Below are 72089 nucleotides of genomic sequence, written 5' to 3'. Positions count from 1 at the left end.
GTCCCCTTTCGCTGTTGTCTCCCTACCATCTGAACATGTGTATGTTCACTTGAGCTAACAAGCATTAGGCGTGCATTTCAACTGTGTTCTCATTATCAGAAGTCTTTAAGGTATATCTGGTTTTGTTTATTTTAGCAGATGATGTATTATTTTATTAAAAAGCAGAGATTTCTTGATAACTTATATACCCAGTATGTGCTTTTGATCCAGGTAAAGGCAACACAGGAATTTTCCAAAGGATTTGTCTGTGTCATGTGCTGGGACAATTTGTATTCTTCATTACCTCTGTTTTTTCTCAGCAGCAAACATTTTTCACATTTAAATGGCTCCTGTCTTCAAGTATGATTCTTTGCATTTCAGAAGAATCTAACTGACATCCCTGAAGGAAAAGATGCAAGGCCTGATGGAATCTACTTAATAAGTTAGCAACAATTTTCACCTCCCAGCTTCTTTGTCTCATACACAGCTTGATAAATTGATGCCAACATTGAATTAAAGAACAGTGATTGGCTCAGTTCTTGGTGGCAGTAACAGAGAATTTATCCGGAGAGGATAACATCGTTAAATAAAATCTTGAATATACCATTTGGTGTTATGGACAAACAAGGAAAAAAAAAAGAGGAGAAAGAAGATGGCATAATCAGGTTGCACTGGTCTGAAGATCTGATTTCAAGTCTAACCTGAATAGTCGGGGTGGCACATTAAGTTCCAAGTCCAGCTCAGTATTCACGACAAAAAACTCTCATAGGGATTTAGAGAAAGAATTAGCCTTTGTTCACCAGATCATGGTCCAGCATGCACCATGCAGGGTACAGTGACAAAGTGCTTTTTAGGTCAAGTGGGTGCCTGTACATCATGTCAGAAATGTCACTGTCACAGCAGAATGTCTGCTTCAAAAATGGCTTCTGCTGTTCTCACATTGAGGGATGGGAGGTGGGGGCATGTGGAAGGACTTGTGAGCTGTGTGTCAGAAGTGCTAGGCAGCCTGAGCCTCAACTGAGAGGTGGAGGATGATCTTAAGCAACTGCTTTTCCTGTTGTTTCAGTTTGCCCAGAATTGTAAGTCCTTTGTCTTTATTTCAAATACAAAGTTCTTCGAGTGTTTGAGCAATGTGCTAGTTTGTATAACGTGGTATATATCCTTGCAGGTTTTACACTTTAGCAGCCAAATTCTGTTCTTTCATACTTGTCACATACAGACTGGAGCTGTCACCCATGGCTATGAATGTGAATGAGAAAACACAATTGCAATTCTGTGTCCACTGCAAGAAGTGATAATTATACCATTGCATTCAGCAAGATTCAGACTAAGGAACGAGCTGAGAGCAGAGACCCCTTAACAGAGGGAGATGTCCACTGGCTCTGTGGACACTGTTCATGCTTTGTTCTCTTTGCTGGATAATTCTGTCAACAGGGGAGATTCAGGTTAGATATGAGGAAGAAGTTCTATACTGTAAGGGTGGTGAGGTACTGGTACTGAGATTGCCCAAAGAAGTTGTGAGTGCTCCATCCCTGGCAGTGCTTAAGGCCAGAATGGATGGAGCCTGAATGACATGATCAAGTGGAAAGTGTCCCTGCCCATGGCAGGGGGTTGGAACTAATTGATCTTAAGGTCCTTTCCAATCCAAACCATTCTATGATTTTATGATTCTATTTTAATAACATAGTGAGGAATATGCAACAAAAATATACAAACCAGGTGCATAATCACTTGGATGGGCCAGCACCCTGATTTTGTATTGCCTTCCAGATGACCCTCAAAGCTATCAGTGTGCCTTTTCCCCCCTTTTTATGAGGATATAACTTGTGGTGATGATTTTTATTGTTACAGTGAGCTTTGACTGCCAGGACATTTTATTTTAGTGATCCATTCTTGTTGACAAGTGTAGTGTGGCAGCAATTCTATCCAGAGATTCCTACAAAACTGATCACAGCCAGTGGTGAAAGAAAACTGTATTTCAGTACATTTAGTGATGCTCTGAGATGCTTTGTCTTTAGGAGTACTTTGTTAATGAGGTGATTCCACAGTCTTTAGAAATATAAATTTATTTACTGGAGTTCATCCTCTTCTGGGGAGGTGGTTGCTCTGGAGCATCATCAGACCATAAAACTACCGTTTTCATATTTTCAATCTTCCCAAGCAAGGTACTTCATCTGCTGGAATTCCTGCTTACCTGCATTCAGCTTTAGAGGGCTTTGAGAGTTAAGTAATTTAACAAGATAAATTTAACTTTGGTGTATAGAAAAAATATTCCTAGGCATGTTTAGATTGTTTGATTTTTGGCTATCAAGCACCATGACAAAGGGGAAGATATTTTCCGCAGAAGAATCTTGACATTTCTTTCTGTACTATGTATGCTAGAGCCTTCACAGCTACATACCTTCCAAGGGAATAAGGGAGAGCTTCAAATACCAAATTTAAACTCACACAAGACATTTGTATTCCAGTCACTTACTGTGTACAGGAATGTGGTGTCTTTTGTTTGTAAGATATGCCATAGGTTTAATAAATGAGGAACAATCCTCTAATAAATAAGGTTATAAAAGCATTACTTTAAAAGTCACCTTCTGTAGTGAAAAATTTTACTAAGTTGCAGAAATAATGGTAAATAGGATTCATTGCACATTCATGAAGTCTGGTTTACTTTCAAAAGGAGCCCGTCTGACTGAGGCATGAATCTTAGACTAAAGCTTCTGAAAAGGAGCCAAATCCTTTGCTTTCATACCAAATATTTTATGTCTTCCATTGTCTTGAACTTCATTAGACCCAGAATACTCAATTGACAAAGATGTATTTGTATTTATAAATTGTGGCAACAGTAAAAAAAAGGATGCTAAAAATGTTCAGAGCCTCAGTCATTCCACTGGAAAGGTAGAAAAATATGTTGCTGTCATACAGCCAGATCAGGCACTGCATCTTTCTTTGGGTACCTCTACTGCTGATTTGGATTGAGGGAGTCTTGGTCCACAGGGATCTCAAGACATCATTATAGATCCTGGTCCCCTCAGTCACACTTCAAATTACAGGCATCATTTTGTATGCTCAGGTCTCTCATGAAATGTGTGGTAGAACCACAGTGAGGAACCCATCTCATGCCAGTTGTATATGTGTGTCTTGATAAGGCTCGGTTTGTAGTACAGACAGATATCTACTGTACCAATTTTCTGACTTTGAATTTGACTCCTATTCAACTAGAGAGGGAGTTTGTATTATTGTCAACCTAAAAATTATAAATTGCCTTTAATTCTTAACATTAAATCATCTCTTAACAATCCTTTGAAAAATCCCGAGTAATCAAAAGTGCATTGTTTTTAAGTATTTTAAGGTGTGTTAAAAGGTAAATGTCCCTATCCACTAAAAGCCAGGTATTTTTCTCCCTACAAGACGATCAAATAAACTGTCACATCTATGCTCAGAATCATTTACCTTGTAAAAGGGCAAATCTATCTGTAAGAAACAAGGATTAATGTAGGCTGCCAGTCAACCTCACACTCCTGACCTTTGCAGCAGAGGTAATTCTTTGAGGACTTGAGGGCTCTGTCTTTAAAGTTCAGAAATATCTAGTATATTATCAAGAATGTATTTTTAGTACATTTCTTCTGTACCTGCCCTGCTGTGAAAGTCAATTAGTCCTACTGGTTAATTCATGCAGGGCTAGCTCATGTGGTTTAATTCAAACTAGTCTTAAGGTGTATCTCCAGCAGTGGCACTGAAAAGCTTAATCTGCACTGAAGTTAAATGCAGCAGAAATATCATCCTAAGAGCACAGGCAGGCCAAAGCAGGGTCTGGGAGAGATGCCAATAGAGGCCAGGCTTGCATTCTCAGAGGTCTTTGGACCCACATCTCTGACAGGCTGGAGAGGCCCCTGCAGCCCCTGTGGTGCTCACACAGAGGGGCATAGAGCCCCGTTCCTCCACAACCCTTGGCTGTGGCACCCGCAATGATGCCCGGGGATAGGGCTGCCCTGGCTGCTCCACTCCTGGCCACGACCTCTGGAAAGCCCCCAGGCCTTTTGGCACCCCAACACCCAAACTGTGTTCAGCCTTGCACATTTCCTTTTCTGTGTTTTTTCTTGCCTTAAAAAAATAAATCATTTTTGAACAGTTATGATTCATTACAAGATATTAATAAATTCATATGGGTAAATATTTGGTTGTCTTCAGGTCTGTGGAGAATAATTAGATTGTGACTAAGTACAATTAATAGTGCCAGAATGTACCTTCACAGGGGAATAAATACAACAATTAATGTCTTATTTTTCATTTGTGTAGGGTAGTTTCTAGCTATAATGACACTCATAGAGCAGGCTAAGACTGCATACAAAGCATCAGCTCATCTCAAATCCCAGGACTATGTAACTTGGGAAGAATAAAACCTACTTTGACACCAGAACTTCTTCCGGACTGGTGTAAGCTCAGAGACCATCTCTGCTTTTTAGAAAGCTAGAGGGTAGCTGATCGTGGAAATTGTTGAGCTCTAAGCCTGGGCTTCAGCCCAGAAACTGGTGACCATGTGTTCAAATGACTGGGCTGTGCTGGGAGTCAGGGGGTGCTTGAGAGAGCACGGCACCCTACTGACCCAGCTGTGGGGCTTTCACACTGGTGCTGGCTGTGCCTTTCCCTGCTGAGCTCCAGGGCAGAGATCAGCTTCCCCAGAGCTCTGTCTGAGAAGGGCTGTCAGGGACAACAGGATAGGATGCATGAAAGCAAAGCTACTGTGTTAGGTGTACTGCTGCTCATCCTCCTAACAGGTTCCCTTGGTGAGGTGTAGAGCAGCAGCCACACTGAGGTTGGAAATGCCTGTGCAACTGCAGTGAGCTCCTGTTTGGGTTACGTATTATGTCTAATTTGAAATTACAAGGTCACAACAAGGGGAAACTTCTATCAGGTGGAACTTTTCAACTGTGGGTGAACCTGAGCAGATCTTTTAGGGGATGGGAGGAGACCAATCTTTGCAATGTACATTATCCAGCCAAGTCCCATGGAAAAAATTGCCTCAATTCTCAGAATGGGCAGACCAGCTCTCAGGAATGGACATACCATTTTCATTGCAATTTCTCCCTCATCTTGCTTGTGAAAGCCTTGCAAACCTTTAGATGAAATAGTCTGGGTTAGGCTAAGATGCTGATGGCTGAAACTAGACTTACAATGGAGGGCACTGGAGAACCTCAAAGGCAGGTTTCCATCTGCTACACCAATAGGAATGGAGGGGAACATAGGTCAGTAACTGGTCATATGTTGGTCAGTAATCCTGTATCAGCTTTCAATGTCAGTAAACTTCCATTTATTTTTGGAAATCAAGGCTCTCTTGGCTCTCCTTTATGGCAACAGAAAACACGATCATTTCCATGCTCTCCACAGCTCCCTGACACTGTCAGCAGCACATGTTGCATTAGTCAGTCTCAAATGGATCCCTACTTTAATTGTTCTTGCACTTTCCTGTGTATTGTTATAGCACTCAAGTATTACCTCAAAGGTGCTATTGTTTTTCTAAAACTATCTTATTGTTAAAAAGAGAGCTGAGATGTTCTATGCAAATGGTGCCATTCAGCTTTTAACTGGCTTGTTTTGAACAGGGTTAAGCAGTACTTTGCTAACTACTGTTCACCAGTAGATAAATCCAAACTTTAAGGGGCTAGGGGGTGCTTTCAGCTGTAGACCATTCCAACAAACAGCCCCCAGCTGCAAGTGGGGGTGCAAGGGCGCAAGGATGCAACATACACCTGACAGCTCCAGCTGTGCTGGGATGGTGTCCTGAGGAAGGAACTATGCTACTAGCAGATGAATGCAAGTGATGTCCCTCTCTTTGTAGCCACTCATTATGTTTACAGCTGGAGCAAGGAAAGGGGTCTGGATCTTGCCCTTTTCCTCCTCTTGGCCTGAAACGAGCCCCTGATGAGCTACAGTATTGCTATGGGGCAATACCAAGGCAGAGTAGCATGGGTCTGACCCCTCCATCTGCCACCCTCTCACTCATGGGGGTGATTCATCTCTTCTTAGACACTGAAAGTTGAAGGAGCATGAAAACAGAAAAATATCAGGTGGAATGTGAGGCAATAACAGAAAATATGATTTAAACAAAAAAGAAAGTTCCAGAACTTCCCCTAGGAGCAGAAATAATATGTATGTATGTATTTACGTATATTTTTTCTATATTGTCATGATTCATTCTGCAAGATCCGGTAATGACTTGAGCTAGTTCTGGACCCCACAAAAAAACCCCCACCTTGAATTGTATGGAAGTCTATTGTACTAAAGGTGATATTCAAGACTGAAAGCTGTTGTTCAGCCAGAAAGGACCTTTTGTAATTTAAATTAGTCTGAATATGCTTGAAGAAGCATATATTTTAAAAAGACTGGGCTTGGGTTCTTTTCTTAAAGGCACACAAAACTTCAGCTGATTTAGTTTAAGAAATGCAGATTTTTCTCTAAGGCTAATTTTCATGGAGGCAGTCTCCTACAGCCCTCTTCCCTCCTCCAAAATAAGCTTTTACAAATCTTCAAAATGGTTATTTTCAGCCTTGTTTTCTGAAGCCATTACACATTTTCTTTTCCTTATGAAGACTTACAGAAGTTTCAAAGCAGTGCATTTCTTGAACTTAAATTGGTAGGTTTTACATTTCAGGTGAAATCTTAATAAATGGCAAGGTTCTTTTCTACAATGAAAGCACTTTCTGCTGCTTGCTTCAGGCTGTATGCATACTACCAATGCTCTAGTCATAAACTATTTTGTCTTTTATCAACTTGGGAGAGAACTTTACATTCTGCTTCGGTTCTCATCAGTTTCTTTTTCTCTATTTAAATTGTCTGTCTTCTCATTGATTCTAGCATGTTGATTAGATTTATAATGACTCGAATGGGTGCATAGAGTAATACTAGACTTAATGTCTGCAGAAAACTCAAACCAACGCAGAAACATGTGACATGCTGGTGTCCTTGCATCTGTGCTGTTGCTAGGACCCTAAAAATAAGACATAAGTAATCCATCCCCTTACATTAAGCAAAGCAAGTCAGCAAGAGGCTGCAAGCAGATTCTTTGTAAAACTTCACCCACAAATGGAAAAAAAAAAAAACCCAAAGACTTTTTTCTGGCCTCCTGAAATACCACTGTAGTGGTTGCAGGTGTTTTGTGCTGTTGACCCAATGTAGCTATACATGAAACCTTGAATTGCAGAGGTATTCTGCCTTTGCAGGAATTACAGCAGTAAACACTATAAGACCATTAGCTTCTAGTGAGCTGCTCTCCTACATTGTCAAACAGCCTTGGGCAGCCAAGATTCATTCCACTCCTCCAGGAACCGCTATTATGCCAGCATAAATTCATTTGACTTCAGTGAAGTTGCTCTTCACTTACTTACACAGCATAGAGAGATCAGACCGGACCAATTGTCTTCAGCAATGTTTTTCTTTGTTGCTGGATAGATAGCATATCCAAGCTTTAATTTAATAAAATCAGCGTACCTAGCATAAACCAGATGGACTAAGGTTTGTTGACAAAATAGATAGGTTGTTTTCAAGGACACTGATTCATGCTGTTCCAATGAAAAATAGCATTTAACAGTTTTATTGTTGTTGAATAAGCAGCAGAGAAAGTGGGGAAAGTCAATTTACTTATTATTTTTATGATTTTAAAGGCCCATTAAGCAAAAAGCAAACCTTATGTTTACTGTTTTTTTAGACTCGCAGAAGTGTGCAGGCTAGAAGGGAGATCATCCTCTCCAAGCCCCTGCTCTAAGCAAGGTCACAGGTGCTCAGACTGTGTTCAGTCTGTCTTTGGATGTCTCCAAGTATGGAAACTCCATAACTTTTGGACACCTGCTCCTGTTCTTGACCAGCCTCCTGATGAAGTCATTTTTTCTTGTATACAGTTGGACTTTGTTCAGCTTGTGACTATTGCCTCTTTTTCTGTCACTGTGCAGCTCTGAGAACAGTATGACTTCAGCTCTATGATGTCCCACTAGGCAGCAGGAGAGAGCAGTAAAATCTCTGTTTAGCCTTCCCTTTTAAGGCAGAGGAAACCCAAATCTTTCAGTACCTCCTTACCCACCATGTGCCCCAGGCCCCTAACCATTTTGGTGGCCATCCATAGGACTCTCTCTGTTATGCTGATGTCTTCTACCGGGAAACACCAAACTGCGTACTTGCTTCATAAAATTTTCTCTCTTTTCCTTCCCACCCCCCAGCCTACATTTCCAAAAATATAATTCAGAAATAAGTGGTGGATTTCTAAAACTCTTCAGCCATTCCTTTGTTAGAACTGAGATGATGATTCTGACACTTACGGAGCTCTGAATCTAGATGCCCTTTATGTATCTAAATTCATCGAAGATGAAATATGGTGCTGGTGAGTGAAACCAACCATTTCTAAAAGATCTATATGGACAGGTATTGCTTTTGTTGTCTACTGAGGACCTCAGAAAGGGAGATGAAGGCTCAGTTTGGTTTCCATTATTAGCTTTAACTATGTCCCTGTTACTAGCTTTAGCTGTGTCCCCAGCTTGTGTACATTAAAATGAAATGGTACCACTTCAACATCAGTGTCAATTTTGGTCAAAAGTTGGGTCAGGAGAGGTAACTGAAGTACTCCTCCAATTCATTACAAAAGAAAAATCGGGAGATTTTCCCCCTCCTTGTGAGATGCAGGGATGTTCCCAGTCCAAAAGTCTGAAGGGCATTTGTTTCTCCTGCTGCTCTGTGGTGCATCATCTTTCTAGTGCTTGGCCATGCACTCAGAGGCAGGGACCTGGCTTAATCAAAGGGTTCTTCTGTTAGGGGTTCTCTAAGGACTCTCCTCAGGCATTGCACAGCTAACTGATGCTGTGTGAACCCACACATCTACTTGGGCAGTGGCAATGCAAGCCAGGACAGACTAGAAGAGAGACTGGGATGCTGTGGGGCACCCCAGCTATAGCACATCACATCACTTTGTCTTTGCCCCTATGAGCAGCGACACCTCTGACAATTAGGTTTTGGAAGGCAAAATGAGGTCTTCCCTTAGCAAAGAGCTTCACAAGCCAGGTGTTGGCATGGATGGTTTCTGCTTCCTGCCTGGTATTAATATTCGTGCTGCTTTTCAAGTCTAATATTGATTAGACTTTCATAGGCAAACAAACAAATGAGGTGGCACCCTTACAGTGAAACCTTGATGCTCTTGAGAAAGGCAGGGCATTAGCATCTGTCTGCTGTTTTCCTCTGTTTCAGTATGATCTCCGAGCACTGGCAGCGTTGCCTGAACCTAATATTCAAGTAATTCTAGCAGTTGTAATATTCTAGCAGTTCCATTTATATAGAAGTCAGCACTTTGAAGGACTCCATTTGGTGGGTTGGCAAAGCCACATGTGTACAGAGTAGGAACCATGTAGATATGAAATACTACATTCAAATGTCTCTTTCCTTCGGTCTGTTAAGACATTTTCAGCCCTTGCATATCAAAGCTGCATAAGTGAGCAAAGCTCGGGGCTCTGGATAAACAGAAATGATTTGCAACCTAAGTAACACTGCACCTATCTGGGAAATAGCACATTTGCACAGGTATTTTTCTTCTCTCACTATTTTGTCTTTTTCCAGTAAAGTGATGAATCCATCTGACATCACTTGGCATCCCTGGCTTGCTGCCATGAGAAACAAAAGAAAGACAAGCCAATGATAAATGATGGCTGAAATATTCACAACAGGAAAGAAAAAAAGAATATGTTCTGCTTTCCTCAGTATTAGTTCAGCCATAGTTGGTATGTTTTAGACCCAAGTCCTCCTTCATTATCTCTTCCTTATGCAGGCAGCTCTATTGATTTTGTGAACTGCAGCCTTGAACTCCATCTGCTCAAATCTACATCAGAGGCAGGGCAAGGTACTAACAAAGTGAGAGGATGAAATGCCTGCCATGGGAAGTGCTGCATATTGTGTCAGCTTGATCAAAAGCAAAGTCCTCCTTTCAAACATTTAGTAATTACTAAAATATATTTTAATTACTTTTGAAAGGAAGCTTTAAAGGGTGTTTGTGAAAAAAAAAACCTGACAGAGGAGTGTCAGTTTTTAGAAGCACTTAGTACTCTTGGAAACCCACACACTGCATAAATGCTTTCAACACATATACATATCTATATGTTGAAAAGTATATATCTGAAAAGTAACATCTTTCCTACTCTAGGATTCTTACTATGACAATTCCCAGAATTCTGCCCACAAGACACTCAAACATTATGGAGATGGTACTGTGAAAAGACTTGGGCACACGAACAAGTTGACAGTTTTGCTCCATTGTGCGTCATTGGCTTGAGTTCTTGCCTAAGAAACCTCTGCAGGGCAGACCAGCAAGGCAAGTCCCATGCCCAGGGGAGCTCTATGTCGGGAGGGGCTCGGGGTGCAAGCTGGGAAGCTCAGCTGGCTTTTGCATGAAGCATGGGCTATACCACCATGAGCAGTATGCAGCAGAGATGAAGGCAGCAGAGTTTGCAGAGAAAAGTGGTGTGCTCAGGTAACTAGAAGTTGTATCATGATGTGTCCAAATGAAACCGGCTGTAAGTTACACCGGCATCCTTAGCTAGTGTTCTCTAATTTCTGTGTGCTTTGCTGTACAACTGGAGTGGTCTAGTTCTGTTGGGATTGGTTTTATGGAATTGCCTTCAGGACTTGATCCAAAGCCTCTCCTAGGGATATTTTGAAAAGCAGAGCACAAAGCCTGGCCCAGAGTACCTTGAAGACCCCCTCCTGCATAACAGTTATCAAGAAGATATGGCTAAACAACCATGCACATTTGGGTTTTGAAAAAAAAAATATAACTATAAGGAAAAAGATCACAATCCTTTCTGACAGAGCAGCATGCATTTTTTGGTTTGTTTCGATTGAGCACCCTACTGACCAAAATGGAAATTCATAGAGGTTAAATTGCAGATTCAGCTGGTATTTTTCACATTGTTTCATCCAGAAAGAAAAAACAAAAGTAGGAAAAAGTAGAAAAAGGCAAAGCATTTTGTGTGAAGTTTAAGAAAAAAAAAAAGTTACTCATTTTTTGCTGAAGAAAGCAACCACTGGAAAAGAAAAGGTTTTTCTGGCTGGTTTCCCAGATGCGATTCTTGCAAGTGGCATTCTCCCTCTGCGACCTTGCTGCTGTTTTATGCCCCTTTGATGAACACAAAAATACATCTTTTGTAAAGGAAGATACCATCTCTATGCTGGTAACATATTTCACCATGGGCTGTATAGCATTCCCCTAGAGTTAATACTAGAAATGGATCCAGATGCTGGATCCTTTAACAAGGTGTTGCTTTTGCCTGGGAGAGGGAAGTCTTTTGGAGGCAGCCGTCTGTGGCGGGGCACAAAGACTTTGGCACCTTTTTTAGCAAATGTAAGTTGTACTATATGATGAAATACCAGTTTTGCCAGGTTTTTGTATCAGGTGTGCTGGTGCGCACAAACAGTGATACTGGAAGTGAGAGCAGTGTTTTGGAGAAATGTTTTCTTCACGAGCTAGTAAAAATCTGTTTCAGAACTATTTTAAATGCATTCCTGAATTCACATCAAATTGTACATGAAATATGAGCAGCAGCACTAAAAAAGTCAGAGCATTTTTTTCATCATGTCAAATAAGGCAGTTTGATTTTTTGTTCCTGAAATTTATTTTAAAAATTCCATCTTAAAATGAAAAAGAATAATTCAATTTGAGGTTGAACAAACTATTTCTTCAACCTGGACAAGTATTGTAGAGACAAGGGAGGAGGCTGCCTTTTACAAGACATTAAAATAAATTATTCATACAGCTTAAATACGATTTACCCATTATTTAGTATCGCTCTGTTGTTTCAGTTTCACATTAGGCAGAGAGCAGAAGCGGAGAAAAAAGACTGCAATTCTGTGAAGGATAATACAGGTTCATGGTATTGTAATTAATTATATTTGTCTAAAAAAGTGGTGTGCCACAGATCTGTAAAGGAAAGTATGAGTAATTAGAAGTGTTGTATGGTAAAACACAAGAGTTCTGCCTTGTAATCCTGAAGAATGAGCACTTCAGACTTTGTGAAGCCGGGAGCTGCTCTCACTGGTATTCCTGCTGTCAGTCCAAGGCAATTTTTTTGACAGGTGCCATTGATTTTTCTAGGATGCCAGCAGGCAGACTTCTGACTGCCTTGCTCTTGTTTTCCCACAAAATGGAAGCTACACAAGAGGAGAGGAGAAGGCATCTTGAAACAGAAGAATTTAATGTGCTCAGAGGGACTTTAGCTCTAGGGAAAATTCCTCAAAATTTTCAGAAGAGATGGTCCTTGTAAGGAAAACCTGAAAAAGATGAAACAATAAACTGCTTGTGTTTTGGTTTCTATAGTGAGCCAGAAGAAAGAGCAATTTTAAGTAACGATCTGATGAGATTTGCTCTCCTTTACTTATAGATCGAAGAAAACAACCTGTATAATTTTCAGAACTCAGTTCCCAGTGGAAATACATACCAATAGAAGAGGAACTGGTTGTCATATTCACTGCCAATCTCTGTCTTTAATCTGTAGATGTTTTATTATCTCACTTGTTTCTCTTTCCACAGTTGCATTGCATTCACCGCAAGCACTTTCATGCCAGGAAGCTAGGCATACACAGAACAGAAATGTGTTGTTGCATATTTTATGAGGGTCCTTAACCACATGTGTGGATGATGTTTATTTTATAAGTGTGGAATTGTCCCCTGGGGATGTTTTGCTTCACAAATGAGCCTAATGAGCATTAAAAGAGCAGTTTTATTCAGGAAAGTAGACTTTTTTCTTCCATAATTTTTTAATTACAGCCCCCGACCTGATGGACTAGCACGAAACCATAAACAGATCAGGGTTACAAGCAACATGCCTTTTTCATCAGTGTCATTAAGGGGGCTGCACTGGTGCGTATCCCCACGCTGCACAGAGGTGATGAGGGGCAAGCTCCTGTTTTGCTGAGTGACAACACAGACCTTGCAGCTACTCCTCTGGGACTCGCTGTCTCCTCTGCCCTTTTCCAGGGACCTGCCCAGCAAGGGCATCTCTCCTGACAAGCTCCATGCAATACTGACATGGGAACAGGGCACATGTAAATGGAAGGGAGGGGGCATTGTACATACCTTGCAGCTCACGGTTCTCTGACCAGACAAGGTTTGCGGTCAGTTGCAAACACAGATTTACAGAGGTAGGAAAAGACAAAACGGCAAAGTGTGATCTAATGGTTACTCTAAACAAGGGAAACTCATCTTACATGTCTGTCAGGCTGTGCCCATTGCCCAGGGCAGTGACTTGTCCTTCCCTAGCCTGGGATGGAAGGAAATCTTGCTTTCCTTCCTTATCTATTTGCCTTCCTATTGTTCCCTCTGTCTGAACATGGGAATAGTATCTTATGTTACCACAGCAGATGATTATATAATTTTCTTTCACCCTACTCGTTAAGGTTACTTGATTAGCATGCCTATAGCGTGCTATAGTTTTTTCTTAGTGACACAGAAAACTGAGGAGCACCCAAAGGTGTCTTTTTCTCCTCAGATGTAGTGGTAATTTCAGAGTGGTGAGATAGGGTACACCCATGGGTACCATCAGGGTGACTCCCCCTTCCACTGTCCCCAGACCACCTGGTGGGTGCCAGCACTGACAGGTTGGTTCCTTTGGCCAGGTATCACCATCCTTTTCAACCAGAAACAGTCATCTCAGAGCAAACATCGGGCAGCTTTTTGCCACTATTCTTCTGAAAAAAGTGCAACAGCTTTATCTTGCTGCTCTCAATCATGCCGTGAGCATGTCAGCACTGGTCACATCATATATTTACATACATATATAAAACATACATATATGGTATGATCTGTTCTATTATCTGGGTATGCATACATATATCTGGGTATATCTTTTTTTATCATTGATATTTATTTAAAGCCACATAGCTAGTCAAGACAATTGTGCTGATCTCTTTACCTATGTTTTTTAATGAAAATGGGTATTTTTAAACACCTATAAAAATAGCTGATATCACCAAACAGTCAAGAAAACAAATAAAGCAAAAAAAGCCACCAAACATATTTTTTTAAACTCAAACTCTTCTTGGCTTTTATGTTAAATTCATTGTATTAGAAATGTACCAAGCAAACCTTATATAGAAAAAGGAGGTCAAAAAAAACCTCTGGTCACTTACATATATGAATATGTGCATCTATATTCTGTACACATGCACACACATATATGTAGGGCCAGGTTAATCTGCAGCTCTTCTCCTTACGTAATTTTTATGTTAGGGATGTGGAGCTGCTGAGACTGACGACAAGTGAGTGGGCTCAGATGGGGACTGGATCCTGGCTTTCAAAGAGATCAAAGCTCTTCTGTCAGTAAAAGCATCATAGCAGTAAAAAGTCCAAGTGTGCATGCCCTGCACAAGCAGTCATATCAAGGAAACACCAAATTACTGCAGTACAAGCCTGTAAAAATGCATTTTGAAAGTGTAAAGTGGGATCCAAATATAAGTATGATTTTTGCTGGTGCCTGGAGAGTCCTTTATACTGCGTATTTCTGAAAACAGCTCATTTTATCCTAGTAGGAGAGTGTGTTACTCTGTGCTGACTTTGCTCAGTGCTGTTTGCAGAATAGATGCCTTTTTGTTTGGCACTCGCTGAGTGTACAGAACATGGAGAATGGTTTAAATTGTGGCAGCTGTTATCAGCACCAACGTAATGTATCTGTTGCTTACCCTAGCAGAAAAAAAATACCCCAGCCCTCAGTGGTTCAAAGTGTTCCTATTTTCTCTTTTACTTCTGTCCCATTCCCTTTCATGATTAAAACATCATTAAGTTAGTTAGATGTCATAGACGAGCTGGGTGAAAAAAAAAAGAAGCCGTATTTCTGCAGCAAAAATCTTAGCTTTGAAAGCTAAATAAACTTTGCTGTAGGCTATGGAAGAGTTGTTGCTGGGTCACTGACTTTACGTACACATCCCCTTTCCAAAGGGGCAGTTTATGCTGTATCCATACCGTTTTGTAGTATTTTTATTCTTAACTAATATTGAGCATGAAAGTGCATGTTTCCCTGAGAAAAAAAGTGAGTTTCTACAACATGCTCCTTTCTCTGCTCAGAGGTAGTTGCTTATAACAGCTCAGTCACTTTTTACTGTGGCATTTACAACCTGCTGGGCCCCAGTATGTCGGAAGAAGGTAACTCCTAAATATCAGAAACAGTTTATCTGAAATAATACAGGCTATTATGCATTAAGAAAGATGGACAGATTATTTTTTAAAGAACATTTTTTCCCCTTATCTCAGTGGTAGTTTTTGTATTTTTCTTTTTTCCTTACAGGTTAAAATCCTCATTAAAAGGGTCAGGTATTAACAGTTCCATGTCTTAAGTGCCTGTTATCTTGCTTATACTTAAGTGATGGCAGGAACTTTCATTATTTCTAAGGCCTCCCCTGCTGTGAAGCAGTTAATTTTGACATTGTCAAAGAGGTGACAACCCCTTTGAACAATGAAAGACTTTTGATTCACTGAAGTGATGGTATTACTTTGCTACATAGCATCAAAGTGTGAATCTCAGGGTGAGACACATTTAGCACAGCAGGAGGTCTTGATGGGATATTGGTTGAAAAAACTGTTTGCGTTGTATAGATAAAAAAGGATTTTGGAAAAGAAAAAGTGAGGAACATTAGGCAGCCAGGAATCCTTGTTAGCTTCTGACCCCCTTGACTCTGTTTCTCCTGAGAACTTGAGGGACAGAGTTGGTGAAGTTACCTTAAATATGTTTCTATGCCATTGGTAAATTTCTTCTTACAGTGCTAAAATCACAGTCATATTACAAACATGTCTTCCACACAATTTCTTTATGTTTTTTATTTCCATTGTCTTTTGGCTTAACTGTGGCAAATGAGCAGCCTGTAAATCTGTTAGTTGCCATGTGTTTTGAGAAGACTTATTATGAAAATACTGTTTGAAGTCCAAAAGACTGAAACAGGCTTGGTTTCTCCCCGTTACTGAGATCTGTCGTTTTCTGCCTGGTTATTGAAAGTGGCTTTATTCTTCAAGTGTTTGCATGGACTGCAAACCATTTGGTGGCTTAAAGCTGTGGGCCTTTTCCAGTAAAAAGTATCTGTGGTTCAGAGGAGAGGTTTCCAGGCAGCTCACATCTGCCATGTGCTATGTGTTTTGCAGACAAAACCTAAGGAGCTCTGTAGATACGACATCTCCACAATTACAAGGAATATATGCCTAGCAGATGTGTCACTCATTGCACTTCCAAGGTTTCCTGTGGTTCGTACCATTTCAGTATTCTCTCAGTTCTGTTTTCACTGAAAAATATTTGTATCAGCCATGAGAAAAGGAATAACAAAATCTGAAACTGCATCTAATTCAGGTGTGTGCTAATTCAGTGTTTTCACTGAAACAGGTGAAGGGATGTTCAGAGTAATATTTATACTTGCACATCTCAAAAGATGGCTGGTCACTTCATGGTTGATGCAGCTGTGAAGATGTCTGTTATCCTGCAGACATCCCTTCAGAAAGGAGCTCCAGAGCAAGAGCTGAAAGTGAATCTTCTGACTTTGGTCTGAATTTCAGGTCTGATCACCAGATAGTGGTACACTTTCTAGACAGGGGACAAGCGGCCAGGGAGACTTGGAGAAAAAACCAGTGACAAACATGAATGGTGTGTTAACACCTGCCTCTGTTTCATAACATGGGCTGGGATTTACAATAGAAAATAGGAAAATTAATGTTACTGGGACTTCATCTTACCTTCATCAAGTCATGCACAGGATTTGCGCCCTGCAAAATCAGCACAAAACCAAGGAGTAGTGAGCATGAAAAGGACTGGTGTGGTGTTAGTAAAGAAGACACAGAAAAGATATGCAAGAGGAGCAGTGACAACCAGAGCTGGTGAGAGGTTTCAGCTGAAAAGCCTGGATCAAGGGGTTGTAACATCTATATATCCCCTATATAACCCTTAAGATGATGCTTACATAGGTTAGATTCATCTGCCTTTTACAAGAGAGAACCATATTTCTCAAGGTCTTCTGTGGCCACCCCTCATTTGCTATACTACCCTAGATCCCATTGCTAATGCAGTTTATTTCTGGGTTTGCTCCTTTGTGTTCTGGTGCTAATAGAGCCTCCAACCAGGACCAGGGCTTGTTGCACAAGGGTATGCACAGGAGCAAAAAGGAGGACAAGCACAGATGTACTGGTGCACAATAGTACCTTCTCTCACTTTTTGCTCTTCTGTAATTTGAATGTATCCTCTCAATCTCATAAAAGCTGACCAGTTTTGTAGACTGTCACCATGTGGCACGCTTGAAATTCCAAAAGATTTCTGTAACTGTGTGAAAAGATTGCATTAAGCAGGGAGTAACTAAGAGTTAACTATCCGTAGACTCCCAGGCTGTGATGGCAGAAAAAGATCTGCTAGATACATATTGCCTGCTTGCCAACAAAGGATATCCGAATACCACACTTTCATGTTTTGTTCCATGTAGGTTAAAAAGCCCGGTCAACACTGTTCTGTGGTGAAAAGGAAATAGCTGAAAATATTTTCATAGCCAGCTGTTTCCCTCATAATTTCATTCAAAGTGTTTTCTGCTCCCAGGATGCTCCTAGTAGAAAAAGCTCTTTGAAATATTGATTCAAAACATTTTGTGCCTTCTGACATTAGGCTGGCAATGAAAAATAATTACCCCAGTTAATAAAGTGCACAAGGTGAAGCGTAATCTCAAATTAGGTGGTGAACAGCATCTCAGCAAAATAAACTTAATTCTGTTTTCACATTCTAAAACCATGAATACAGCCACCTGTTGTGATGTGTGAGATGAGGCAAAAGCTTTGGAAGTATTAAAGTATTATATTGAACACAGAGATTACACTAGGTTCACTTCAGAGTTCACTATTTTTCACTTCTGAGGACACCAGCTTGAAATACTACCTTGCTGGGATCCTCATCTGATATTCACTAAAAATAAAACTTTGGAAGAAAGTAAAGAACTTCATGTACTTAGAAATTATTTTGCTCTATTTCCTTATGGCTTGGATTTTTATTTATTTCCTTTAAAAGGTGTTCTGAAATCTGTCCTTTGATGTATTTGATTAGAAATAACAGAGACTGATTTTCATTGTTGTCCTGAAAAGTCTTCACCCACAGAAGAGAGCTATGCTCATTACAGCTTAGTACTGGCAGCCAAAATTTAGGATATCTTTCTCACTTCATGATACCCACATGGTGACAAAATGCATGTCATCTCTCCTGAAAAGCAGCTCTGGTGAACTGCTTCTGCTCCTAGGTAGTCCTGTCAGGGAGCTGCCTGCAGCTCAGCCTTTGCCTTCAGTTACTGCACATTCACATGCATGTCTCTTCCCTCAGTCAGTCCATATCCTTTTTGAACTACTGATGCTTGAAAATAAATTCTCAGATGAGAATAAACGAATCAGTGCAGCGAATGCCCTGGTAGATGGATGAGGATATGGAGGATCAGGCAACTGGGAGATCGGAACCTGGCAGGGGGACTACAGCAGCTCTGTAATGAGTTTCCCCCAGCATTAGCTGCATCAATCTAACCAGAAGTGCTGCAAATTCCTTTTTGACATGAAGAGCTTGGGATCATATCCCTGGAAATGAATTCCTCTGCCTTTCCCTTCCCCTGCTCCTGATACAGACCAGGAGCCAAAGCTCAAGTGCAGTCCACAGCTCCCAAAGCTTCATGAGGTTTCCGCTCTTTTCCTTGTAACTCTATTTCAGTTCTGGTGATCTTTTCTATAGCAAGAAAAATAGTACACCTGACTGGTTGAATCTTACGCTCTTTTGAACCGATGAACACCGGGGTGCAGTGAAGGGGAGTGATTCCTCTGAGGTTTCAGGTCTGAAAAGGAACACAGAGAACATACTTCAAAAGTAAACAATCTCCCAGTGGTGTGTTGGCTGACCTCCTCTTCCCTGTGCTGATCCCCATGACACAGCTTTGCAGAGAGGATAGAAACATGACCATAGCAAAACATAAGCTGTGCTTGACAAACTTTTAGAGCTTTAATTGAGCTTCTAGCTTTGGGCAGCAGGCAAGGAAAGACAACCAGTTAGCACCTAAGCAGGAAAAAATAGAGAAGAATTAGCCTCCAGGGACTAAATGCACCCACAAATAGTTATTTTCCTACCCTTTATTTCAGCACTTAGATGTAAACCCATGGATGCAGTGTTCATAGCAGCTTCTTAGCACATTGAGAAGTCAAGATTGCTGAAGAGCCTTGTTATCTCAAAGCTCCTTGCACATTTGGGCTCTTTGTGTAAGAGATGAGATCACATGAAATAGGAGGGGTGTAAATGCCTTTTGTCCCATTTTCCCCATTGCCCTTCCTAGCCTACTTTTCAGTCATCTCCACTTACTGTGCTACAAATGTTAACAGCTTTTACTTTTTAAAAATATGAGCATGGTTTCTCTTTATTTTGGAGGTATGGATGCCCATGAATGCACTAAAGGGAGAAGAAGACATGACAACAAACAAGTGCTCCCTGGAGCAGTAATCATTGCTTCTCCAATGTATGCCATGGTAAAGTGCCTTCTACACTCACTGATGGTGAACAAATCTGGCTCTGCTATTTTGACCCCATTGATTCCATGACTGACACTTTGCTTATGATCATGCTTTCCTGCAGCTAACATGAGTTTGCCAGTATGGACAGAGCTCCCAGGTCTCTTAAGTGAATGAACAGAGAGCAGCCCCCACAATGGTGGAACTAGGATACCTCCTCCCCGTAACGCTGAGCTTCTTCACTGAGGAGACTTAAATATAGTGCGAAACAGACTGAAACACAGTAGTGATGACACACTATAAGGATCAGCATACAACCACATTCATTTCTGGGTTTGAGGGCACATATTCAAACACAGATATATAATTACTGTTGTTATAACAATTTTGTTTGCTGTTGTTATTTCCATCTTAAAATAGAGAACCTTCCCCTATTTTATCTTTGAGTTGGTGGCTCTGGGCACCTCATGGGCTTCAGTTATGGTACACTGGAGACTTTTGCAGAAAGAGCAGGTCTTTTAGACAATGTTCAAGAGCATGGATTGAGGATCATAAAACTGTTTTTCTGCTTAACCTGCTTTTCATGTTGGGCTTCCTTGATAAGCTGCTCCATGCCCTCAAATGCACCCTTCTGCCGTCTGCTTTTCAGGCCTCTCACGTACTTTATTTTTCAGCCATTACATTAAAACACTCTGGGGCAGGTCCCAAGCACTGCAACATACTCCACTAGTGAATGGCAAGGCAGGATACTGAATGCTGTAGTACAACTCTGGACAAGAGCAATGTGATTTCAGGCTATTAGGGCATTTTGGGCTCTAAGATATGTATTTAATAAAAAGCTGCACATATTGGAGTTTATTTCCTTTCCATTATTCATGTGTAGTAGAGACATGCTGCCCAAAGAAGTCTTATTGGACAAATTTGATTCCACCCGATGTGCACAGCATAAGAACAGTCTCCTGAGAGACAGAAGAATATACAAATAAAGGCTTGGCATTAAGCTCATAATGTTTCGATTTCTTCTCAGGTTCTGGGTTTCAAAATTCTTTATGGGAGAATTATTGATCTCTTCATCAATAATTCCAACAACATTATCTGCCCAATACATTAGCACAGCTTTCTCTTGTTGTGAAACGTGTAAAGAAATACTAGGTTTTAGTCTTGTCTGTTCAAGCTTTTGGTAGCAGCAAAAAATATGTTCTTATAAATCGCTAATAACATTGTACTCTCTTGTGCACATAAAAGTATGAATGCAACTGGATTACCTCTGGTCTGGAGTTACTGTCTGCCACACTGAAAATTTAGATTCCCAAGGGCAGGCCAGCTTTCCTTATTCAGCAAACACTCAGTGATTTTAAGACCTGACACTTGAGTCACACAGTTCTCTAAACTGGGCACTCAACTCAATGGGAAGACATATAAAGTTCAAAGATACCGGTAGAGTTTATATCTGATCCAGGGATGATCTCGGCCTGTTATTTTAAACCAAGTTGCTGAAACTTTCCACACATTTGGTGAAGTTTCTTCATCTCTTTATCACCTGAATCAGAAATATTTATCCATTCATTCATGCAAATTCCTCAAATATCAAGTCACTAGATAGAAGCAAAATATTTTATTAATCCTAGCTACAGAACATCTCTTGCTGATGCAACGGCTGGGCAAAAGCTACAAAGAGCATAAAACCAACAGGGGCTGAATGTAAAACTGACCATTGCCAAAAGTAACTGAAGCTTTTTTTAAGAGAAAAGGTTTAGAAAATGGGGGTGTGGAAGCAATGCCAAAACTTCAACTGGAATAATTTGGAGTACCTGTGGCAAAAGAAATTGTATTTCTCATCATGTTAATCTACATAAGTAGCAGCGCTTGGGATGGAGAAGCATAACCCACAGTAAAAGAAAATTAAGTTAGGGGCCACTCAGGCAAATTAGACATGCATAAGCCTGTGGGATCATCCAAGAATGCTGAAAGAGCTGGTCAGTGTCAGCCTGAAACCTTTTTCTGTCATCTTTGAAAGACCATGATCATCAGGGGATGATTCTGATGATGAGGAAAAGGCAAATAAATGTTACATCCCTTTTCAAGTAGGGCCAGAAAGGGATCTGTAACATTAGTCAGCTTAACCTCAGGCCCTTAAGAGGTGAGTCTAAGCACACGATGAACAAGAAACTGATTTGGACATCAAGTGTTGATTTGCCAAGGAAAAATCATCCCTGATCAACATGATTGCGTCCTTGGCTCTGGATGAAGGGAAAGTAGTGCATGTTGTATATTTTGACCTTTAAAACATGTTTGACACAGTTTTTATAATTATGGCCAAATTGGTGAAGTGAAGCCTGGATGAGTGAGTGATTAATTGGGTAGAAACTGGTAGGACTGTCAGGCTCAAAGGGTGGTGTTCAGCCATAGAAGTTCACTGGGCAGCCGTTGACTAGTGACATCTTTCAGGGATAGATACGAGAGCTGCTGTGGTTTGAACTCTTTATCATTGATCTGGATGAGAGGATGTAGAGTGGTGGACAAGCTGTGCCTGAGGATGCCATTTGCCCTGGCAGCAGGTGAGGCAAACTGCATGCTGGGCTGCCTCAGCAGGAGTGTGGGCAGTGGGTCCAGGGAAGGAGGTCTTCTGCTATCTTCTCTCTAGTGAGACCACACTTGGAGCACTGAGTTCAGTTTAAGGCTCCCCAGTAAGAGGAAAATATTGCCACACTGCGGGGAGTCCAGTGGAGAGCACCAGGGTAGGCAGGGGCTTCAGCACACGAAGCATAAGGAGAGGTGGGGAAGCTCTCAGGCATTGTAAGAGCTGGTGATGACAGGAGCTTACTGCTCTCTTCAGCTACCCACTTGAGAGAGACACAGAAGAGGGAGCCAGGATCTTCCCTGTTTAAATTTGACCCTGTTTTGGGGAGAAGGTTGGGCCAGCTGATCTCTGGAGATGCCTCTCAAAGGATGGCAGTTCCTCAGGCGCCCTTCAGGTGTCCAGACATGCAACGCTAGACACACCCTGAGGCAGTTACATGTCTTCCTCGGGAAATGTGCATTCATCAGTATTTAACAAATCTTCACATTTACTGTGGGCTCATTTATAGATGTATGCATAAAAATATACATATATCTGTGTGCATATATGACACAGCAGTTGTTTTTATAAACCAGTCATCTCATCTGTGATTGAGAGATTTTGCCTAACAGCCTTTCATCATTTCTCTGCACTGAAACTCCTCTGATTGCATAAACAAAGCACAGGGGGGAAACAAGTAGCTACTGACACACATATTTTGCTGGACAGTAAAATCCAAGTTTATTGCCATGTTCTCAAGCATAAAGTATATCAGCACTGCTCTGACATTCATAAATATAAAACTAGTATTTCTTGACCATGCTAGGCAGGGGCAGGAGGTATTCTGATTGCTATGATTACTAAATGATAAAGGGGAAGAGTCCTTATGTGTTCTTTGCTTATTCTCTCCTTGTTCTTAATTCCCATTGGGAAGAGGATTATGATCCATAGTAAGCCACAGCAAAGCTACAACTCCTAGACAATAGATCGTTACTGTTAGAGTGTGAATACAAATGACATTGTCTCTGAAGACAAGAAGCTGCTCAGGTCTCTGCCTCTGCAGTTTTGCTGTGATCTTTTTTCTAATAGCTAACAAACTTTTTGCAACCAGGAAAAATATTTGCAGAAATCTGTAACTTTTTTCCCTCTCATTGTAATGTTTGTATCAAATGCCTAATAAACATACTGAAAGCATGCTGGAGAATAAAATCCATAGTTTCTTTTTGACTGAGCACAAATGGCAACTTTTACACCTGATGTGCTCCCTGCACGGAGACCTGCTTTGCCGTATCACATGCATTTAATCAGTGAGCTGTAACAGAGCAGGTGATCAGATGGAAGCAGCCATACAAAATTAATGAGATACTTCAACTCTGCTGCTGAACAGTTACAAAAGGCCCTTGTAGCTTGCCAGCTACCTAGATCTCTTTCAGCTGCATAACCACTTCCTTAGTGTGAGGACGGTGCGACAGCAAACAGCAGACTGCTTAGTCCCTGTCACTGGTCATTTAGTAACAGCTCCTCAGGGACGATCTAAGTTCTGATTAAGATGGATTAGATGATCTCAGGATCCTTTCAGTTCTTTACTTCTGTAAGTCTATGAGAAGATCTAACCTGTTTACAGACATAGTTTAGTCAAAGTCAGTGGTATAACTCAGGTGGCAATTGTCTAAATGCACAGATAAATGGAGCTTTCTGTCCAGTTACCTATCTGTACTTCTTTCTAGTTTTCTCCATCTTCACTGTCCAATTCTTTGGCTCATTTGCATGGTGTCCCTTTAATGCAGCCACCTGTGCACAGTTGATATATTTATCATTGTTTGAAATAGGACACCCCCCCAACTTAATATGCAAAAAGCTAAAATTCAGAAAAAATATTTTGCTGTCTCTATGAGATGGTAGAAGGCATGGTTTTGGGAATTTATAGCCTATAGAAATATAGATTGAGACAAACCTCTGGGGATATTCTTTTGTCTTGAGGCATTATTTACATCTGCTGTATTTTATATTATCACTCTGAAGCATTTGTTATCGATCTCAAGTAGATAAAGTGTTCAACAAGTTTACTGCTAATAAAGAACTCTCCCCAGTTGTCATTAGTACATCATTCTTACACTCTGGAGTTCAATGAAATGTGAGCTCAGGAGGGAATTTTCCCTTGTATTGGGCTAGGGAATCACCAGGGCATTTCTAGTTCCCATTTTGGCAGTGGAAATTGCAGTTCCATTGAAAAAATTCCCTTCTGTTCCCTGGGAAGATCCCAGCAGTGCTCCCAGGAGCTGCAGGCAGGTAGCTTTGCGTGAGGGTGCATCCTACCTGACCGAGTCAGCTCTCTAGTGTGTGCTCTAATAGAAGGTGATTTCTCACACTCTGTCTTCCCCATCTCAGCTTGAAGAGGCAACTGAAGTTATGGAGACCAGGAAAAGCCACACATCCTTCTGCCAGCAGGGGTGGTGTTTAGTCTTCCAAGAGGGAGGTTTTAAATTGGTGCAGATCTGCTGTAATTAAATTTTCTCTCAGTGCGGCTGCTACTCCACTGGGCAGACCCTGACTAACACTCCTGCAATATATCAGAGCCCAAAGTGGTTCAGCAGCAGTAAGTATGTAGTGTGCAGCAACTCTTTCATATGCATCTGGTAAATATGCAGTAGTGTTCAGGGTCTGTCTGGCAACAAGGCATGCCTTGGACTTTTGATGACATATCCTTCAGGAGCAAGACGGGATCAGTGACAAGAGCAGGACTGTAGCAGAGGTTTCTTCCTACCTCCTTTTTTTTCTGGGGCAAATAACCCTGAAGAAGGACTGGGTAAGAAAAGCCAGACTGCAGCTGCCTACATAAGCATAGGAGGAGGACACAGAGGCCTGGCACAGGCAAAGAGGGCGAGCGGGCAGGGAAGCAGGCAGCAAGGAAGGGAGCCTGGCAGCTGGCCTGGGTTTCAGCAGCTGGTGTGGGAATGGACCAGGCAAAGCTGCTTCCAGAAGAGCCCTGTGGATGGTCAGAGTGGCTCACACCTAATGCATAATACACGCACCCCACCCCAAATGAGTTGTCACAGTTCTACAGCAACAGGGATTTTAATTCTTTCAGGCTATTTATTACTATAATTTGAAAACAAAAAAATGGTTTTTTTTCCTTCTTCAAAAGCATCTCAGAAGACTGCAGGATTGAGAATACATACTACTGAAAATAAATTAGAATCATAGAATAGTTACAGTTGGAAAGGACCTTAAGATCATCAAGTTCCAACCATGGGCATATTCCATGTCCCGTTGGGTGAATCTGCATGAGTTACTTGTCCTTTTCTTCCTCTTATTCTCTGTGTGTTTAGATTCTGGGTTCTTTCTACAGGGATTTGTAGGGCTGCTGTGATGTTGCCAGCCTAGTCCTACAGAGCACATTATTACAAGAAAACTTCTCCTTCCAACTTACCATCACTGCCAAGACATATGTGCCCTGTGGCCGTGTTGCTTGCCACAGAGTTAGTTTATTATTAATATTTAGAGCCTTTTTGTTTAATTAAAGAGTAGCTAGAGCTTGAAGCATGCTGCCTCCTGAGCATACACACAGAGCTACAGCCTTGCACAGAGCCAGAGGGGTTGCACCCGCCCTGTGGCGTGCTGCAGATCAGGCAGTGATGTAGGGAAAGCCCAGCTTCCCTCTACCTCCTATGTCTTCATTTCGCAAGGGAACTAAGGTGCTTTCAAAGGACAGGCAGCACTTCTTGGACATGTCTGTCACTTGAAAGTCACAGGCATTAAATCTGTCACTTCTGAAAAAAGGCACTGTGTGTAACCTGCCTGGAACAGTGCCCAGGGCTGTGCTGGCTCCCAAACTGTCTGAAAAGCTTGCCTGGCAGGGTGGATGAGGGACTGGCAACTGTGCATCACTGGAGGTGACCATGTCCTGGGAATACCACCAGCAACTTCATGCTCCAAGTGCAAAGGTCTTGCTCCAGCATGATGCTAGAAGGTACTGGGGCACACATACCAGTCTGGGTGTGCAGCAGTGGTTATCGAGCTGCCCTGAAATCAGGCTGGAGCTTGAGGGATGGAGGGGAGTTTCACTGAGTTTGCTGAGCCCTCGTACACCACCATTGTTTCAAATGAACTTCAAGGGAGCTACTTCTCCCCAACACATCAGCAAGCCCCAGTGACTCATACCTGGAAAAGTTTCTTACTCCTATAATCTGTAACCTGGAAGAGACAGTGGTAGAACAAGGGGTAATGGGTTTAAACTTAAACAGGGGAAGTTCAGGTTAATTATAAGGAATAAATTCTTTACTGTGAGGGTGGTAAGGCACAGGAATAGGTTGCCCAAAGAAGCTGTGGTTGCCCCATTCCTGGCAGTGTTCAGGGCAAGGTTGGATGGGGCTTGGAGCAACCTGGTCTAATGGAAGATGTCTTTGCCCATGGCAGGGGGGCGGGAGCTAGATGATATTAAGCTCCCTTTCAACCCAAACCGTTCTGTAATTCTATGATTTGATGATAAATTTTGTGTGGTTTTAGTGTTCTCAGTATCATGTCTCAACCATGATAAGTAGGCAAGCATGAGAAGACAGTATCTATCATTCAGATTTGTAACTGTAAGTGCAAAATAGAGGCTTCCAGGAAATCTGGAAATCTTTGCCAACTGTTATAAGAGCTTCTGAAAGCTGGAAATGTGATTGCTGGAAGAAGACAAGCCCTTCCTGCTCTCCCTAACTCTTTCTTCCCCCAGAAATTGGAGGTGTGGATGCTGCAAGGAGAGGAAGGTAGCTCCTGAATGGGGTTAGACAGGTGAAATGGCACAAACAGCCTTTCTGTTCCTCAGTGCTTACGGAACCCTATGTCTAAACACCAACTTTATGCTGCCTGGACTCTGCTGTAAGAGCAGGTGATGCTTCCAGGCTGAGGATGGAGTCAGCATGGGCCCTGGCTACAGCTGCTGTTGGAGAGGATGACCTTGACTAACCCACTGCTGCACCTCCAGCACTGTCCCACACTGCCACCTCAGATCTTCATTACAGGTTGCTCTGTGAAACAATGAAGTTTTCACTGAAGTCCCCCACCAAGCAGTGCTGGGTTTTTTTATAAGGAGATGCTTCAAACTGGGGATGAAACAAAAAAAAAAGGCAAAAAAAAAAAAAAAAAAAAAAGCCTGTATGCTATTGCTCAAGTGTGTTTGCAAGGCTGGCTAATAAGTTTTGAAGCAGCTGGGCTGAGTGACCGATCCTGGCCAAAAGGCAGTTCAGGCATAGGTACAGCAAATTCTCCCTGATGAAGATACCTATTTGTATGGAAAGAGAAGAATAAACTGACATTTATGATGACAAGTACATTTGACTACTCAGACAGAAGAAGGATCAATATCTACAAAGAATGCATGTTATTTGAAGTATTAAAACCATAGTGGAAATACAGAAAAGCTCAAGGATTGTGTGTTTGCATGGGGTTAAGGGTGACTACTTAGGAAAACATAAAATGCGTATTAAAACAATAGATAGAAGGATCTGTGCAGAGAATAAAAATACTAAAGAGGAAAAAAGTGTTTTCATCTGCTTTACTTAATTTTCAGTTGGGGTGCACATGCATAATTCACAACTCATGAGGATTGTTCAGGAAAGTTTTTGTCTGCTTCTTGAGCAGGAAATGTGATGCTGCCAGTAGGGGCTTACGAATAAGCCAACCAGAACTGCTTCATGACTTCCAGTGTGTCTCACATGGACACAGCTTTTCCTCCCTGAAGGACATTGGCTCTTCTGAGAGATACTGCTCTGCATTTTGTGTTTCACTCAAAGCAATACTTGAATGAGTGGATTAAAGCAGCAGTACAGAATGGCTGCTCGGAAAAAGCCCTTGAACGTGCCTTTCCTATTTACTTTTGCTGTTGTTAGATTAGATCATCTTTAATTTTTCCAGTATCCACACAATTTAGTTTTGCTATGTTTGCACAAAAAGATCATTATTACCTGCAAGTAGTATTTTGATCTGGGCTGCCTAAACGTTCAGTGGAGGAGGAAGAGTAATTCATCCTTTCCAAAGTGGGATGAACTGCTCTGTGGAAATACCTGTCTCCCTGCCCAGGCTGGAAGAGAGGACTGACTTTCCCTCAGCCATGGTTGGGTGGCTGGATTCCAGCTGGCAGAAGCAGCTCTGCCAGTGCTCATCGAGGCAGAATCTCCAACACAGCCGTGCTCAGCACCAGCCCCTTGCCCATGGGGTGCAGCCTCATCTCCCACAGAGTCAGCTGCAGAAGTCCTGCCACTGTGCCCATGATGGATTTAGATGCCTACTGAGGTAATAGGTGTTCAAGGAACCAGTGATTCAGACAGCTTGCTAGGCAAAGCTGCCACACTATGCTTCTCAATATGACAGCCTTAGCTGCTAAACAAAAGAGCGAGCTTATCTTCCTTTATGCCTGAGTTTCTAAATAATACACTCCCTCACAGCATCAGGTTTCAGAGTAGACTTCATTGTGTTTGTCAAGGGATATTCTCACTGCTCACCATGCCAGGGCCATCAAACAAAATGCTTCTCAATTTCTAGTTGATACACGGAATAGTTCGTGGCAAATGGGGTTTTACACTATTATTTTGATGACATTCTCAGTGTTACCGCTTGCCAGATTACACATGGTCTAATGAAAGTTTTTCTAGGTTCATTTCTGACCAGTCACTCACCAGCCACTTCTGGAAGATCACAGGTTCTCTTTGGCATGCAGTCAGACACAACTTGCTTTATTACTTGTATCGAAACTGCTCTCTCCCAGGAAGGCACAAGAAGCAATATATGGGAATTAGACTTTCTAGCTAATTATCTCAAGAATCACAGAATTGTTAGGTTTGGAAGGGACCTCTGGTAATCATCTAGTCCAGCCCCCCTGCTCAGGCTCACATATTCCTTCAGCTTGGTAAATAAGGTACCAAGCTTTGAGCTTGGCATCAGCACAGTCACAGCTGCAAAGAACCAGGTCCCTCAGATTTATCTGATATATCCACTTTTCCATATGCATATTCCAGGCAATTCCTAATTATTTTTTAATTGCATAACGTTTTCTTATTCTTTTAACCAAGATTACTTCAGTCAGTCCCTTACACATATGAAAAATTTGTGTCACACTCCAGGGAAGTAAATTAACTTCATTGAGATCTTCACTGAGGTATCCCTTGAGGTCTTCCTTGGGGGCCACATGCCTATACATCTAGGCACATGAGGTAGCACATATCTGGCACAGGTAGACAAGGATGTTTGGAAGAAGATTATTCAAATTTCAGGCAATATCTGGACTAAGATACAGAGCTGCTGCCTTATGTAGAATCCTCCAGTCTCCTCCATTCCCATACACTGCAAGCAGGACTAACCCTGCTGCTATACAGATAACCGCTTCATGATATTCACTTGATCTCATCTACGATGGGTGATGCTGAGGGAAGTAGGCAAACTACCACCCTTTCCTACTGCTGCAGGTACGCACTTTGTACATGCCCTCACTGGTGTTAACCTTGAGAGACACCTTGATGGGAATGTACTGCTCAGCTGGGGACAGTGAACAGCATCCTGATGGGAAAACCAAAGAAGCCGAGCAGAGCCTAACAGCATCAGCCCAAATAATTTCTACATTTCCTTATTATCATTCCTTTAAGTTCTGGTATGAAATTACAGTAAGAGATGTATGATTTATCTCTTCCTTATTCCCCCCCGCCCCCCCCCAGGTAGACTTCTAAAGAGCATTTTGAAGAAGGTCTTTCACTTCCCTGCATTGACTTATATGTCTACACTTATTCATTAGCTAGTTTAAATGATGCAATAAGCATCATAGCTGCATCACGAAAACCATAAAGCAAATAGTTTATTTCCCTATGTTTACATAATAATAGATATTTTGTTAACTGTTCTGTCAAAGGAATATTTGTTCTTAAAGTGTTTAATCATTTCTTTGTGAATGGGTTTGGTATAAACTTGCAAACTGATATTAAATGCTATTTGAAAAAGAACATCGTGGGCTGGGTTATCTGCTGATATAAATCCATGTTGCTCTTTCACTTCCAGTACTTCGCAGCATTTTCTCTCCTGTGGTTTCCAAACTACTCTGTCAACACATTACTGTGTTTATTTTATGGTCACTACAATTATGCCAGTTCTCTCCAATGTAGGCCTTTGCTCTTCAGTACATATTTAGTCATCTTTGCGTTTTCTTCTTGTTGCTGCATGTGTTTGGAGGGAGCTCCTTTTGAAAAATTGCCGAGTAGTTTCCTTCTTTTCCGTGGAGGTCCTCCTGTAGCAGGAATTGTTCATAGTCTTGAAAAACACACAGGATATCCTGTGCAGGGATAACAGTGTTTTCCATGGTGATTAGAACTGCCCACTTTTTTTTTTGTAGCAGTAGCTTAGCTGTGTGTTGTCTCATGTCTATGTTTTGGTCCCAGTTTCAAGAATGTGGGATTGAAGTTTTCTTCAGTTGTTATGCACAGAAGGTCCTAAATTCTCATTTCTAAATGCTGCAGTGATATAATATGTATTACAAAAAGGCTATTAAGACTTAAGCTTACACCAGACACTGTACATAATATCCACTAGCATGAACGAAATTACAAGAATTATGATTCTTTAGCAATAGAGCACTAAGAAACAGCTACTGACATGGTTGAGATATTTTTTCTTGTATCTTAATGGTATTGTGAACTACTGCACCCACAAATAACTACATTTCTCCACTGCCAGCTTCATTCCAATGTGAGAATTTACTCTTCAGGTTCCCCATGCCCACTCTTAGCTAAATGTCTTAATTTACATAATTACTTTTCCAACTCCAAAGACATTTTGACTATTTAAAATATTTATAGGACTGACAACTTATTTTCAAGAACTATTTTCAACAGGCGCCCAGTAACTTTTTAACAGCCTTATTTCTGTGACATTCAGGATTTCATTTCAGATCTGGATAAAGCGTGTATTACATGTTTTTCTTTTCAAATATGTGCACATTAAAAATAATTTATTTGGATATCTTATAGCACTTTCTAAAGTGTCTACTTCTGAATGTTGCGTTTTATCTCTAAACAGTCCACATCTACATGACCTCTCAGAAAAAAAGAAGAAAACAGGAAAAAAGCAATGTAAAAAACACAGAACCGACAATTTTACTGCTGCAATATTAGTCAAATGCGATAGAGAAGAAAAGTAAAAATGAACATGGTTAATACTTCTTATACCTACAATTCATTTTAGCTGGACTGATATGAAAAATCAGCCTTGGCAGAAACACCAAAGGTCAAAGGTTCCTCAATTTAAGGGCAGACATTACGTGACTGAAAAAGATATTCAAGCTTTTGTCTATGTAATGCTACCTCTGCTGTACTTAATCTAAATGAAAACTAGGTAAATGAACATCATATTTAGAGCCTCATGCTATCTCAGAAAGGACACCATTTTAGCTGTTAATGTAATAATACACCATTTCTCACCAGCAAAAGCTTTAAAAAATTAATCAGAGAAATACATATCCAGTAGTCTAATAATTTTTCAGTGTACATGGTACGTATAAACTACTTTGCTTCTGTAACATTCCAGTCAAAGGGCAGTTTTCTTTCTAAAAGCAAACAATCAGAAAAAGAGTCTAACAGTGAAATATATTTTTTGCCTAATATAGCAGCTATTAAAATACAGTAGTTCCACATGTAGAGAGATTGTTCAGATTTCCCACCATGATTTAACTCTTCCCTAGTAACAAAATTGTCTTTCTTCTGGAGTTACAGTTATTCTGGGGGTCAAAATCCTTTCCAGTCAGAATGGTGTGTAGATTACACAATAATACATTTGCAACCCATACACCACATTTCCTTGGTTTCCTTCTCTGGAAGCCTGCAGGGTCCTTCAAGAGACATCATTCTGGGCAAACAGTGGGGTTTTATTTATTTTGCTTTTTGTTCTGTTTTTTGGTATATGCCCTTCTAGCTGACAAAAAGCCAGCAATGGTCCCTTGCAGCAAAGAAACCCAGTGATGTTCCTTTCCTGCACTAGGCAGTGCATTGCCAGCAGGTCAAGAGAGGTGATCCTCCCGCTGTACTCACTCACTACTGTCTACTGATGAGACACATCTGGAATTCTGGGTCCAGTTCTGGGCTCCGTGCTACAACAGATTCATGGGCATGCTGGAGTGAGTTCCGCAAAGGGCCATGGAGATGTTTAAGTGACTGGTGCATCTGTCATATGAAGATAGGCTTAGACGTGGGGCTGCTCAGCTGGCAGAAGAGAAGGCTTAGGGGGATCTTATCAATGCATATAAATACCCAAAAAGAGAGTGTAAAGAAGATGAAGCCAGGCTCTTGGTTGGTCAGTGTCAGGACAAGAGGCAATGGGGACAAATTGAAATAGAGGAAATTCTGTTTAAACCTAAGAAAAACCTTTTTCACTGTAAGGGTGTTGGGTGAAGATCTCCATCCTTGGAGATACTAAAAAGCCCCACTGGATACAGCTCTGAGCAATCTTCTGCAGCCAGCACCTCTTTGGCTTAAACTTTTTAGGGTGACATTGATAAAGCTTGCAATGATCCAGAACTGCAAGAAAACCCAACAAATCTCAGCCTTCATTGCCATTAGGTATAGGAATATCTTGTCCAGACTTTGTCATACATGAATATAAAGAGCAGCTGTACTAGCAGAGTGAAGGTCTGTTTAACCCAGAGCAGAATATTGGCCAAAAAAAGGATGTGCAGGGAACAGTATAAAGCAGAACAAGCAAACAGTAGATCTACGAAAGTATACCTGCTTTCCCAGAATGCCATTTTCCAACAGCTGGCTGCTCTGTGACTTACTCTTCTTTATTTAAGAGAAGTCCATAGATTTAATTCTAACTTCTCTAATTGCCACTTCAGCTCGAGTCAACTTTAAGCATCCAGTACTTCCTGTGGCAAAGTGCCCCCACAAGTTAAGTAAGCATGGTGGAAGGAATCAACCACATCTGGAAATCTGAGCACATTCAACTGTAATGAGAGTGTGTGTAACCCAGTGATAGATGAGCTGAGATTATGTCTTAGTCTTGTCAAATACAATATTACTGTAAGTGAAATATTTTCTTATAATATGTTATGATTTTATCTTGTTTCCTCTCTTGCTTCATTTCTCTATTCTTCCTTATACCAGTCTTGTTTTGAGCTTATTTTTTTTCTGTCTCACCTTTACTTCTGATTCCTCCGTGTAATTTTACAGTAGGAACATCTTTAAATAATAATAGTTATTGAATCCTAATTTTCATTCAAAATCAGACAGAGGATGACTCATCAAAACATTTGGTATTTTTTTGCTCCTTTTTTTGTTTTCCTTATTTAATTCATTTATTCTGCAAAAGGAGCTAAAGTTCTTTTAGAGTCCTCCCATTGAATGGGAATGTCACTGCAGTAACGAGTATTATACTTACTATACTCAGCTGCATTAACAAAAAATATACTTGCTAGCCAGTGGAAATGAGGACAAAACCCAAAGTAACGATAATGTAGTTACCTGTTACTGTTACCATGCAATTTGTTGCATCTAAATCACGTCAAGCTTTGTTTAACAGATACATTCAGCTACCTTCAGCTGGCATTCAACCTGGCTCTCAGTCAGTGTGTACCAGTGATTTGGTACTGCTTCTCAAGCGGTCAGCCTGACATAACACTTCATGTCAGTCTTTTACTTTGTGCCTCTTTGAATGCACGTCCTAAGAAAACAGATTGACTCAACTGCAATAAAAAAATATCCTGTCATAGACATCAATGGCCATCAGCTTGTCCAATAGTATTAGAGAATTTAATGTACACAGTACTAACAAGGTATAATTAGTTTACTTAAATTCTTTATTTCTACAAATGGAAAATGCCAGAACTAACCTCACAGTCATGTGCTTGCTGCTCTGATATGTTAGTCAGAAACATGAAAACTGATGAATTTGCTAAAGGTTTCTGTTAAAATGATGAAAAAATGATTCTGACACCATCAGCCACCATGAGAAGAGGCTGCTATGGGACCTGAAGGGTTTGTGACAATCTGCAGACATTGATCACATGTTTGAATTTTGGTCCTTTGTGGCTGTTATATACAGATACTAAATGTCATGCTTTTGAGATGTCTTTACAGAGGTAGAAAATATGATGATTTTAAATGTTGTGGACTATCTAACTATTCCAGTGAGATTTGGTCAGACAGGTGGAATAATTCAGGAAAGCAACCTTTGGTTAGAGCTTTATGATAGCCCTTCAGAGTTTCAAGGGCCCGCTCTTTGCAGACCAAGGGCAAAGCACCTCCAAACACAGGAGCACTGGGGTTTCCAACAGCACGTAATCACTGAAATTATGTGAAAGCAGGCCACCTCAGACAGAGGCATTTATTATGCCATATTTTTGGCCCTAAAATATAAGCCTCACCAAGGCCCACATGCAGACCAAAATGCACCCCATAGGGTTGCACAGGACCCCAGCTCAGGGCCTTGCCCTTGACTCTCTGTAGAGAAGCCTCTGTCCCATAGGAAGGACTGTTTTCATGTTCTGTCACTGGCTACCCACCTGGGCTGCATTTATCTTCAAAGTGCCTTTCCCAAATGTGCCCCACTCCTGCCTGAGACCCTGCCATTGTCACCTTCCTCTCTGCAGGGTTGAAGAGGCTGAGCTAGTTGTGCTTGTGAAACTGCTGAGGCTAACATCAAAGTAGCCACTTTCATGACCTGAAATGATGAATGTGATTCACGTTTGCCACCTCAATTTTCTGTTAATTGACTTATGTTTATGTATGTGTGGCTGAGCATCTCACTTTCCACTCAAGACACAGTTTTTCTTCTATGCTAAAGAAGAAAACGACTGATGAAGTTGCCATCATGGGCTTACTTGACAAAGACTTTAATAGCTTGCGAAACTAATAGCTACCTGTGAGTAAAATCCATGAAAATGTAGCAAAACTTTGCAGTTGCAGCCTGGAGGGAAAAACATACTCGTTCTGCTTTGGAAGGATGGGGACATGAAAACTGCATCAGTTCCAGTGGGTGTAGTGAAAAACCCCAGGGGATTATCCATATGACTTGACACCTAGAGGAAATGCTGGATAATTGCCACCCACAATTTTGAAACGATGGATGACTAACAAACTCCACTGCCAGTCAAAGAGACACTTTAGTGGGAAGGATGATTCATATGAGAGCAAGATAACTTTTTCTTCTTTTTTATTTTTTTTTTTAGCTTACCTGAAGGTGGTAAAAATGAGGCAAAATAGTCACTAGTAGCCGAAACAACCACCAGGTATAAAAGGTCATTCCAGTCTTTTTTGGTGGCTGCTGGTGGTTTATACTGTTACGGGAAAGCACAGAATCTTTGTGAATCCTCAGGTGAGAGTAACAAAAGTATGGTGCAAACACAGTGAGTGTTGTGACTCCATGGTGTCTGATATTTTGCTTGGTCTGGTAATGACCCATGCGATTTTAGGATGGCCATGTGCTTCCCACTGTGTAACTTCGATCTTGTGTGGTAGAGTTTGCCTGTGTCACAACTGCTTATCATATCAAGCCACTATGAAGCACTGTTGTTTTGAAGAAGCCACTTTTGTGATAGGCAAAACCAACACAGCTTCACCAACCTCTGTAGCTAAAACTGGAGTAACCTACTTAATCTGTTTTGAATAGCCTTCAAGCTGGATGAAACAGCCCTCAGCAAAGCAGTCCAAGTGTGGTTTGTCCATGCAGGCAGCCCCCTGCCTAGTCTCTTCCGGGAGAAGTGTTGACTCACATTGTTGACCTGAAGAAACCCCACCAGGTTCTTGTAAAAAATCTGAAGTTTTATGCCTATGGCATGAACTGTTTAATTCAGTGTTGGCTTTGCCAACATTTCTAAATATTGGGGTCAAAAGCAGGAAACCTGTATCCATGCTGAGACACTGCAGTAAATTATAGCCACTGCTGAGAGGAGTTTGACTCAAAAGATCAAGCCAAGAAAAATTCCCCCAACTGAAGAATCTGTAAGTGAGATTCCTAATTTAAGCTAATTGTCCAGGTGGGAAGAGTTGAATCCTGAGGTGCCAGTTTCTGTCTTGACTATAAATTGAGCTTGTGTGACAAAAAACGTTAAACATCTGACCTGTAGCAGAGAGAAATCCCACTCAATCTCTTACTTGTAGGCATGGGGATGCCTGTGGGATACATTTTAAAGTGCTGACTGCTGTATTTGGTAGCTGCTAGGCAATGATGGACAATAACATGTTTTGACCCATTCACAGTGATGTACCATGTTGAAGCAACCAATGTTCCCTCTGGTTTGTGGTTACAACCACAAAATCAGTTGTATCTTTGACCCCTCCTGCAATCTCACTGGAGTACCACTTTCAAGTAAGGAACCCAGACCTACCCTTCCAGCAATGCAGGCTCAAAACCTGCTCTTGTGCTAGCACACACAGGCAAGTCTGGTGTCCATAAGACACATTCCTTTAGGAGCCATGGTCAATAAAAAATGCTGTATGATGTAATAACATAAGGAGCACAATCAGAAGGCCCTAAGAGTCAACAAGGGATATTAAAATGAGAAAGGGCCCATACGAATTTTTGTTTTAAATAACTCACATTATGCCCTTAAAATTTATGTAGGTCCTACTTCTCCCAAGTGTGATCAGTGATGGCACACAGGGTTCTGCCTGTTTTCTTACAGATTGTCTGCACACCTGCTGCTGGTCTTAAGGATAGATGTTTTGGTATCTGTGACAGTGCTAGGTTTACGGTTGGATTCAATTACCTCCAGGGTCTTTTTTCCATCCTAAATGACTCTATGATTCTATGATTCTATCCGCATGCTTTGACCCATACAACAGAATAAAGATTTTACCTGTGTTAAGACAATATTTCAGAGGCCCCAGCACCTGTGAGCTCAGCTAAGCATCAGATTCCAGAGTATTCTTAAAACTACATAAGATTGATTTCTTTAATGTCTTTCAGTACACAACAGATTAAGAGGAAAAAACCCCATCATATGCTGCAAATATTACTGATTTATCCTACAGTTTTTATTATGTTTTTTCCTAGTCTCTGATCCCCAAATCCTGTATTTACTACCCTTCCTTGAAGTGAAATATGCAATCATCTCATAATTCAATGAGAGGATGTGATTAGAATGGGAGTCTGAAAACTTCATTTCTACTGAATTTCAATTATCTCTGGTACACAACCAGATGCACATAAACTGTTATTGAATATGAAAACTCTATTCATTTCCCTCTCTCAAAATTATTTGCATCACACTCAGAAACAAGAAATCATCTTTTCAAATAGGAAAGTGGGTCCCTTCTAAATAGATGTTTTAATTTTGATGAAAAGCACTGAAGAACTACAAAAAGTGAAACAGTCAGCACTATAAGATATAAAGGATCTTACTCAAAAGTTTTATATTTTTAGTAAAGCAGAGAAGAGTTTCCATTAAAGTTAATTTGCATAAATTGCTTGCTGAGCAGATTGTTCCTCACTACTGACTATGGAAACAAAGATCCTCTGCAATTAAAGCATCCTGTTGCCAGCTATAGTAAAAGTGTTAAGTACGTGGTTAAATCCACATTCTCAGATTATATCCATGTAAAGAAAGTGTTGAGAAATGTTTTCAGTGTTTAAGCATGAGGAAAATGCTATGTTGGTTCAAAGCTTGAAATTAAGATTTAACATCCCTATTTTGAAGCTAGCTATAGTTAAAGCTTTGTTAATATTTTTTACTTCCAGAGCATTTAAGCTTATTTCTGTGAGCACTAAACCATGGCATTTCACTCTTGTATGCCTTTTATTTTAATCTATTTGTTTCTCTTGCACTTTCAAGAACCATTTAACTATATGAATAAATTTGTAGTTATCCCCTGTCTATTTCAAGTACAGCATATGGAAATCCCACCTACCTGTTTGGCAGTGTAACCTGTTTGGTAAATTCAAGATGATGTGATATGGCAATTGCATAACAAGGAGTTAAGGTAGCATGATTAGGAAAGACAAGGAAGGAATGACAGTGTTACAAATAACTGCCCTCAGTGTGTGGTTTGTGGTTGTTTCGGTCTATTTTAAATCTTTCAAGACTGAAGGGCAGTGAAGAAAAAAAGTGATACAGCTAACAGAGGAAAATCTCTTAACTTTACTGTATCTAAGCTAGAAGGGTCCCTGGTATTCAGAGTCTAGTACTCTAAAAGGAAATTGCAACTCAAGGAAAATTTGAGTGTTTATCTTGTCTAAGTTTAATTCCATTAGTGCTAGTCATATACATTTTTTAATGTGGCACAGAAATCATTTCAGGATCTAACTGAGGACATTTTCTGGAGCCAATGTTAGGTTTTTTTCCGTGCTTGAAGCAAAATTATCAGCTGAATGGTCCATTTACCAGGTCCTTTTCATGGTAATGTTGTCATTCTTAATGCAAAGTGGAAGGAACTGTATTGTTTCCAGCATCTACAGACTGATTAGAGTAATGGACTCATGGGAAAAAAAGATTAGGGATTTGTCTCAAAACCAAGAGGCACTTTGACTAGGAAGGGACCATCAAAAAGCCTGCACTTGCCTATTAAAATCAGAGTCACTCAAACCATCCTTATTATCCTTAGTTGTCACAAAACAGGTGGATCTTCTGCTTTAACCCAGGTGCACTTGGTGCCTAATGCTAACACCATTAACCCTGTTGCTGTCTGTGTCATCCACAAGAAAACAGCATCACAGAAAAAAGCAGTATTGTGGCCTAATCCTTATAAATTACCTAAATCAGCACCTTTCAGTTGCTTATTGTAAAAGGGGCATATATACGGATTGTGGAATGTCAGGCATTTTGCACTCTTTAGCAAACTGTTGGCTAAGATCTGGTGTTCCAGAGTAACAGGACCTCTCAGGTACACTGGGAGCCTTTCCAGATGGTGGAGAGATAACAGGTTCTAGGCCATTTTGTCAAGTGAGAACAGATCTCTTCCCTTTCTCTTGCCCTTGGGTCCTGGTGATGCTGAAACCAGTAGAAATGTGCATATAAACCAAAGACATACGGTTGCACAGTATAGGCTGCAGGAAGTAGTTTGGCTTCTTTTGAATAAAAGTGAACAGGAAGAATGTAAGCTCTACCCCAGGTGGCCATAACTCCCCCTTTTCTCCTTTGGGATATATCCAGTGATATTAGCTGATACTAACCTGCTTGGCTGAATCTCTCCCACAGCTACAGTCCAGAAATATATTTTTTACAGTGGAAGCAGAACAAAACAATTACAAGAAACTATTTTTTTTTTTTAAAGAAATCAGGGAAAGCACAGGGAGCACAAAAGAAAATTTGTTTTTTTCAGCCTGCAGTGCCACTCTGAAGTGTGGTGAGCCCATGGGAAGCCAACCCCACCCCATCTGGGAAAAGGCCATGGACCCAGGAGCCATGAACAGATTTGACAAGAGCGGCTGTTTGATCCTGCCCATGGTGGTGCTCCCAATAGGCTGATGCAGGGGCTCTCCTTAGTAAAGCCCCTTCTCATCTAGCCCCGAAGGGTAGTCAAGGGCAAACTCCTTTCCTATTCCACAGTATGAGGGTCACTGGCATGGGCAGCTTGAATTGAAAACAGTTCCCCTTGTACATGGGAGATCTAATTATGGAAGCTCTTTTTTTTTTTTTTAATACAGAAATCAGGTGGATCTCTGGAAGAGGACAATCATACAACGTATACTGCTTGCGCTTGTGGTTTGAAGATGATAAAGAGGTTTCCTTGTTGACTGTTCAGAACAGCTCTTGGAGTGTATTTCATTGCACTGGGAGCCAGCTGGCTGATGCATTGTAATGGTATGGCATGGATGGAAGCAGTAGTATGGCACCAGTTATATTACGATGTGCAAGTAACCAGCTGAATGCACTCCGTATGGAGCAGAAACACTGTTTTCTACAAAAGGCACCATCAGACAGAAGTATTTTGCTGATATCATTTGCTAGGGTGTAAGGATCTATCAATTAACTTCAGAATCTTAACCTACAATGCCCCAGGTACTTTTATATCTTTCCTAAATAGCTTTCAGGCACTTTTTCTGCTGCTTATTGTATTTCCCAGACTGTATTATGTTACACTGATCACTGACTACTTGGGGGTTTTCACCCACTCAGGGAAAACTATTGTCTGAACAGCTTCAACGTGTAAAACTGAAAGTGAAGTTAAATAGTACATCTTTTATTAGAACATAGCTGTATGATTTGAAAACAACAACTATGGATCATGTTAAAATAGATTAATAGGTGACTTCCAGAATTCTTATCAAGTGAAGGATGATACAGATCAGTGTGACTTTTTCATTTCATTCAAGGCTTATAGTTTTGCCAAAATGTGGGTAAAGTTTGTGAAGTTCTGATTTGTACAAGTTTCAGTCAAAATTCCCAGTTCTGATTTTGTTTGACATGTCTCCTTTTGACATGAAAAGATAGGAGAGTATGGGGATCACACACTTGCATTTAGTATTTTAATTGCTGAGTCTAAATTTGGCAGTGTCTCCACCTTAATGGAACTTAATGGTGCTGTAATTGCTTGGTGGTGTCATGGAAAATCAATTCCTGATTATGTTCAGGAATAGCACTTCTATGTCTCAACTGAATTCAGACACACAGACATTCTTGACAGCGGAGAAATATGCCACAAAACACCTCTTCATCAGCCCTGATGATAAACAGTGGCACTAATGTCTTGATAACAACTTTGGTCTTTTTTCACAACAAATATTTTCTTTATATTGTAGCACATCTAATTAAACTGCCCTCTGGGTCCTAAGAAGTAATTTTGTGTTTACATTAGAGTAATTAGCCTGCATATAGTATTAAAAATTATATGTGCTTGAGAAACTCTTATCTTCATTATAGTGAATGTAAATCATGCTTTACTACTGTTTTCTTTTAACCAGAGTGAGTGCTTATGGAACCCACTGCTCTAAATTAAAGTTGTTCTTTCCAGAGGAATTGTCCCACAGCAAATGCACAGATTTGCTTTACAGCTGAGGAAAGCAGTGAATGTTAAAGTTCACAGCTACCAAGTGACCTCTGATTAAGAATAGCTCAAAAGTGGTGTTTACACACAGAGTCATACATTTGGTGGCTTGCCTCAGGGCATTGTGTTGAATCAAAACATCCTCAAGTGCAGTCAGAAAATGATTCAAGCATCTGAAAACAGCCGGAAATCTGAGCCATGCAGCATTAGTGATGCCCTTGGTGTTGTATTGACATTTGTTAATCAGCCTCGCTAGTGGCTGGGACATACAGGTTCACACAGGGTCCCTAAGACAGTTCACATGGGAGAGTCTCATAGGCTGCCTCCTTCCAGATACCAAATAATTGCTTAAAAAGCCACAGCGTGTGGTGTTGCTGTAGTCCTCTGAACTGACTTGGCTGGCAACAGGGATGAGCTGCATTTGTGATAAGGGAGTTGGCTTCACATTGTTGTAGCTGGCCTTGGAAAGCTGACCGCTTGGCAGGTCAGCTGAGCAAGGCTTAATGTACCATGTGTTTTGGTGGAAAATGAAGATGCTGGTAGAGGGGGCAAGTCTGGGGGTGAAGACCAGTCTGGTATGCAAACACGTGTCTAGGAACAAAAGGATACCAAAACACAAAGCTGGCCATCGCAGTGCAGAAGGAATGTTACTGGTGGAAATCCTGTCACAGAGGAAGTCAGTGGAAATGCTTCAGCAGGCTGCAACACAAAACCAGTACAGCTGTAAATGCATTAACAAAATGTAGATCCGGCATGTTTGCCAAAAAGGGGTAGGTGGAAAGGAGGATTGCCAGTGTCCCTTAGGCTGCTTACCTTCTCAGTGAAATCTCATGTCCCAGTGGGAACCTGGACACCTTCTAGTCCTGAGGTCTGTAAGAGCTACTACTGTTACCAAAAGGAATCAGCCCCTGACATTAGAGGTCAAGGAGAAGAAAAAGCAGGTAGAAATCTAGTTTCCTCTTTCTTGTTTCTCTCTTTACATGCCAGGAACCAGACATCTGTGGGCCAGGTCAGTTCCTCATCCGAGTAAAGTGTTCCTTGGAAGCAGCTGAGATCCTGAAGCTACTTTTAAAAGACAAAGCAAAGCTGGTATTGCGAGTGTCACAATGTGCAGCTCTGACATGGCTTTCTTGGTGACATGTCCTCAGAAAACAGCGATAAAAGAGGGAAAAGAACACAAAATTGAGGGGGAAGCGCTTCATGCCTGCCTCTCCTGTGGCATTCTAGAGATATGTTTGCTCATTTTGATAAGCCTAGCAACTGAGTTCATGTGCCTCATGTGTTGAATGAAAGAGCTAGAGCTGATCAAATACGCCAAGCTGAAACTGTCACTTCTCATGAAGCTGGCTGACAAAGACCCATTCTGGTGTGATGATCTGGGAGTCTTTTAGCACTCCCTGTTGGAAGTCTGCTGTTTGACTTCTTGTTGAAATATCTTCATTGTCTTATCTTTTCTAAATGCAGCTTTTTGTCCTCTCATGGGATGTTATCTGTCAATCATTCAAACTCCCTGCTGCTTTGGCAATTAGATAGTTTTTGATCAGAGGCCAAGAAATAAAAAGGTGAGCCCTGCTGTGAACTGAAAGGAGGAAGCTAAAATGGAATTACAGATGAGAGTTGGAAACCCGGCTTCAGCGCTAGTAGACATTTGCAGCCTACACTGACCCCTAAGCTGGGGTGAAAATACATGGGAGCTAATTTTTCCACTGTGTTAAGAAGCACTACAGACTATCATTCAAATGGTCTCTGAAAAGTTCTAGAAGATGTATGTAACTTTGTAGTATTCATCCTTCAGCTCTCTAACATGAAAATGGTCTTCTGCTTCTGACTACTCTGTCACCAGCATCTTTCTTCTTGTGCATCACTATGTCTAATCCTGTTGCAGCCCAGGCATCAGAATGATGCCCAGCATCTTCCCTGTTAGGTTTGACTTTGGTCAAAATAAAGAAGAATTTTCATCCAAATGAGGTAAATAGGTTTAGTCCTCTTGAGTGAATTGCAGTCAAGCACTTTGATCTAAGCTTAAGGGTTTCAATTGCATATTTAACTGCATTATTGAGAAATAGATGTCTCTAGATCCATATGAGTCTGGGGCTTAGTTTCTTGTGCCAACAGAGTTTATTGAATTTCAAGGGCTAAATTTAGTCTTTGCCCAAATGGGTATAATCGAAGTTACTTCAAAGAATGAAGGAAGAACTTTTAATTTGAAATCAGGTTTTTAACTGGCAGAAGGAATTCTGATAGCTAAAAAAGTTATTCTGAAGAAATGGATCATTCCTGGTTCTTATAGTAGTATTCAGAGTGTTTTCGTTTATCAGTATTTCAGATTGTCAGGTATTCCAAATGAGAGGCAAAGGATGGCAAGCTGATGAGAAATTATATTCTCTAATTCACTCATATTATGTATGTGCCTACAGAAGCATTTGAATATGCTTATTCTGCTCATTAGTTATGTGAATTCATACAAAACATCGTGATAAACTGTACATTTATTCTGATCCTATGATCCACATTCAGTGGCAAAGGGACTCCTTTCCTGTAAAGTCTCCCAGGGACTGATCAATTGGATGAACTCAAGCCCACCCACAACTGGGACATGCAATTAATTTGCAAATGATGATTCGGGGTGAGAGTCATGGCCTTTTTCATTACTTTTATGGTATGTAATGAGAACACCAAGACTGAGACATTGTGTCCTGTAGGATCTTCCTGCCTGGGTTTATCTTTCTTAGGGGAGTGTCTAAAGTCCTTCCACTGTCTTGAAGCACATTTCTAGTGAATGTGTGTTTTTTTTATGAAGTAGAAGAAAATTTATTGTTATATTCTTGGACCACAGTGCATTAATTGTGGGATCCATCTTTCCTTCTTCTCACAGTAGAACTCATTCCTCCAAGGGCCAATTTAAGCCTGAAGAAGACCCTTTTATTCACACACTACAGCTGCTTCTCACTCTTGTCCCACTGTGGGGACAAAGCCACTGTTCCTGCAGTATTTAATCCTAAAGAAAAGCATAGCATATGCTGGCTGTCCCTCTACTCTGCTCTGCTCTACTCTACTCGTCCCTACTCTGCTATACTCTATGCTGCCCTGCCCGGCCGTAGCCTACCCTACCCCACCTCACTGCTCCTCTGCTCTGGTCTGTGCTACTCTACTATTCTCTTTGATGCACTTCAGCCATTCTCTTTAATTTGAACACTTTCTCAGCTTGAAACACATACCAAATGAACTTTTCTATTTTTTTCTTTTTTTTTTTTTTTCATAATTTTGCCTCTGTGTGTAAACCTAAGAACAAGAATAGGAATGAAGCATTTTCTCATTATATATACAAGCTTTATTTGTCACCACTGGAAAGAAAATGAACATTTGCAAACATATTTGTAGGAGATCTGTCAGACTGGCTGGTTGTAGATAGCAAGCAAAGGTTAGTACAATCCTTTCTGCAGGCCTTGTAAGTCATTGGGAGAGTACATTGCAAAGCACCTGAGCTGTCAAGGCAAGAATAGTCGCTATTCCTGTTTTCTTATGAACTCAGATGAATGCTGGAGATATAATGAGAAAGAAATAATGAAAAAGAAATAGGATGTTGTACATAATGCAAAGCTTCTCCTCTTTCTACAGAAATTATAATAATTGAGTAACTAGACCACTGCCTGCAATAACTTTGAGTTATGAAGAGCTGTCAGTGTGAATACCCCTGTGTGTCTGCACTGTTGTCATTTACAAAAGATGCATTATAAAGATTCAGGAAATGCTTCTTTTTCTCTCCTACATCTGTATTGCTAAAAGCAGTGGAAATTTCCTTAGAATGAGTAAACTCAGAAAAGTAATGTGATTCCTCCCCGTGGGCTCAGTAACTTCTGATAATCTAAGAAGTCGAAGCACTGCTTCGAAATTATTGTTGAGTAGAGATTCTAGATCTGGACCTACATTTTAATCACTAAAAAAGATTAAAAAGTGGTCACATATTTTACCGCTACTTGTGTATGATTGACACCTATGTAGGGCTTGTCTCCATAGCTGGAAATCGTCAAGGATGCCAAAGGGCTTCAGTAGTGAATGTTTGTTAAATGAAGGACACCAACAGGGCTTTCTCTACTGAAGGTGGTTGTCCTTATAACTTGCACCATTTGGAGATAAATTCTATCTAAAAAGAATTTTATTTAACATATCCTTTGCAATGAATGTTGATAACTGTTCACCTTTATGAAAGTTCCTTTCAAGATGTTAATTTTGAGAATGTACCAAAAAGAGCAAATTTAATAAAAAAAATAAATGTATGATGTTGATTGCAAACTGCAGCTGGACAATTAATGGACAACCCATCAAATTCACATTTATGAACCCATCTTGTTGGATATTACTGTAATTGAAGAAAATATGTACTTCAGTTTTTGCCTAAGTTTAAGTATATACAAAAACCCCGCCAGCCCCAAATCAACATCCCTTTCACCCTGACTGGACAAAACACCTTGCAGGTATGTTGATGGATTTTCTCTGTACTGATTATTTAGCCCAATTCCTGTTATAACAAGTCACATTGCAAGTCCCAAAATAAAGCTGGATGGAAAGGTAATCATTAATTTCATAATGATTCTACAATTTGGAATATTTCCATTCTGAATCACCAGTGAAATGAAAAGCTGAACAGAGTGGCAGAGGCTAAACTAAATCATTCCCTTGACAGAATGAAAACAATTCATTTTAGCTATGATTTATATCCTGCACTATAATAGAATCTGAAGGTATAAAACGGCCTATTGTTTTAAACAACTCTTAACTTTTTCAGAATGCTCTATTTCTTTTTGTTCCTGGAGTAAAATTTTCTGCAAAAATCAACCTATTCATGAAAAAAAAGTTTGCTTTCAGCACAAGGTATTTTTAGTCAGTTGGTTTAAAGTTCTTTTCCAAAGAATACAGTGCAGGAGAAAATTCGTTGTGTAAAAAAAAATTTAATTCACTAAAAATTTATCCCATCATTTAGCAAGGTGGTTCACTGATCTTCTATCTTTTGCTGTGGTAATTTACCTCACAGATTATGATTTTATTTAAGTTTGATTTCTCAAGGTTTTTGTTTTAAGATAAGTGTTCTGGCAGAAAGCTACTCAGAAACAGAGAGTAGGACTGACCATAATATTTGTAGAATTGTCTTGTTGATGCTGTTATTGCTGTTTATATTTTCCATATTATTATTTTTATTATTAATAATGCTAATGATAGCAATATCCATAAAAGCAACAATAAAATGTGTCTGGACTTTTGGCCAATTCAATCTACTCCATATAAAGTAGTTTTTAAGTAATGATTAGATGAACAAAAGAAGTATTTAGAAGACCACCTGTTTTTTTCAAACCTTATCCAGACCTCTTGAGTCATCAAAATGGGTCTGGAAATATTATCAGATATACTCCCAAGTGCAATTTGCAATCAATCTTGAATGCAGCATCACCAGTAAATTAGGAAATTTCTCATGTTTGTGAGAATGCTGAGCGAAATAAGAAAGAATTTTTCAGTTAATGTTTCGAGCATCTATAATGTCCACACTTCAATAAAAGACTTGGGTTAAAAAAGATTTTTATTTTATCAATATTCTATTTCTTTGATGATTGCTGATTTGTAACAATTGTTCGATATGGTTAATTTCATTTAAAAAACTTTAAAAGTGCAATCGTTTCATAGAAAATAAAGAAAAAAATAACTCTTAGAAAACTTGGGTTAATTAATATTAAATTTGTTTTTTAAAATCCCTTTCCTTCAATTTTGTCATTTTTTCCCAAAAGAAAGATGGAAAGTCCAAACACAGAAGAAATAGCCTTGGTTTTCAATTTTCAGGGTTTTATTCCTTCTTAAAAAAAAAAAAAGAAATATTTTTAAAAATAAGCCATGTATATCCAGAGGCAAACGGGTAAATACAGCCACATATCTCACAAAGCAGTATCAAAATATTCATTAAAGTAGACCACAGACTCCTCCTACAAGGAAAAATATTCACAAAGATCTTGCTGCATTTGTGCGCCAGAATGAGAACTACACCACATACTTTACTTTTATTGGTCTCCAAACATTCATTTCCACTTGAGAAACAACAAAATAATATATATTTGATTTAAGAATTAATAAACCTGTGTGAGATGAGAAAATTAAAGTATTTCATCAATAGCATTAGAAGTTTCCGAATCAGGCCTAGCACTGGTGCCTGTTAGGGTTCTCTTATCATTAGGCTAAATAATCTGTTATAAATATACCCTTCCTCTGCATCTGGCTTTTTATTCCATAAAGCTATCTCATTTTTTTCAGGCACCTTGCACAGACTTAGGAGAAGCTGTGACACTGCGCCTGTTTTTCAAGAGCTTAATGATAAAATAAAACCTAAAAACCCCTCACCTGCTTTTAGCATTCAACACAGAAAGAGACTATGGGCAGGGAAAATCCTGATAGCCATTTGATGAAGTAATGGTATTCATTCCCTTGTTCTGGGTTCCTAGTCAGATAACAAAACGTAGTGGAGGTAATCTGGTCCCCTTGCTGAGTCACTGCTTGGCCTTGACTGCAGCTGAGATACTCCCCACAAGCTCTGTCTTAAATCACCAAGCAGAAGTGAGCCAAGTTGATTTGGGAGGCTGTGCTGCAGGACGAGGTTTGGGAATCATCAAGGGTCAGGACAGTAGACATAAGCTTCTCTTGCCTGAGTGCTACGAGGTTTGCAATCTCCATTTAAGTACCCAGGAAGACAGCCTTTTGCATGCAGAGCTCAAGTTTTGCCTCTTTTCAGAGACTAACAGTCTAATGAAGCTTTTTGCAGTAATTAGGTTGCCCATCTGGTGGGAATCTTGCCACACATGTGTTACTGTGGTTTAGTGTAAGTACATATATACTGGCAAAAGTGTTAAAAGGGCAAGCAATGCCTGTAGAAGTCAGACACCACACCACCTCTGCTTCTCTTCAGGATGTGTGCCATCCCAGCTGTCATCCAGCTATGCTGGCACCATTCCCAGAAGAGATGGTTGGGGAAACTCCTAGCTCAAAGTGAATCAAGGACAGAGATGTTTTTTGGCAAGCAAGAAGCAGGGGCTGAGAGGAAGACTGATAAGCTGAGCAGTTTTGTGACCTCTCTCAGTAGTTATTCACTAGTTTTAACTGTTACCTCTCAGCATTCAACTGGAACTAATACACATGAATCCCCTGAAACAAAAAATTCAGTAGAAAAGAGGCTTTTCTCAGGACATCTCTGATAAAGTTTTAATTCCGTAACATGTTAGAATTGTGTAGGAAGTTTAACTTTCAGTAAGACACCAAAATCAAACAATTTCAGTATTTAAGAGATTAAGACAGAATCTGGAAGGATGTATAAAACCAGCAATAACATCTTCCTTCTTGTCCTCATTTATCTTCATTGCCTATGTCACCAGTACATTTATCCCATTGTGTAACACCCTTTTATCCATATTATTATGGTCTGGCACATGCTGTAAGAATAACATGACAGAGAAGAAAGTTCAAAAGCCTTATGCCTGGTTCTTAACATTTTCCTTTTCTCTTATAGGGATGTTTAGGATACTTTAAACACACACAGCATGTACCCCTTCTTCTGCTGTGATTCACCTCCTTCCTCCCCAACTATGAGCTTCCTCAGCACATGCAATCTGTAACAGTAGTTTTGCTTCTTCAGATTTTCTCTGGCATCAAAAAGGCCTCTCCATGACCACCTACTCTCTGCACTAGCCGAGCAGAAGCTCACAGTGACTTGCAGGAAAGAAAGAGGAAGGTGAAGGAGATGCAGAGCCAGGCTGTGGAAGCAGAAGCAGACAAGAGGTCTTTCTTGGAGGGGCATCTCATGAGCACTTCAGCCTTTCTTTAACACCAGAAACACAGACAAGTGCTCTACAGGCATTCAGAAATTAACTTACCCAGGTGTAAGATCTTATCCTGCATTGTCCCCTGAGTATTGAAAAGCTATAGATACTGGGAGACCACCCTTAGCCCTTACACTCTAAACTTGGTGGTGTTGTCATGGCCATTCCTCCTGCTCAGTTTGAGTCAATTTGAGAAAACAGACAGTTGGAAATGGCTGTCAGCCTTGATGCTCAAAGCCATGCCACCTGCTCACCATCTTCCCATTTTGATGTAATGTGTCACTTATTTTCCTTGTAAGTCCAAGTCCTGAATTTCCATTCTCACTATTTCTACTTGTCTGTGAGTTTGAGTCTGTATTTTTGAAAAGAATAAATCCATGAGTGGCTTTATTTCAGCTGTCAGAGCTTTTATTGTGAAATATAAATAAAAAGTTCTAGAAAAGAACATTTTTACTTCTTTATAATGTGAGACAAAGATGGGTTGAAACAGATCTCACCCACTGGAACGCAGAGCCCACACAGTCACGATTCATTGAAACATCCATTGTACTTTCCTGAGAGAGTCTGGGACCTTCCAGTCACCCAAGCGTGTATCCACCTACCTCCTGCTTGGTTGGGGAGCTAAATGTCTCCTTCCTAGATTCACGGGGCAGTCTGGGCTGGAAAGGACCCCAGAGGTCACCTGGACCAACCTCTGGGTCTTCAGAAACAATAGGGGACTGTCAACACTACTAGAGATCATATTGACCACGGGAGCAAGTCGCACTCTTGCCACAGAATGGAAAAACAAAGGCAATATTAAAGAAAACACATAGAGAAAGAACTGCAATAGGAAGCCAAATTTCAAGAAATAGCACTTTTCAACTCTATTCAAATCCAAGAGTAAAATGCAACAGAACCAGAATCCATCAAGCTATCCTGCCTCCTGACCAGCCTGTTGCCAGCTGTATCATCATCTCTGTATGTGGCCCTCATCTACTCCCAACATCTCAGGGTCCCGTCCACAACAAAAACTGCTCCTTTCTTGTAAGGAGGTTACTGACTTCATCGAGGTCTGAGTGTCTCATTAAATCCCAGATGAGACATTGGCTTGGGTCTTCACAGAGAGCTCAGAGAGGGCTAAAGCTGGTAGATTCAATACCAGCTATTGCAATTTGGTGCAGATCCAGCTGGAGATACAACCTGTAGGAGAAAATTGAACATACAGGCAGTGAGATGTTGCTTTGTTAGACCCAGTGCAACTTAAAAGACAGATTAAAAAAAACCCCAAAGAGATCAAAGGGACAAAAAGTCTTTAAAACCAGATACTTACTATAGAGAAAACAAAATATTTATTCACTATTTGGGTGACCTGTAGCAATCAAATGAGCCACACACTTCACACCTTTAACCAGCCTGAACATTAATTGTCACTACATGATTTGGCAGATACAATCATCATGCTGATACCTTTTTAATTTTCTTACACAAAACCACAGTTAAGATCCCTGTCATCCTGAGCTGGACAGCATTCAGGGATCTTGCAAGAAATACAAGGGAGGACATAGGATGATTGATGGATTTCCTCATCCACATCTATGCTATTCCTCCATGCCAGCTAATCTGAATGTAACTTTATGCAGTAGATAATGTCACTGACAAAATTACAGTCTGCTTTGTTCTGTCATTTCAGTACCAAGCAAAACCACAGCCTTCTTCCCCTGGCTTTTGAAGCTCATAAAGATGTAGTCCATGCAGCTGAAACTCACAGAGACCATATCAGTGTTTCAGTAGTGAAGCTATATAGGAGAACAAAACAGTACTTCCAGCCAAGTTGCACAGATTTCATATTATCTATACTGTACAGTAGATATTCCTATATAGTGCTGCAGCAGAAGAGTCTGTAGGATAGATCCCTGCCAGTAAGCTCTTTGACTACCAAACCCAATGCAGTCAATGGAGGGTGTGTAAGAACTTGCCGACTGCACTGAGTAGTACCCAGGTAAGCTGAAAAGGATTTTGGCTGATATAAACCTCTGTGCTAACCCTCCTCATGTGAATGGCTCCTCTGAAACTTACGGACCAGCTCATTCCCTGATAGCTCTATTGATGATGATGTTTACTTTTGCTTCAGGATTACCTGTCTGGGATCCATAGTCTCTTCTCCTGCTCATTTAACAGGCACTCTGTCTCCCCATTTCTTTTATTTAAAGAGTGCAAGTGGCTTTTTAACCAGTATTTTCAGAGTGCAAACTCACAGCCAGGGGCAGGCTTGTCTTTTACACAGAGATGTCAGGACAGAAAGTGGTTAAACTGGCTGGCTGGAATAAGATAATGGAGCAAGAGGGAAGCAATTTGTTAAAATTATCTTTCCCAAGGCTGCAGCATGTCTGAATTTTCTTCTCTCTCCAAACCACTTGTTGATTTTAAACTTATTTCCTTTTTCTCTCCTACAAAAGCAAAGATGTGCAGAAGGGGCTGTGCTCCTTCATGGCAGTTGGAGGGGGGTCCCCAGGAGGACCTGACAACCTTGATGCCTCTTGCTACCTCCAGCTCCCTGGTGAGGGTGGCAAAAATAGTGCAAATCTTGGATGAATCCAGTATCTCACCCCTGCTCTCTGCTGTCAAGAGCAAAGCAGGGAAAGATGTGAGTGGACAGGGAGAAGAGCACAACCTATTTTTTCCAAAGAACATTAATGGAAAACTTCTTTTTTAAAAAAAAATCACCACAACCCCTACATTTTGAAAATGAAATGTTCAGACCAGTTCCCCAAGATGGATGATGTTAATTTGTGGCATTTTAAAACATATTAAATGAAATAAGAGATGTTTGAGTGGATTTTCCTGGTTTCCCATCCTTCTCCTATGTGCTTTCTGTACTAACTGGCAATGCACTGAGCATGGATGGGAAAAGCATTAGAAAAGCTTTTGCAAAAGTCATACTGTCCCATGGGAGTAAAGATCAGGAGAAGAACAAATTAAAGAAGGAAAGAAAGTCAATGCACAGATCGATTTAAATTCAGAACCTGACCTGTCACCCAATTAAAGTTGAAGCTCAGATGTTAAGCAGAAATTATTCTATCTTGTTTCAAGTATCCCACCAATACACTACAGGACAGAAATGCTGGAAAATGTGATACAAAAAGGAGTAATGGCTTTAAATGGAAAGAGGGGAGATTTAGATTCAATATTAGGAAGAAATTCTTTACTGTGAGGGTGATGAGGCCCTGGCACAGGTTGCCCAGAGAAGCTGCGGCTGCCCCATTCCTGACAGTGTTCAAGACCAGGTTGGATGGGGTCTTTGAGCAACCTGGTCTAATGGAAGGTGTCCCTGCCTATGGCAGGATGGTTGGAACCAGATGATCCCTTCCAACTTTCTTCTATAAAACAGGAAGAAAACTACCTGCAGGCTTTAAATACAGTGAAATATTTATAACAGCACATCACTGAAGAAAGCTGACATGAAAACGCTCTTGAAAAATTGCTGTCAGAGAGAATAATTTATAAAGGTGGAGTCACAGGCAGTGCCACAAAGCCTGAGCATTGCAGGACCTGGGAGTACAGCTTGTACCTGAGGAAATGACAGCTTTGTGGGTGGATGCTCTTAGAGGTACTTGTGCCCTTGTGGAAGATGCTCGTAACCCCAGCAGGCAAGGAAGTTACTGAACACTGATAATGACAAAAGTTACTGGAGAAAGCTGATAGAAATAGGTCTGGCTGCAGGAGGAAAGGGCAGAAGGAGGAAGGGACTGGGGAGAATAAATGGATGCTGACTTTTGCATTTTAGCCTCTTGGGGGAAAGAAAAGACAGAAAATGTAACTCTATTTCCTACTCAGAAATTAAATTTTCCATGGAATTGACTTTTGGAGTAAGACACAAACTATCTGGAGTTTCACCTGATCAGCTCCATGCAACTCCAGGTATATCCACCTAACAACATGCTATATATGTTGATCTCTCAACAGGACACTTAATAACTCATATGTATACTGAACAAAACTGGTAAAATAATTCCTATTTAAGAAAGCAGCTATTTTTTCTGAAGTTTTACTGGCTTTGAAGTAAGAATTAATTCAGAGCAGAAATATGCTAGGGAACGTGTCCATTATCCATGCCAGCCAGTTATCCCAGCCCTCCCAGGTGCATGGGGTCCCTGGAACTTCTGGAAACAGCTGCTCTTTGCGTGGACATTAGCTGAGGTCCTCTGTCATTCCTTCAGAGATACGTGGCCCTCCATCCTGTGAAGGCTGCTTGCTGTTGTGGGATGCTGCTGGAGTAGTATCACTGGCTGATAGGTTTATCTTGCATCCTTCCAGCAGTGGGCGCTTGTCAACCTCAGGCATATTCAGCAGGACTTGTGTTAGAACAAGTGTAAAAGTCCCACTAAATGTGAGTCATGTTCTGTATGTATAGTTAGTAGTAAGGACAAAATAAAACACTGAAGAGGTACCAAAGTTCACACTGCACAGACGGTAGACTGTTACATTTTCACAGAACTGTCAGGGGAATGATACATAAATTCCTATGCTGGTGGATGGACAGGAGGCCCATTGTTTAAGAGAAATACATCAGGGCATCCACCTGTACTCAAAATGATGGTGCTGGCTGAAAACACGCCTTGTCTAGGGGTTTCCAAAACTCTCCATGACAGAGAAAGAAATGCTTGGGAAAGAAAGGGCCTACCTAAGGTGGTTCAAGGTTTAACTGTAACTACTGATGAAGAAATGACTGATTTTCTCATTGAGTTATACGAACCATCTCAGAAACTGGGAAAGATGCATCCTTAGATGCTGAATCAAAGACCCAATTCTTCCAGCATCTGTGGGCTCAGTCATGAGTGGAGTCATCACTGCTGGGGTTGGTGCATTGCTGTGCCTTTTCACCCAGGGCAGAGCTGAGGCCACTGTCCCCTGTGAGTAGAAAGGAAGGTGCTGTGGGGTCTGTCCTGGCTTATGATGTGCAAAAAAAACACCTTGAGAGTGGACAAAATGCCAGGAGGCTATGGCAGTCATCCCAAGGCTGGGTGGCTATTCTGCTAGTGCAGCTTTGCTGATGACATCAAGAGCAGGAGTCCTGCCCCAGAATATTCAGCCTCCATGGCTGCAACTGAATCAGAGAACTGCAAAGGTATAGTCAGTCCTGTGTCATCCTGATTCTCTCCACAAGCACTGTAGCTACAACCCTTGTTATATTTGCCCACTGTGCTCCCAAGCAACACCCTGAGGTTAGAGTTCTGTCTGTTTTTTGCATCCTACAGACATGCCATTGGATGCTGTGCTTGCTTACGGTACAGGATGGCATCTCTACCCTTGGGGCAAAATACAGCTTTCTGTGCAGTGTAGCACCTGGATCAGCAGATATCACCTTTTCATCAGGGATGCCAAAAAATAGTCATAATCCAATAAAAAATTATCAAAGGCTATTTTTCAATCTTAATTCCAGTCTACAATTTCTCCAGGACACTGAACTGTATGAACAAGTGCCCCAAATTCAGTAAGTGTAAAAATGCTGAGTGTACCTCAGCTTTTGCCTTTATTCCTATAACAGTCTTATTCAGAACTTTGCATCTGAAGTCTGCTGACTGCTGGATAATGTGTTTTTGAGAGTACAAAACCTCAGGACTTCCTGAATAAAACCTCATGTAAACTGCAGCATCACTTTCAGAAAAATATTTCCTCTCATTTTGTCTAAAGAAATGGCCAATAGATTGCTACTCCCCTAGGAAATCAATGCACAAGTGAGTTACCCTCACTGATAAAAAATCCATTTAGTCTTACTTCTGCTCCTAGCTGTCAGCTTCTATATCTTTGTTGTCTGTTTTGAAACACTGAGAAAAATGCTTTCCTTAGTCATGTTACAGATACTATAAATAAGACACTTTCAATCTTGTGATTTTTAGTCTTTTATTTCTGTTCTTAGTATGTTTCTTAAATAGGGGATACTGAAATTTATACAGCCACAATGCTTATTTTCCCCAATCAGTTTTGCAGGAGAATGCATGGATGCCATAATTTTCCTGGGATAGTTACAGGGAGACATGTTGTTCCTTTAAAGTTTAATGTTTATCAGAGGATACAGTATTACACCTTTCTGATTCTGTTTTTTTCATTTGAAATTTCCTTATACTGAGAAGAGCTATCTGCACATTTAGCTTTTTTTCCTGCTTTCTCATTCCATTGCAAATAATATTTGGCATTTACATGAACTGACAGATTTTTATTTCCCTTTTTTTATCTACGATTTTCTTACAAGCACTCTCCTTTGAAGAAAAATATTTGCCTTGTGCATGCTGGTGTTTGTAACACATCAAATGAAGAGATAATTATTTGGTGCTTGTATATCAGGAATCCTGTCACATAGAAGAACAGAATGGTTTCTAGCCTTAACACTGGAAAAACATAGTGAATTTTAACAAGTCTTAGAGCATCTTGAGCTTTCATTCACAGATTTAGGATTTTTTTTTTCCCCTGCAGTAAAATCCTGACGTAAAAACAGCCAAAGCTCCTGAGAAAGCCTGTTAACGAAGGAAGCCCATCTCCACTTTGGGTGTTGCCCTCCTCCCCCAGCATGGTGGGACACTGAGAGCTGCTCTCTCTTCAGAATTGTGTCTTATTTGTCCCACCATGAAAACATAATCTGAAATGATAAAAAAGAACAGTGCGGAAGGAAACAGGAGTTAAAAAACCCAACAAACCAACCCAGGAACTGTGTTAGCAGGCATTACAGACTTTATGGGAAAGGAAGATGAATTCTGACTCACAGTTCTAATCATTACAATTTTCCTTATGAAAAACACACTACAAAGTAGAAGAATGTACACTACATTCTAGAAAATAACAGTAAGATAGAGAAATTTCAGTTTTATGTGCTATTTTGTGCAGTCAGTTGTACAACATGACATATAGGTTCTGATTCTTAATATTGCTGGTTTAATGGCTTCACCTTCACACATACACTTTCTACTTAATGTAAGGAAATGCAGAAATGCCAGCTTGGAGAACAACACTGGTTTCAAAATAAACATATAAGGGAAGAGGAATGCAATTCCTTTTTTTCCTGTGAATTAAGTTTGGGTCTATTGCTATCCCTGATGAGTGTGACTGTATGAAAGCTCCCCTGAGTTGTGCTACCATGGACTGGACATCTCAGGTCTGAAAACTCCTCGCTACTCTGTTTGTCCACTGCAGTTACAAGGAAGGTTCTTTCTTTGCTTGGCCTAACATATAAATAAAAAAAAAAATGTAGTAGGGTTTTTGGGAAATGTTTCTAGCATTTGGATTTTTTTTTCTTACCCATTTCTTCCTATCTTCCCTTTCCCCCCATGGTTTTGATTTCCATATTCTCATTCATTCATACCATTCTGGGAAGTACTAGTGCCTGCTCACAGACACTTGTTTCAGGTCAAACAGAAATTTCACTTAGTCTCTGCTTGCGATTATTTTACACTTGGTTTCCAGTATTGCTTGAGCAGGTAGGCTACACTATCCTTGTGCCTATAGAAAATCCAATCTTATCTTACTTAAATGTTACAAATAAATTTAAAATGGTTTATCTGGAAACAAAAATTCAAGATTTTCAGTTTGTTTAATAAAACTTGTATGTTTGTTCTTTCGTCCTAATGCCTTACTGTAATAGGATTTGGTGCGGCAAAGTACATAATATGTTTTGGCAGAACAGGCTTCACATTTAAAATTGAGTTTATGTGAGGTTGCTGGCTTCTGAATCATATTAAAATAAGCCCAAAATATTAATATAATGTTCTATCTTTTCTCTATGCTTAACATGATTACTATAGGCATATATTTTTCACATTAAGAAAAGATTCAGGTCCAAAGTTATATCTTCTGTCTTGTTCTAAGGTACAGAGGACTGTGAGATTAAAGTCTCAACCTGTAGTTCCCACTTAATGCTAGAAAAAATCAGATCACATATTCTAGGCAAAAAAGCCACACTAGCTATTCTCTATTTCCTCAAAATGCATTTTGATAGGAAGAAATACTGTACAAGTGTCACAGAATAACAATAATAATCCATCATATTAATATAATAAGAAGAATAACATTTTTTCCGCTTAAACAGCTGTGGTTACAGGTATTTCTATTCTTTTGTTGTGAAAGGTATTCTGGAAGGGTGAGGAAATTGTCCATTTTTTGCCAGCCTGCACGGTTATCTGAATAATTCGGCACTCCTTTTGCCTTTCCAGGGTGCTGGGCACAGGCAACGCTTGCATGTTCAGCACGGACTCTGCTCAGCTTGCTTGCACAGACAGCTCATCCCCTTTAGGGGACTTCAGTGACTGGGAAGCCTAAATCTTCAGGGTACTTCTGATGTTCTCCTACATGTCTCACCATGACAGGAGTTGGAGACAGCAAACCCAATGCATCTGCTGCGTCTGTCATGTACTGCCAGTGCAGAGCAGACATATTCAGTTCATCAAAATCTCCATCTAATTGGATCTGGTTTTCCAGAACATCAGTTTCTCTATTGATCTTGGTAGTCCTCATTGTCATAATATCTTAACATCACTTTTTAATGCATATTAGCAATCAAATTTCCTGTATGAATAATCCTAGCAGAGCCCATTCATTCTTCCACTGCTGGGGAAGGCAGTACAATCCTCCTGATTACATTTTCCTGATGGAAATACAGAGACGCTCACTTTGAGGAAGATGTGATCTGACTCTTCATGGGGTTTTGCTATTTATCTGCACAGGCAGACCATTGTTAATTGCTTTTTTTAAATACTTTTTTGATAAGACACAAAACCTTCTCCACTTTTTTTCACAGGTGTTACTAAAAGACAAGAAGTCATTTCAAGAAGATGAAAAAATGGGTTTGTTTTAAAATCTTTCAAGTAAGATATTTCTGAGTAGCTTGGGTAACACCACCTGGCCTTGTGGTCCCTCTAGAAGCTAGACCCTGCATGTGGCATGGCAGACAGGACTCATGCAGAGTAAGAAAGCTCCCTCTGATATATGCAGCTGTTATCACTTATAGACTGTGCTCTATAACATGTCTAATGGGAGAGAGAAAATTGCTGCTGCAACTCTCCCGTTAGTTTTATCCAAGGATGGTGTTCACATATAAAGCAACAACACACTGAAACACGCTGTCTTCAGGCATATATCTCACCAATCACTTGTTTGTTTCAGAGGGCTCAACACCTTGCAGAACCAAGTCCTAGAACATTAAGACTTCATATAAGAAAAGATTTACAGTTCCAGAAACCCAATTTACATTGTGATATCCTCCAAGCTGAGCCCAGGCAAACTGCAGAAATGAGATCTACAGATATTATCTCTTGCTTTCACTTGTTTCTGATGCCCAGAGTGCCTGCTGTCACCACCAAGGAAATGGAAAGAAAATTGTCAAATTTCCCTGTAACTCACAATCTTTAAACAGTGATAGACACATAAACTGGCTGCTGAGAACTTTGAATTTCCCAGTAGATGTCAATGAGAGGAGGCACTGGAAAATATCATGGACAGATGTTCAAGTCCTTTGCAAGATGTAGTATAGAAAATTATTGCTTGACTTCAAACTTCACATTGTAATAGCTACCAGTAGGATTGGTATTTGCTCTATGCTCACAGAAAAACATCAACACAAAAAGTATTCACAGTAAGTATCTGGAGTTTGTCACTTTGGAAAATTTAGAATTAATTATTGATATCCTAATATTAGGCTGCTTTTAAAAGAAAACTGAAGTAAATGCATCTTTCTGTTTTTTTATTTTTTTTTCTGTGTGGAAGTTCTTTTTGCTTGCATTAGTGAATATGGGAAGATACGTTAGCGGTATCTCCTATAAAAGATGTCTGATAGCTATTCAGGAAATCATAGCAGTATTAGATTTATTATCTATTATTTATTATTATTTATTATCTATTAGATCTATTACTATTTATTGTTGGAGCAATCCCAGGCACAGCTACAGTGTGAGCAGTGAGAGATTCAGAGCAGCCCTGTGGAGAAGGACTTGGGGGTGTTGACTGATGAGAAAACGAACATGAGCCAGCTTCAGTGTGTGCTCGCAGCCCAGAAAGCCAGCCATATCCAGTTTACCAAACAGGAAGCAGACCCTTGGGAGTAGTAGGTTGCCTGGGTTCTAGTTAATTTATTCGTACAAAATTGAATAGAAGAATCCTTTATGAACAGGTTCTTTTTCTCCAGGCACATGTAATTCTGTCAGTATTTTCCTTCTACAAAAACATATTTGTTTTAGCAGCACCATTAAGCAACATTCTCAAATGAATTCTAGTTCTCAAAATAGCATAATATACTTGTTCAAAATTAGGCTGTAGCCTTCCAGTAGCCTTAATGCATATTTGATTTCATTAAAACTAATAGATACATCAAACAGTTGACAGGTTAGGTACCTTATGCTGTTTACATTTTTAATCTCAGAAATATTTGACTGAAACATAATTTTGTGTGTGTTTGCTCTTCAGGAAAGGCATGAATCACATTTGAAGTCCTTCTATTTCTTAGAGTTAAGCAGAGCAAATGATGATAAACCTTCCCTTAACTAAGAAATAGCAGTATACCTTGTCATAGCAGTGCTTGCTTTCTGAAGATGTGTGGGAAAAGCCAGCAGAAACTACTAGAATAAACCCAAGAGGATCTGAATGGAGAATGCTGCAAATCACCCAGAGGGTGTGTGACTAAGGCATCCTCACTGACACTTGTGGGCACTGCAGTGACGGCTGTCCCTGGTGCTGAGCTGCAGCCGCAGCAGCCTTGGCACCAACTGGGCAAGGGCAGGGAATGGCTCTGTCAAAGGGAGTTTCACTCTGAGTTTCCCAGAATGTGGATTTCCCCCCCAGGATAGCAATAACCCACGTGGTAACCTTTTGGTTTCTGAAGTAGGGACTGATGTTTGTTTTTAAATGGCTCGTAATATAGATGGTATTATATGGTTTGATGGGATTCTGTGCTATTTTTGACCTAAATATAAATGAATGACCCAACATTGTTGGATTATATGCATTTAAGGTGTTCTCTGATAAAATAACACATTTTTAAGGTCGCTCACTTTTTTCTTACATGACAACTAATAATGGATAGGTACAGTTCCTCCCTGTCCAAATAATCCATATTTTTATCTGTTTGAAAATCTACATTTGTCTAGTACAGAGTATAGATAAGATTTTTCATCTGTAATGGCAAAGATGCAGGATTTGGGCTAAATTTAAACACTCTAAAATTGTTTGTGTTCTCTTCTGTTTGAAGTGATTAATTGAATCACTGTCATTTAAGCAGAATATGTACATCAAAAAGTGTTTTATTATAATGCTTTTGCATCAATGGAAAAATTCATGAGCTTGAATTTTTATTTAGTATTCTTTTTTTCCTGTTAAGAAAGAAACAGGTAAACATAATTTTTTGTTCCAGTCCTAAAACAAAGTTTGCATTCTCAGTTTCCCAGACTGGAAAGTCCATTTCATGACATTTTCTTAATGTTGCAACAGATCTGTACTGCCGTTTTTTAGTACACATCTCATCTTTAATTTTCTGCAACAGTATAAAGATACTTAAAGATAGAAAATAACATTAAAAGTACCCCTCAAAAATGGCAACAATTTGGACGAGCTTGTGTATGTACCAATACAAATATCTGGATATACCTGTTCAGCTACTGTTCTTGTCTATCTTGCAGTATAGGTAGCTGAATCACTCCTGAAATTATTACAAGAAAGCAAAGGAAAAACTCCAGAGAACCACACTAGAGGAATCTTGCAGCTCCAGGAAAGCAATAACTTCTATAACGTGTGATGGGTTGACCCCAGCCAGCAGCTAAGCTCCCACAAGCTGATCACTCACTTCCCCTTTAGTGGGATGAGGGAGAGGATCAGAAAAGCAAAAGCAAGAAGAACTCATAGATTGAGATGAAGACAACTTAATAAGTGAAGGGAAGAGAAGAAAACCCTAAGTGATGCAGAAGCAATCACTCACCACCTCCCACCTGCAGACAGCCACTGAGTCTCTGAGCAATGACTACTTTGGAAAGACCAACCCCCAGTCTTATTGCTGATCGTGATGTTATACGATATGCAATACCCCCTACATGGTATGGCATACCCCCTTGGTCAGCTGGGGTCTGCTGTCCTCGCTGTGTCCCCTAGCAGCCATCTGCCCACCCTCAACCCACGCACCGTAGGGGCAAGGTGAGAAACAGAAAGCCTTGACACTGTGCAAGCCCTGCTTAGCAATAGATAGGACACTTGTATGGTATCAACAGTCTTTTGATCACAGATCTGATACACAGCACCACAGGGGCTGATATGAAGTTTAACTCCATCTCTGCCAGACCCAGTACAAACTACACTGTAGTTACCAGAGCGGTTTCTCACAGTAGCTTGCTTTGTGCATATACTAGCTCTATCCCAGCACTGTAGGAAGTCCTGCAAGGACTAGCTGTACCCCCTCCAGAAACACCAGATGCCAGGACAACTGACAAGTGCTACTCCCAAGTGTGTCGGCCATGCTGGGCAAGCTCTATCAGCCCTGTGAGAACAAGCAGATTTAGGCTACAGCTGATAAGTTGGATGGGAGAAAGTCTTTAATTAATAAAGGAGTTTCATATGTCTGTGGTGTAGGAGAGCTGCTGTTCTGATGGCTTTTTGATAAATGGAAGGAGAATTGTAAGGGCTTCAATATACAGTCCCTATTAAACTCTGAGCATTTAGACGGAATACCCAGCCCTACCCTTTCAGGTATTTAAAGAACTGTTCACCATTTTCAACCAAAATATTTATCTCTAGAATCTCTAGACCTAAAGTAACTAGTAGATATTGAATCAAACCTGCTTACCCAGAACTGTCCAGCCCCTGTTTCAAGCAGGCTTAGAGACAGGATGCCAGGAGAACAAGGGTATAGAAAGGGCAATCATCATTTTAGCTAGAAACAAGGCAATACAGTGTGGCTTTAGCTGTCCCTCTTCTACTCTGGCTGACAGACTTGTCTTCCTGCACCTCCCATTAATACTTTGTTCCTGGGTACGTTAGAGATCTCTGTGCCTGGCACAGGTCTCTTCTGAAACATCTCGTCTGTAGAATTTGTACTGACCTGTGCCCTCTCTGGAAATTCCAGGTTTCATAGAGCTGTTGGCTGCCTAGGAATTATATTTAGCTCCTCTCTGCTTTTACTGTCTCTAACTCCCCAAGAAAAGGCAGCCCCGCCTGAAGAGGGAGACAATGAAGCAAACATCTTTTGTGCAATGATAAAACGAAAAAAGAGAAAGAGACTGAGAGCAGTTTGACGGGTGCAATTGCTCAAAAAACAGATTTTTTTTTCCTTATTTATTTTTCTTTCTCTAATATATTCCTAGCACAGGCTATTGCTATTCAATAGCAAGGGCAGACTGACCCATTAAATGAAGCCACTGGGCATTTGGAATTCTCTGGGCTATGAGAAACCACTTCTTGCACAAGCAAGATCATGCATAGCTGGTTTTCTCCCTCTGTGCAGCAGAAGGCAGATCCAAAGACAGGCGAATCCCCAAGCCAGTATACTTCACCCTCCTGTTATGTTTGTACCCCTGTAAATTTTTGATGTGCTGGGTAATTGATCATACCCCTCACAACTGGTAGTTGGTTTGCAAGCTGAGAGCTCACAGGTTGTTATTGCCTCTTCTCCATGCCTGTCCCCTGGAAGAGCCCAGTGTTTTGCTCATATATCCTTATAAGAACAAGATGAAATCTGTCCGAAGGCAAAGGATCCTCATCTATGAGTTTCCTCCTCTGCTTCCCACCCCCTGTCAAGGCAGATCATGGCCTGGATCTATCATGTTGTGAAGGTTAATGGAGGTTATAGAATGTAATGAACCCACAATTCCTCCTAGAATTGAAAAAAGTATGAAGAACTGCAAGTCTAAAACCTTGTCTATATATCCTCTGCTTCTGAAGGATGATGAGAAGGAGCCATTTGAATTTTTCCAAAGTATTACTCTTTTCTTTGGATGCCTGCAAGTTATGTCACTTCTGCTCCCTGACTTGTGTTGCATATAGTGGAATTGCTTTCAATTGTCTAACATAAGTTTTTCTCAATCTGATTATTACAGAACAAAGACCATCAGAAAAAGCAGCTAAGGGTCAACTTTTAACCCACAATCCGTCTCTGACATTGGAAAGATGCTTTACCCTTGTTACAGTCAGTCATTGCTCTTACTTTTACTTCACATAAAAGGCAATTCTTAAAAACATTCATTCTGATTCCCCAAATTTAAAATGCAGAACCTGCCATGTTTCCTATAGTGCACATAACATTAAAGTATAAAAATTGCCCTATGCTTCTTGAATAATTTTATCTTGAATCATTTCTTCTTGGTTGGTATTTCTCTAAAAAGTTCACAATGCTTGGAAAAAAGAAAGAGCTAATTGTATGCCAAGAAAGCTTCATAATCACTTATTCCAGCCAATAAAATAATTGCTTCAACTTGGCAAGAGTTTCATGCTCAAAATTTGCACCTAAAGTGAGTGATAAAGTGCTGCGCTTTCCCCTAGATACATCGACTTCCAGCTATAGCCAGCAAAATGGGCTATGTTAACTAGTTAGTACCTATTCCCAAAGTGCTCAAGAGTGCTATCGATTATAGCACTGAAGACAGCACTGCTTGGAGTCAAGGACACTGGAGAGGTGATCCTGGCTGTGCCACTAACTGATGGCTGCTCAGCCCTCCAGTGGGATTTTGCATGTAAGGGATTTAGAGCCTTCACATGCACTGGGAAGTCTGTGCAGGTGTCTGTGCTGGTTGCTGCTTTCTCCTGGAGAAGGAGGTCAGCGAGGCTGCAAAGATGCTCAGCCCTTACCTCCTCCATGGTAGGAGGCCGTCTTCTGAGGACTTGTTGCATTTGGGACTAAGAGAATGAGCAGCCCTTGTCCAAGTGCATGTCGCCCAAGAGCAAAGAGGAAGTTGGAGGTTCCAGAAACAAGCTTCTGTAAAATAACTCCAGGACCAGGCTCCTCCCTTGCTACCCCAACCAGACCTGCAGAATTGGTGCTAGGGCTGGCTCCACACCCTAACTGCATATCTGGATATGGACACAGATGGGCAAGGGTGCTGGAGCTGCACTCCAGACAGAGCTCTAGCAATGTTGCAAAGGGACGTGCCAATGACTTCTGCTCTGAAACACCACACTTCTGCTGTGACTGTGCAAAGCCAAAATAAAAATTCTCATCTCACATATAAGAGCTTGATTTAGCACTGAACAGCTCTGCAGAGCACTAAGCTGATTTAAGTCTGGTTTTGTAATATTTTCAGAATACCTCTGTGCATAGTTTCAGGGGACTTAAAAGAGCCAGTGCTATGATGCACAAACACTCAAACAAGGTTTGTTAGACTGTTGGAAATACAGTTTGTTAATCTCCCATTAACAAAATTAAAGGCAGGACTATATTTCTCTCTAGTCAAGGAGCAGACAGTCATGGTTGTTAGCCTCCATTGGCTCTGCTTGTACTATTTCAAAGGAACTAATGATACTCCTTTTCCTAGGTGCACTGGTGCTGGTACTGCAAAATTACTTTATTAACTCTGGTAAATTATTTATTCTCAGTAATGAAGCTGGAGATACGGAATGAGAAAAGATGAGAAAAGCAGGAAGCAAAGCAGCCCTACGGTGTGTTGAAGTTAGAGAAAAGACTCAGCTTCTCCACCTAGCTTCTCCACTGAAGCTACAGCTGCTTGCACTAGCCAGCCACTGGGCCACCAGCAATTAATCCTGTTGGTAAAGCAGTTATTGGAGCTTGCCATGTTTATTTTCTGCCTCCTAATAATAACAGGCCAGAAGCTGGGAAAGATTTAGCACAGTTCTCCTCGCTATTTGGCAACAAAGTGAGGCATGACAGGCCATAAGGGCTTGCATTTTTGGTTATGTAGCATGAATAATATAGACATGCAGTAATTCCACCTCTCAGTTCAGACTGCCCATTTCTGGAAACCCTTCTTTTTTCCTTCTCCCTCCCTAGCAGTCAAAATTTAAATGGCACACAGTGAGAAAGTAATACCACAGCTGTCCTATCATTGGTTAATCCTCTGCCCTCTATGCTAACTGCTGCTGGGAAAGGGGGGACATAAATCTTCTAAAACTGAACAAGCTGAACAATACATATCAAGGCTTGAAAGCAGGGTGAGGTGTTCCTCACAGTAAGGTAAAATATTGTCTTTCTGTTACGGATGCAGCAATTCAGTCTGGGCTTCAAGGTAATGAAAGAACTTTGTTCATTTAATCAGATATTGATTGATTGCTATAATATACTATGTCAACAATTCCTGCAAGGGAACAAAGGCTGGCTGAAATAAATCAGATTCCAGGAGACTCAGTTAGAAGAAGTAAAAATTATGTCAATATAATAGATGTTTGATTCTGGTGTTGTGCCAGAATTGTCCATCATTAATATTCTGTACTGCTAAATATTTTGTTGCAAGAGGCAGAAACATCTCAGTTTTCCTCTCATATTGTAGTTTTTCATACTTAAAAGCCTTAAAGATGGCCTTGTTTTTCATGCTAATTGAAGAGCACAAGTGCTGGAACAAAACTTTTTTCTTTTAGGAGTAAGATTTCTAAGTTTGCTTTAGTTGTATTCAAATAATCTGAGATCAGTTCTTGGATCTGCCTTAGCTTTTTGGGTAAATCCATTTCCATCTATACCTTGTGTTGTCTACCAATCAACTTTGTGTAAACTACAGTCACTGTTTTGTTTCATTGCATGCCTAGCTACATTATGAACTGTATGCATGAAGCTGTACCTGTGAACACATCTCACACTGTGCAGTTTCAATCATTATTGCAAAATAGATGGGTATAAATAATAATAATAATATCCTGAGTTCTTTCAATGCAAATTTAATGGGAAATGAAACAGTGCCATCAATCTATCTCTGCACTTGTGCTGTGGAACAAATGATTTTAAAATAGGATTATGCTTTTCAGATGCTTTGTGAAGTGACTGAAACTAAAAAAGCATTATAAGAAGTGCCTGATCACTCATTTCTGAGTCTACTAAAGAGTAATGTAACGATTTCTCAAAATATAGCATGTTTAAATAATGTTTTTTAAGACGTAAGCTCTTATAAATAAGCATAAGTAACCTTTTCAGTTTTGTGAAATTAAAATTACGTTATAAAATTTCTCATTTGAGGTATCATTTGTGAAACTTCAGTTTTACCTTATAACGCTTGGATGTGTTTATCTCGCATTTAAGCCAATGCAACTGTAGGTTGGAGCAGGCAAAACTCTGAGCTTGGTGAATTGAACTAGATGAAAATCTCAGACGATGAGATTAGCAACCAATTTAGCCTTAACTTCATAAAAAATCTTAACAAACACAATTTCCTCCATTTGAGAACATCTTAGCTTTCTATGAAATAGACTCAGGCGGTACCTTGAAAACTTTAATTCTTGCATTACTCAAAATTGTTGTGGTTTCATTATCATTCTGCAGTTGAGGAGAAGAGCTAAGTATCAAACAGACATCAACAGCCAATTCTGTTGTTTTCTTCTGTGTAAAAATGTAAGAAGTGTGTAATAAGGAGGTATGGATCTTATTTACCTGGTATAGTGGGCCCTAAGAAGCACAGAAACAGTCCTTAATATCAGCAGTTGGACTTATAATGACCACCTCTGTCTGAAAATGACCCATATGTTTTTCATCAGTGTTATTTCTGGGTCTCGCTCTGACTGAAATACCATTGGAGCTTCCTCATCCTGGGAAGACATCACACCATATATGGAAGGTTTCCATGACTGTTTTCAAGGAGTGAAGATGTCAGAAGTCACTGTCCCAAATCAATGAGGTATAGCAAATATGATCAGCTTCAAAAATCCAATAACGTTGCCTTCGCTGATGAATTTTCACGTATTGTGGTATTAGATATCATAGTCCAACATCATTAAGTAGATCAGACAACAGTAAAAAGACAGTATCGTAAATTTCTCTATGCAACAGTATGTGAACAAGAAAATGTCACTGAGAGCAATTAACTGTAAGCTATCACTATTGCAGAACTTAATATCTGAAGTCATGAAAAATCTTTACTGATGCAGGATGAGATTAAATAATTCTTCTGATTATCACATATCCTCCAAATGCAAATGAAATGCAGATCTGGCATAATCGGAATATTAAATAAACTGCAAAGTGAATTGATGTGTCACTTAAATGCTCAGTATGACAAATGTCCTGAAAGCAATGTATGTTGCGGCAATCATTTAGCTGGTTTTGAGAGTTTCCCAGAATCTGAGATGCCCTCTCTTATTTCTAGGGAAGTTCTCAGAAGAAACACCCCCTTGTATTGCCCTTGTACTGACAGCATGTTGTAGCTACTATAAGTTTTACAGGCTCAATCCTGATGTAGATTGTAGGGGAAATGACATTCAAAAAATGGTACCAAGGTGCTCATATGAACACTTTCATTCATGGGATTCTGCCCTCAAAGATGGCTGGTTATTTAGAACAATTCCCTCCAGAGCTACCTTATATCAACAGGTATTTCTCAACACAAATGCCTATGTCTGTGGCCTTCCAGGTCTTTACCCGTCTAAATATCAGAGCAGTACCGTTGGCTTTGGATGGTGGTCAGATGCCTTTGGAGTGGGACTGGTGCTCTGTCAAAAACAGTAAGCTCTGGGTTACTGTAAGACAGAGACATATACTTTTTTCTTTTTTTTATGATGGTTTTAAGAAATAACACATATCTGCACTACTTTAAGAGATTTTTCTTTTTTTCCTATATTTTTTTCCAGATACCACCCTGTGAACAAAAGAAGTGTCTGGCTATACAATCTGGTTAGCATAAATACAAAATAAAATCCTCTGTCCTAAGCAATCTAACTCCCAATGATTGTGCAAATCATGAGAAACATGAGGCCATGATAAAGAATGATCTGTTCTTCAACTGAAAAAATGTACATAGAAAAAGCACTTTTGCAACACAATATAAAATTACGTTTTTGAGTGGAAGTGGATTGCAAGCAATATTAATCTGCACCCATATGAAAGATTGAATAAAGAAATTTCAGCCAGTAGCTGGGGCCCTCAAATATCAATATTTGTTTGACTGCCAAAGAAAAGCCAATAACAGCAGCCAAAGTGGATACATTTCTTGAACTACAGCACTTTTCATTAGCTAATCGCCAGAAGGATTCCTCTGGGTGTGGAGAAGTGCTAACTGTGATCACATGAGAGCAGGGAATTAGAAAGAATAAATTCTTTATGAACACAGTAAAATGTCAGCTCCTGGATAACCAAGGAGATGACACACCTTTGTTTCCTTTCAGATCCAGAGGGCTGTTTCCAAATCAGAGAAGAAATAAAGTAAGATGCTGCTAAAACTTTTCCCTTGAACCATAATTGATTCACCCTTGCAATATATTATTTGTAAAAAACTAGCAGCATTTTTGTCGTTTACTGTCTGTGACTGCCATGTTCATTTTTCTTTCAATGGAGTTGTGATTCACTGCAGATTCTCTATTATCTGCTAGCGAGGAGAATAATGCCTCCTGTGAAGTATATCTAAATCGTACAAGCTCTGTGGCTTTTGCACAATATGCTATGGGCAAAGTATTTCAGGGTGAAATGGAACACAGTGCTGAATGTGTTGAACCTGTCAATGGACATGATGCTGAAATGTTAGGAAGATATAATTATTGATAATCCAGTTACCGGCAGTATTCTCTCATCCTTAACCACTATTACTTGGCAGAAGTGAGGCTTGAGGATGAATCTGAAAAGGGAAAATCCGGTCCTTCCGAATACTACTGTGGGATCCTGGAGTTGTAGGGAAGGGTAATGTGAGGCAACAATATGTGTAGTGAAGCAAACAGAAAAATGTCACTGCTCAGAGTGAAGGGGAGCGAATGCACATGGGAGAGAATATTGTAGTGGACTTCAGAGATGAATATGAACAGCCCAAGTATGTCAAAAGGCTACATGACTCAGAGTGTCCCTTCCTTTACATTTCCTGTGTTTTTCTTTTTTTGGCTGTAGCACAAATTCGGACAATAGTGATTTTGTGATTGTTCAAATACAACTTGCATCTTTTCTTTGATACAGGTCTTACTATTCATGCATAGTTAACTTAAATTAGTGACTTGCAAATAATTAATGGCTTCAGTATAAGAAAATGTGGTTATTTCCCCCTCACATACCAGGTTATTTTGCTGACACATTTTCAGGTAATATTTGTAATATTCTTTAGAAGAATACTACTTTGAGGATTTATTTAGCATAATGCTTATCTGCTCAATTGATTCATGTTTCCAGGAGTCATCTTGCACTTCAACAAAGCAATTGTGTGATTATACTTTCTGTTTGTGGTATTAAATAATCATTCTCATGTCTCAAAAGATACAAGTATTATACTGCAAATGCAAATTCAAAACATATGGCATTATAGACAAGGAAATGAATTTCTGAAAAACAAAATATGAACTGTAGCACTTTTCCAAATGTAAGGTAACCCTTAACCAAAATAGAAACTAATTGCAATGAATGTTAGTAATTTAGAGCATAACAGTTATTCACAGCTGTCAAATATAAATGGAATATTGGATACCTGAATCACTTTCCTGGGCAAGAAACATAGAGCAAGCTAATTCAAATACAAATTACTCCTCAGACCATACACTGGTGTAAAACCATGGCTGGTAAGGCTTGAACATGTGTCATCTGACTCTTCTGGACATTTTTTTATCCTTGGATAGGGTTTATATGTAGGATATCAAGTAGACTAAACAGTTGCGAATCCTGTGTTACAAAGTGGTAAGAAGACGTCATTTGAAAATACAAGAATTCAATTGCACACTGCTGAGGTTCTTGTCCTGGCTGCTTCTTATTCTAATTGCTTCGTTTCACCAAAATGAGAGAGGAAGGCTATACTGATCATTTATTGCTGTTTATTTTCTAAGTGTAGACTCAGTTCTCAGAAATGTCCATTAGACAACCTAGGAAAGGAATGATAAGAAAGTCCCTGCTGTATTCAAGGCACCAAGCACTTCAGCAGGAGCTATGATTTCTTGGCATCGTTGAACCACAAGAGCATTATTAAGCATGGAGTCAGAGCTGGAATTATGTGGGTAAGTACATTATATGGAAGAGACTGAGAAAATAGCAGCTGTGAAAGAAGACAGCATGCTCAAAGCCCATAGACCAGCAGCCAGCAGCAACAAAATCCCAGTAAGAAGCTACAGGTTTTCTGTGGCAGGAAGTGAAAGGGCTGCATGCTGCCTACTGCTTTCAGCAAAACACGCTTAACACTCAACTTTCTTGTTCACCTTCTCATCTGCCAGTGCCTTCCTTTTGCCATCAGGTCTAGTTGCATCCAGGTTATCAGCCTTGCTCATCTCTTTCATTTACATATTGATTTCTAATTATATTGTGTTTCTTTTGGTTTGATCATGTAAGAAAAGATACCTAATGGATAAAATCATAGCTACAAGTACGTCTGCCAGAAAGGTACATTTTCTTGGCTGATTCATAACCTTTGAAGTGTTAGTCCTGGCACAGCTTGCCACAAGGAGAAAAATGTGCTATGAGAATCTTTTCACAACACGAAGGAGCCTCTGCCCAAGAAGACAAGCAGTACTGTGGCAGATATCAGATCATATTCTCCCTGAATCATCTGCCACAACCATGAAACTCCCAAAGGTGAGCTCAGGCTTCACCCCAAGTAATGAGATGGGAAATAGTGAGAGATGGACTTTTTCTGCAAGATGCGTTTGGGGAATTGTGTAAATTAATGTAGGAATTACCCTAATCTGGAAAAATCCTTTTTTAAAGGTATGCAGAATCCGCCTTGAAGAAAACCAGAGCGTGAAATAGCTAAAAGGTTCTCTATTTCTATAGATAATATTTGGTTAATTAAACTTGACAGTTTTAGTGGACATCAGTAATTTTACTTGCACTTAGAAATTCGCCTCATCCTTTTTGTCCTCTGTGCTTTTTTCCCCAGAGGCTTAAACACGTTTCATCTGTATTCGTGTCCAGACCTTTGATATTAGCATCTCTCTCCAGAGAGCACAGAACAGTGGATGTTCCCTGGTCCCAGTCCCACATTTACATATGTCTGTGTTGTTATAACAGTCCCATTTCTGTGCATTCAGAAAACAATTCAGACATTTCCATCTTGGCCAGTCCAATTCTGCACCTGCACATGGGTGCTAGCTAACATCAATACCAATTTCCGTCCTCATTAATTATACTGAATGACATGGGAATGCTACATCTCCAACAGCATCACATTCAATATTTTTCAAAGAGATTCTTTTGTTATAAGAAAGCTATTTCCTTACTTTTGCCAGCAACAGCTGCAAAACACCCATTTACAATGATTGTTTTAAGTGTCTTCTATCCCATCTTTCTTGTGACCGCAGTCCTGATCCCTGCCCAGGTGATTCACAAAGCATGAAAAGACTGCCCCTGGATGTGGGCAAACATGACAATAGCTTTCGCTTAGTATAACATCCTCCTTTTTTTAAATGAACCAACCTTTCCCCCACTGGACACACACATTTGGCTGCAACTAACACAAGTCAATTTTCATAATTCACAGTGGTATCTGGCTCCCCCTTCAGAACTTGACCTTCTTTACTGTATTATTCCAGCAGCTAACCTTATATTTTGCTCACATTTAAAATCCAACGTCAGTCCCAATGATTTCAACAGCAGTGAATCATATTCCATACTAAATTATATTGAATTATTATATCGTGACTCAGAGATGAAAGGGAGTCATTTGCATTTTAGTGGGATACTGATTTTTCAGATAGCAATTTATTTGAAAAAGGTTATCTTTCCTTCATCTTTGGTTAAATCATTAGCATAAATAAGCACTATATGTGCTACAGCATTTCTGTAGATGTTAGCGTAGGTATAAACATACTCCCTTGAGGTACTCCATGTTATTATCCTAAAGCCTGATCATAGGACAATTGTGTTTACAGTAGGTTGCCACATTATGTGACATTGTTTGACCATGATGCATTTTTGGCATTGCACCTGCAGTGACATACAGCATCCATATTATGGAGGTACTCACAAATATGGCCTCAGCAACCACGACCTTTTCAAATCCATCTTTTGCATGCTAAATATGATTAATCTCTTGATCAATATGCATCTTTCTTGGATAGAAAAAATCTCTGGGGAGTAAGGAGTTTAACAGCAGGTATCAGGCTGCGCTGTTTGCACAGCTTACAAAGATGACATAGCAAAGAGAGAGAGGTCTGAACATTCTCATCTATTAAGCATCCATCCCTGGTTTGTGTGTTTTGCAAGATTAACT

Source organism: Neopsephotus bourkii, unplaced genomic scaffold (genome assembly GCF_033783945.1).
Source record: "Neopsephotus bourkii isolate Nb327-2 ecotype Australia unplaced genomic scaffold, CSIRO-AGI_Nbou_v1 NB_479, whole genome shotgun sequence".
Lineage (NCBI taxonomy): Eukaryota > Metazoa > Chordata > Aves > Psittaciformes > Psittacidae > Neopsephotus > Neopsephotus bourkii.
Note: the sequence above shows the minus strand (reverse complement) of the source record.